Consider the following 72,089-nt stretch of genomic DNA (forward strand, 5'->3'; position numbering starts at 1 on the left):
TCTTTAACATTAAATCAAGTCTATTTATCTAAAATTAAGTATAACACTGTGTTACCAACAAATCATTTAAACAGAATAGTTTAAAAGAGGAAAAAAAAACCCTCTCTTTTGTTCTCCATACCAAAAATAAATAAATAAATAAATAAATAAATAATAAAATCTGTATTACTGACAGGAAAACTGAAAGGTAGGTTATAAAAATTTTCAAACCTAAATGTTTTATTACCAAAAGAGAAGGGAAAAGAATTGAACATCATCACCAAAAATGTTTATCAAATATCTTTCTAGACCTCATAGCATCATTGTAGCTAAGTGAGTTAAATTAATAACTATACTACCTTCTATGGGTAAATATTTTTAATACACAACTCTGTCTTTATAGTAGATATTCCACTTATTTGCTAGTAATTGTTACTACTACTTACAAACACATTTTTTTTAAATGGGAAGAAACTCCTTACTCTTACTATTCTATGTTGAAAGCACTTAATCAGAACTAAAACTCTATGCCTTTGTTTATTTTTCTTTCTATGCCTTCATTTCTTCTTACCATGTGATCTTTCCTCCTAATTAGTCTGATTCAATAATAAAGTCTTAGTTAATAGTTAAATGCCATTGACTCCAAATTAACACCTATAATGCAGCTCTCACATCTATATATTCAAAAGCCAATTCAATGTCTCTATTTGTATGTCTCAAGGACATTTCAACTCAGCATGTTCAGAGTCATTGTGTTTTTTACCCTCAAACTTTCCTCTCCTGCAGTTCTCTTTGGTTTAGGGTATGGCACCACGAAACTTGAATATTATTCTTGAAAACTGTTTCTTCCTCTTTCCAAACCTAATCCATTGTCCCAACCACTGATTTAGCTTCTAAATGACTCTCAAATCTGTTCACTCCTATCCATTTCCATTCCTGCAATTCTGCTTCAAACAGCCAACACTTCTGGCCTGGAAATTATCATAATTTCCAAATTCATCTCCCGTCATCACTAATGCCTATAGCCAGTTCAACACATAACAGTTGGACCAATCTTTTCACCTTGAGCCTGCCCCACCCTCTAAACCCTCTTACAATCTTCAGTGGCTTCCTGGGGATGGAGACTCCAGCTCTAACGCTATCTAAGAAGGCCCCATTTCACCAATTTCATCTGGCTAGTACCTGCCATCTCATGTCACCTGGTTCTTCCCTTTGTCCTACATGCTGTAGCCACCTGAATTCTCTCAGTGCTTCTGAGCACCATTCTCTCTTCCAACCCTGCAACTTTGTAAATACTATTGCTTTTTCCAGGAATATTCTACCTCCTTCTCAGTGATCCCTTATATCTTAATTCAAACTCACTTTCTCAGGAAAACTGTGCCCTGAAATCAAGCCAGGTCCCCTCTCTTACCTGTCCCCTTTGGCATCCCCATAAGCATAGAAACACTCTCTGGTTTTACTTATAATTCTATTTTCAGTGCACGGAATAGAATTAGTAAGCACTTAATAAATATTTCTTGAATGAACAAATGAAAACATGAATGACAATGGCCCTTTCTATCTTCATTACAAGAAAAAAAAATCAGATGGAAGACAATATAACTGTTGATTTCCTCTCTTTTCCAAGACTCAGTGAAAATAATAGTAGAGCTATACACAAAAATAGCATGAATCAACAATTAAAAAAAGAATGAAAAGCAGGACAATCAACAAATGATTTCAACAAATTTGGGAAGACTAAAAACAGATAATGAACCAGTGGCTCATAAAGTAAAGTAAAGAAAACTGCTATAATGTATACACACAGAAAGGACCATAGAGCAAGTTAATCTGCCCAGTGGAGTTCAGAGGACTGAGAACTTTTAAGAGCCAGCTACAGTGGAGAGTAGAAGAGAGGCACAGACTAAAAATGGGAAATTCATTGAAAGAGTTCAGACAAAACATGTTATGTCCCCAGACACCCACCTCTTTCACCCAACATCTTTCTCAGAAGGTCCATCCATCACTTAACATTTACCCTCATCACAGCCCTGGGTGAAAGAAAGAAAGGAAGAGAAAGAGAGATAGCATGGGGGAGGGAGGGAGAGAGGAAAGGAAGGAAGGAAGGAAGGAAGGAAGGAAGGAAGGAAGGAAGGAGAAAGAGCAGTTGTTCTTCTCTATAATAATTGAATACCCTGCTTGGAAAGTAGGGCAGCTTGTGTGGGAGTTGGAAATCTGACATTTAAGAGTCCCAAATTATAATGTTTAGTTCCCCATCCACATACCTTAAAACAAAGCCTACCAGTCCAGTAACTGCCTTTGACAGTCACTCACCCAGCTTTTCTATTACCTCTTAAAAATAAATGGACAGGCAAGGACAACCAAAGTCTAAGGGGAAAATCCTGCAATATGAGTAAGAAAGATAAAAATAAGCAAAAATGACTCCAGGAAAAACATAGGTAATTCATCAACAGAGGGATCTTAAAGAAATACTTCTTATTACATCTTCAGATATATTCAAGAAGATACTATATCTATTTCATGTATAAAACAAACAAGATTAAGGAGAGGATGGCATTAAAAATTAAAAACAAATCAAATGTGTTCAATTAAAATATGTGCCAAATTAAAATATGAATACTAAAAATTTTATACAATATAGAACTACAAGATAAGAAGTAGAAAATATAAGAGAAAATGAGACATAAATGATTAAGATGTCTAACATTAGAGGGAACAGAAATAATAGAAGGAAGGTGATAATAGTAATAAATAATCATCATCATTGGAGAAGAAATCTCCTGCAGCTGAAGTACTTCAGTGAAAGCAAATTCAAAGAGCCCATGATGTGTCTAGCTTAATAAATGAAAGAAAGACATACATTGAGCCATATCATTGTAAAACCTCAAAACATTAAATAAAAACAATATATTTAAATTTTCTAGTATGGAAGGGCACCTGGGTGGCTCAGTCAGTTAAGCATCTGACTCTTGATTTGGGCTCAGGTCATGATCTCATGGTTCATGGGATTGATTCTCGCATCAGGCTCTGCACTGACTGCCTGGAGCCTGCTTGGGATTCTCCAATTCTCTCTCTTCCCTCTTTCTCTGCCCCTTCCCCCCCCTCACGTGTGTGTTTGTGTGTGTGCGCGCACGCGCACGCACACGCACATACTCTCTTAAAATAAATAAATAAACTTTTTTAAATTTTTTTAATAAAAAAAATTCCAGTATGGAAGTAAAAACAAATTCCTTAAAAGGGAACAAAATACAGACTATCATCAGAACTATCATAATAGTAGATAGAAAATCATGGAAGAATGCTTTCAAAATTCTGAGGGAAAGTGATTTTCCACCTAAAACCCTGTGTATAGTAAAACCATCCTTCAAATGAGAGGGTCGAAACAAGAAATATTTTCAGACATATAAGCCATCTTACCTTACAAAATTTAGCTACGAGCTTTTGGATGAAATTTCTTTGGGATATACTCCAACAAAAAGGAAGAATAAGCTAAGAACAAGGAAAATGCTTGGGAACAGTGAATCCTGCTCAGAAGAGCAGTGAAAGCAACTCCCAGGAAGAATGAGTCCCAGAATACCAAGTCATAGAGGAAGAAACTTCCAAGCAGAATAACTTGGCAATAAAAAGGTCCACAATATTATAAACTATATGATAGGAAGTTTAAACAAAATTTAATATGTAGTAATGACAAATGATTCAAAGAAAAAAAGAAGCAATTAGAAATTCTGCAAGAAAGAAACAACTTAAAAGAAAGGAAATATAAATATAATGTTCAATTTGACTTCCCAGGGATCAATATTTACACAATCATAATAACATTCTCAGTGTCTATTGAATTTCACATTGTAGAATCAACTTAGGGACGCAGTATGAAAATATTGTGATTATAGGGTAGAATGTAAGGGATGTGAACTTCAATAACAGCAAAAGTACAGTAACAAAAGGTGACAAGTGGAAGGAAAAGTAAGAGGATTGAAGGAATGAAGAGGGTTATTGCCTGTGTTTTATAAAGTAGAAACAAAAGATACTCTCCATAGTCAGAGAAACAAGAAATAAATGTAGTAAAAAAAGATTATACTACCTAAACTAAACTAAAGCTATAGCATACAAATTTTTGATAAAAATATATTTGGAGGTAGGGAAATGTTGAAAAGCTTGGTAAGAGTTAGCTAAATTCTCATTTATCATAGCAAGAAGTTAATAAAGAATATCTAAAACTGATAAATTTAAGAATAGATATAGAAGCACATTTTGGAGATGTTTTAGAGATTTGCTAGCTTGTGTGACAGCTAAGTTACTTAACCCCACAGTGCCTATTTCCTCATCTGTAAAATGAGAATGATAATAGTATTTCATGGTGTTTGTTTCTGAGGATTATGTGAGCTAATATATGCAAATCCTTTATAATACCTTTAAAATACCTTGTGAGTGCCACATACAAATGAATAAATATATATTTGATGCCTTTGATGGCTACTACTGGTAGAGATGGGGAAGGGAATCATAGGGCTCTTAATTTTCATTATTTATCCTTTATTTTATTTCTTTTAACAAAGATACTTATTGCTTTGGTAACAGAAAAAAATTACTTGTTCGGGGCACCTGGGTTGCTCAGTCGGTTAAGTGTCCGACTTCGGCTCAGGTCATGATCTCGTGGTTCACGAGTTCGAGCCCCGCATCGGGCTCTGTGCTGACAGCTCGGAGCCTGGAGCCTGCTTCTGATTCTGTGTCTCCCTCTCTCTCTGACCCTCCCCCCATTCATGCTCTGTCTCTGTCTCAAAAAATGAATAAACGTTTAAAAAAAAATTACTTGTTCAAATAACTTTAAAAATCATGCTTTACCATTGAAAAAGTTCAATTCCAAAGCTTAGAGTTGTCAAAGGTAAGCTTACACAATTAATTTTTAAGCTTTGCTATACACTATTAAAAACCTATGTAAAGTCAAGTTGAATTAAAGGATTAACGTGAGTGATACTAGGCCAAATTCTCATCCTTCTATGATCTTTCAGACAAAAATGTTTGGGTGCTCTACTCCTCTTTGCTATGCACATAGTACATGTTGTTTCTTTTTCTCCTTCACTTTCATTCCCGCTCCTCCCCCATTCCCTTTTCTCTTTTATTGTCTTCTTTCCCTTTGTACTAGTTGCCCTGCATAAGCTTTAGCATGTTAGTGACTTGTCTTACTGTGCTTGCTTATCCCTGTTGGAGGTACTTAACACTTCGTGCCTTGGTGACCATGAAAATAGGTATTTCAGAAATTAAAATGTCTTAATCTCTACAACATAGCCATTATTATAATACATTTCATAAATTCAATTTATTCGATATTATAAATATAATGCTGAAATGGTTTCCTAAGATCTCAGAAATGACCACACATTTTAATTTAAGAAAATAACTTTTTAAAAATATTCAAATAAATATGAAGAATACTATGAGTATTCCAAAATTCGATTGTCCTAATGGTTATTGAAATAACTCAGAGAAATCATGTGCTTTCAACATCATCTAGACACTTAAAAAAAAAAAAATCATACTTGCCAATACTATGCATTCATGCCTTATCATTAATTTAAAGAAAACTGATATCATATGTTAAGTATACTTCATTTCTTTAAAACAAACAAAAGGAAACTTACATTAACCAAGAAAGAAAATCTGATCCTAGGCAATACAACTCTGAGGTATATTCGTATATTCGGTGACGCAGTTTTGCTAAGAATAAGCAATTCTAGTGCTGGGAGAGTGGAACTTAGGAAATTAATCATATTAAACACCATTTGGGGGCTTAAGATGAGATTCAAGTTTCTTTAATACATTTTTTTTTTAATGCAAGTGCCGTCTTTTTCTGTGGTATTTGTTTTTTAGCTAGGCACCCAAAATAATGTTTAAACATACAGGTCACAGCAGTAACTCAGCGTGAACAGCAGAGGGAGCTGAAGGGACAGGCCAGAAGGTGAAAGAGAGTCTAGTATTTCACCACAGCCTAACCATGCTTGAGCTTGTCTGGGGCATGCGCATACAGAACTCCGCATCACGAGGGTGTGCAAAGCATATTCATGGAAATAATTCGGAGATTCCTTTATTCTTAAAAGTAGTATATAAAGATCAAACTGTTCTTAATGGTCCTCGTCGCTAAATATTATTTCTGGGGCAAATATAATGAGGGAAAGATCTTATTGTCAATTTATTTTTTAAATATTTTGGAAACACCATTTTCAAATATTCCAGCACCTCCATCATTCCTGTTATGAATACCATCAATTAGTGTAAAGATTCAGGGCTCCTTACACGAGGATTTTCTACCTTGGAGTAGGGAGTTAAGCCAAAACAATCTCACTCTTGACTTCTACTAAGAAGGGCTTGTTAGAGTGACCCTGTTACAGACTTACTCCCATAAATGAAGCATGTTTAAATTACTTTTTACTATCTCTTATCTGTTGTCTCATGTCTTTCTCACTTATTTTTTCATATATTTTCCTTTGAATTTTATTTATTTTCATTTTTCTTTCATTTCTACAACTCCTTCTCTCCAAATGTTTCCCAATTATTCTTGCCTATTTTTACTTTACTTCTTGTTCCAACCACATTTTATTTCAACTTGTCTTTTTTTCTTTTTTTTTTTAAATATTTTTAAATGTTTGTTTATTTTGGAGGTAGAGTGCAAGCAAGGGAGGGGCAGAGAGAGAGGGAGACACAGAATCTGAAGCAGGCTCCAGGCTCTGAGCGGTCAGCACAGAGCCCAGTGCAGGGCTAGAACTCACGAATCATGAGATCATGACTTGAGCCAAAGAAAGATGCTTAACCAACTGAGCCCCCAGGTGCCCCTTCTTTAATTTCTTTTTAATGATTTTTTTCTCATTCATCTGTTTTTCTTCCATCCATAAAATTCCCTTCTTCTATAATCTTAGCCATTGTCTCAAGAAAATTTTTCCTCTTTTACTTTTTTCACATTTATTATAAAGTTGCCTATTTTCCACTTTTGGGTGATGGGAAGAACAGTATCTATGGCTTTATTTCACTAATGTACTTATTTTGTAAATCCTTAACAGACGCTTACAGTATATAAGACACTAGGTACCACAGTTGAGGGGTAGCAATAAGGAATGAATAAGGAAGATGAATGAAAAAACCATGATTCCTTTCCTCTGTTGTCCGTAATATAAGGAATAGACACAAATAAATATAAAGGCAGTATAATATGAGTACCATCAGAAAAATATAATATTTTTCTCCAGTAATATAAGAATGACATGAAAACCCCTCATAAGGAGACAACCTCTGTGAGGAATCTTGAGGAATGGAAGGGTATCAATGGAAGGAGTCTGAGGAGAACAAAATGAACAATAACATGAGGAGAAAGAAAGAATGATTTAATCATGTTAAAGCATAGTGTTTATGTGGAATAATAGCTGGGATGTTTACATTATTTGTCAGACAATAAAGATGGTCCCTCTGCAATATTCATAATCAGCTCTACCTTTTGATGAACCTCTTCCACCTTTCTGTAAACTCAATGGGAAAGACTGAATATCACAATTACCAATCCTCATCCTTTTTTAAACTTTTTATCTGTTGCAAAGTAGGTAAAGAGTTCTCAATTCATCAGGGTTTGATGAGAATTAAATGAATTAATAAATGTAGTTATAACTGTTCCTGAAACATAGTAAATGTCTTCTTGTTGGTGTTTTTGTTATGCTAAGGGTTAATTGAGGGCAATTCAAATACCCTATATTCCTTCCATGAACTTTTTTCTAATCTTTCCAAACCCACTCTGATCTTTTACTTCATTGTACTCCTTGTTCATGTTACCTAGTTAATATTTAATTATTCTGTAATTGCTTTGTGTATTTTCATTTTGTGTGTTCATTAGGTCATAAGTTCCTTTTGGCAGGTACCACAAAGCATTGCATACTTGCTTGATTTGTGGAACTCATATGGTTGAGGACACCTAATAAGACTCAAAGAAACATTAGCTAAACTAATCAATGCATTCCATATCTTACAAGTGAATGAGTAACTAGTATGAAATATAAGCCTGCTCATTCATTAGTTGAAATTGATAATTCTGTGGGGCACCTGGGTAGCTCAGTTAGTTAAGTATCTGACACTCGATCTCAGCTCAAGTCTTCATCTCAGGGTCGTGAGTGCAATCCCCGCATTGAGGTCCATGTTTAACATGAAGCCTACTTGAAAGAAAGAAAGAAAGAAAGAAAGAAAGAAAGAAAGAAAGAAAGAAAGAAAGAAAGAAAGAAAGAAAGAAAGAAAGAAAGAAAGAAAGAAAGAAAGAAAGAAAGAAAGAAAGAAGAAAGAAAGAAAGAAAGAAGGAAGGAAGGAAGGAAGGAAGGAAGGAAGGAAGGAAAGAAAGGGAAGGAAAATGAAAAGACAAGAAAAAAAAGGAAGTGAGAAAATTATAAATAAACTTGGAAGATACCTAAGAACTGCTGAAACACACAGTGTTTTGCTGTTTAGGGGTTGACAGTATCAGGGGATATTTCTTGGACATTTACTATTACACACCAATCTATCCATAATAAATTCATTATTTAAATTTTCACAACAACCATATGAGATCTTATAAATGATTGAGGCTCAGAGAGATTCACAGTCACACTGTGAATAATAATGACAGAGCTAGAGTCCAAATCTGTGTCTACAAAACTCCAAGTACAGTTGACCCTTAGCACAGATTTGAAATGCATGGCCCCACTTACAAGCAAATTATTTTTAGTACGGTACTATAAATGTATTTTCTCTTTATCATTTTCTTAATAACATTTTCTCTTCTCTAGCTTATGTTATTGTAAGAATACAGTATATAATACGTATAACACACAATATGTATTAATCAACTGTTTTCATTATTTGTAAGGCTTCTGGTCAATAGTAGGTTACTAGCAGTTAATTTTTTTTGTGGTTTCAAAAGTTATACATGGATTTTCAACTGCATGGGGGTCAGTGTCCCAAGCCCTCATGTTGTTCAAGGGTTAACTATATGTGCTCTTTCTTCTGTAACATCTTCTATTAATAGAAGTAAGATAACTGGTGAAAAAATGTTATTTATGGACTAAAGAGGTATATTTCATAGCCAAACAATTATGGAGATACAAATAAAGTAAATTTAAAAATCAAAATGCATATTTTAAGAGTTATCTATGAAAATCTAGCAAGAACTATCAAATGCCAAAATTATTTGATTTACAAGGTTTGAATTCTGCAAGCTTATTATAAAGTCTCAATACATACTAATATTGAAATTTTTCAATGGTGAAACAAACACTTTTATTTTATGGGTGGTATGAAAAATGTTGGATACATGTTTACTGAGGGAAGAAAGTTCATAATAATAATAAAATGCTTTGATTTTTATTTATTTCATGTTTTTAAGGATCAGACTAAATTTTTTCTTAACCCCATGAGTGAGTCATTTCTTTGATAACTTGGTGTAGAATTAACACATCATTAAATAAAGCCTGCTTTATGTCAAGTCCTTTAGCCAGCTCTGGCTATTAACTTAATTGTTAGAGTGTTACCTAAAAATCTGTTCCTCTCATGTATTCATTTGTTCATTTTTCAAAACAATGTTTATTGAGTACCTGTGATGTGCCAGGCATTCCTCTAGGATCTTGGGATAGATACATCAGTGAGAAAACAAAGATACTTGCCCTTGCAGAAAAAATAAAAAGGGATTAGGGATGCATGAAAGGGTGGTGGTAAGAAATCGTTGCAATTTTTTTAAGTTCATTTACTTATTTATTTTGAGTGACAGAGAGTGAGCAGGGGAGGGGCAAAGAGAGAGGACAGAGAGAATCCCAAGCAGGCTCTGCACTGTCAGCACAGAGCTCAATGGTGGATTCGATCCCATGAATCTTGAGATCATGACCTGAGCTGAAATCAAGAGTTGGGTGCTCAACTGACTGAGCCACCCAGGCGCCCCAGAAATCATGCAATTTTAAATAGGCTGGTCAGGATGGTCCCCATAGAAGAGATGGCATTTGAGCAAACACTTGAAGAGGAGGGAGTTAGGGAAAATGCATTCTAGGCAAAGAAGCTTGGTATCCCAAAAAGCATACCTACGAGGATACTTAGGAAAAATGATTCCAGTCAAAGAAGCTGTTTGTGCAAAGACCCTAAGGCAAGGTGTTCCTGATATGTTTGAGGAACAGTAAGGAGTCCAGTATAGCTGTAAAGAAATGAGAGTAGTAAGAGATGAGTTTAGAGATGAGCTCATTGGCCTTTACTTAAAGGGAAATAAGCAGCCCTTGTAGAATTTTGAGCAGAGGAGTGACATGCTTTGATGCATATTTACGGTGAAAAATAAATAGCACAAAGCCACATAACTTATTTAAACACAGTTTTAGGGGTGCCTGGGTGGCGCAGTCGGTTAAGCGTCCGACTTCAGCCAGGTCACGATCTCGCGGTCCGTGAGTTCGAGCCCCGCGTCACGCTCTGGGCTGATGGCTCAGAGTCTGGAGCCTGTTTCCGATTCTGTGTCTCCCTCTCTCTCTGCCCCTCCCCCGTTCATGCTCTGTCTCTCTCTGTCCCAAAAATAAATAAACGTTGAAAAAAAATTTTTAAAAAAATAAACACAATTTTAAAGTAAAATAAGCTAACAAAGGGGAGAAATGAATTGACTACATCCAAAATACTGATGGTTATTTTTTTTTCTTCTTGGATACTAAAAATTGCATATTCCTTAAATCTTTTCTAGTTAAGGGTAAATTTCACAAAGTAAACTATAATTCTAATAGAGAGAAATAATTCTCTATTCACCTAGGCTTAGAATAATGCTTTATTGTGTCATCATAAACTTTTGATTATTAAAATTAAAATGTTAATGGCCTTTAAAATGTATTTATCAGTTTATCTAGTCATAAATCAACTAGGTTAGTAAATATTTAGATTAGTATTGCTTTAATATGCAGAATGGTTGGATTTTTTTGAATGACCTGCATTTTTGGCACAGTTGAAGATCACAAAGCTCCTGCAGAGAGCCCATTAGCAATCTCAGTTGCAAGGCTTCCAACAATGCCAGCGTGCAGGCGAGGAGGAGAGAATAGGTAAAACCAAGGGAAGTATAAGGATCCTGCTACAGGCTAGATGGGAATGGATGGTCAGCAGATCTTATCACAATGTTCAATGGGTAGGGTGAAATTTTTCCCTACATAGGCCAGCACTGGGACCCAAAAAAGGGAAGCCAAGGAATAGGTGGGCTGCTGTAATGCTCACCTAGTGTGTTAGTTTGCTAAGACTGTCTTAAGAAAATGTCACAGACTACGTATCTTAAGCAACAGAAATTTATTTTCTCACAGCTCTGAAGGCAAGAAGTACCAGAGCAATGTTGTCATGTTTGGTTTCTTCTGAGACCTCTTTCCTTGGGTTGCAGATGGCCACCTTCTCATTATATCCTGAATGCTTGCTCCTCTGCATGTTGTCTGTGTCCTAATGTCTTATAAGAACACCAATCGTATTGGATTAGGGACCATCCACATGACTTCATTGATTACATCTTTAAGGACCCAATCTCCAAACAGCCACATTCTGAAGTACTGGGAGTTAAGATTTCAGCATATTAATTGGGTGGCTAGAGATGGGGGAAGGAGGGAGACACAATCCAGCCCATAACACTTGGCATCAAGATCTAAATGATCCATCTGGTTGAAGCAAGATTTGAGACCAGAGCACCCAGTTATCTAACTAAGCACTAGGCAAAGTAAGAGAACCAAAACATGTTTTTCTTTGTGTTCGTTTTGTTTATTGCAGATTTTTATATTTTCATAAAGTATCAAAGCAGTCATTATGAAAATGCAGATACGTTTCTTTTTTTATTTTAATGTTTATTTATTTATTTTGAGGGAGATAAAGAGAGAGAGCAGGAGAGTGTGCATGCATTGAGGAGGGGCAGAGAGGAAGAAAGAGAATCCCAAGCAAGCTCTGCCTCACAAACAGTGAGATCATGACCTGAACTGTAATCAAGAGTCTGTCACTTAAGTGACTGAGCAACTGAGGCACCCCTGTTATATTTGGAATTATGGAGTCTCACTTTGGCTGAGCACTAAGGGAGCTGCCCAGCCAAGTGGATGGGCAATCAAGGGAGGGTCCTGGGACTAGCATCAGAATTGGAGTGCAAATCAGAGAACTATGACTGAATCCCAGTTATAGGGTCCAGAGGAGTAAAAAGAGTCAAATGGAAAGACTGTCACTGTAGATTGGAAAAACCAAGCACTCACTCTGGGCACACAGATACAAGACCTGGGTTACCAGGTTTGGTTTGAATTCTGTGAGGGTCCTCAAAGGGTAAATCCTAAACAGGTGGTGGAAAGACATATGCTTTAAAGTGAAAAAGTTCCAAATCAAAAAACTAAATACGTATCATACTGATGGTGAATTTATGAAATGTGACCAAACCTCTCTGGGTCTCAATTTCAGTAAATATCTCCATAATGCTAGTTCCTTTCCTTTACTCTTTTCCCCACACCTGACAAGGACTGAAGGAGATCATTACTGACAGTTATATGTTTAATCCACTGAAAAGTAAACCAGAATTACACAGACCCAAAAACACCAGTGCCTGCAAAGTCATGTGTAATAAAATCTATAGTTTTCTGGGTTTGTATTAATTTGTTACAAAGATACCAAAGGATAAAAGTACTCCTTTAATTTCTACCTAATAGTCAAAACTCCCCTTAGCACCAAATATTAGATCCTTCTCTATCAAGCTTAAACGTTTGTTATTCCCAAAGAAGCATGATGTTGACTTTTCTGGTTGCTAGGAGTGTCATAGTGTTGGATACGTATACAGTAGCATTCTGTTAGCTCAAATGTGGGGCTTTTTAATCAGCAGGACTTTCTCTTTATATGCCAGTACAATACTTGGAAGGGTAGATTTACCCTGCAAATTATACACAAAAATCTGAATTAGCTAATCTAAAAAATAAAAGCATGAGTATTTAAAGACATGTTTAAGGTTTTTTGTTTTATTTTGTTTTGTTTGCAGTCTTTCAGAGTGAAATAAATAAATAAATGCCTTGAAACAAAGCAGATGCCCACCAGTAAGTAACAGAATGGCTAAATATACTGTGCTCCACACACACCATGGAATACCATGGAGTCATTAAAAGAAGTAAATTATAGCTGTGTTAGTTGACTTGAAAGAATTTCCACTATGCCTTGTCAAGCAAGAAAGACAAAATACATAAAATTATGTATGTGCAACAATGCTCGCAGCAGCATTAAGATAACCAGAAAGTGCCACCATTTAAAATTTTAAATGTATTAATTATAATTTACATTTAATTTTAAATTTTACATAATTCTTAATATTTAAACTTAAACATATAAGTGTAACTTTAATTTCTCAATTTTTTGTATTTTAAATAATATTTTATGAAATATATTCAAATCTGGATTTTAAACATAATTGTGCCTTGAAAATGCTTACATTTTTTATACTTTGATTATTACCATCAATAGAACACAAATCATGTGAAAATCTTGGTAACAACCTAATTATTTTGTTGAAATAAAGGCAAGAAAACACAATTTTATAGAATAAACATATGATAATTTATGAATTATATATGTCTTTATTTTAGTCATCTTCTAAGACACCATTTCCTAACCAACAAAATGCTAGATAATAATAATTAAATTTGGTCATTTTGGATATTTTGCCAACTTAGTGTCTTATAATACTATAGCTTTTATATATTTCTTTCAAATTTGTTATTATGAAGATATTTATCAAGGTAAGAAGGGAGAACATATTTTATTTAACAGTTATTAAGTTTAACAGTTTGTGAACATGATCATTAACTGTTCTAAAATATGTATGTGGGCCTTCATTTTTACTTTGAGCCAGGTTACCCAAATCTTCCAGACTGACCTGGAAAGCCCTCTGAATACAGGCCTACCAGAATCCTAAGATTAGGGTACTTACAGAAGGGCGTAGGCTCTGGCTCAAGGTATCTTGAAGCCTAGGTTAGTCAACAGTGGAGAAAGCCAATACACCGTATCTAGCCAATACACATATCCTAAACTTCATTTTACCAAGGAAAAACCACTTCCACATTCCCTATCCTAAATTAACAAAATTTTTGGAGTTGATGAAATAAAAAATAAAATAAAATTAAGACTACTTCAGTGAGTAGGCTTTTGATTAGTCTTTTAAATGCTAACTAACCACCCCTGGAGTATGCATTCCTAATTAGGGTATTTCAAATGCTAACTAACTGCCCCTAGAGATAGATTACAATGAATTGTCACACTACCGACCACTGTTTAAATAGCAGTATTTTAAAATAAATTATATCAAATGTAACAATCATCATAAAGTCTTTATAAATAAGAGTCCTACCATTAATTAGCAGTTCTTTAATGTGTTCTTGCAAGTCCTTCAAACATTCTGACATTCAAACAATGTCAGACTTTTCTCTGGAAGGTCAAAAGTCATTCAGTTTTATCTATTCTAACCACACTGTGAGCACACACACCAAAAAGGACATTTCCCTTTCCAGCGAGTCCCTGGATGCTGCTCATAGTACTTGGCTAAACTTTAAAGAGGTGAGAAGTGTTCCAATCATTGCCATTTCTCCCTACACGCCTCTCAGATGATGCCACACATCCATGACAGTGGTTACCTCTTGACTGAAGCCAATGGCTCCAGGAATGAGTAGATTTGTCTTCAAGGTATGAGTAGATTTCTGTACTCAAGCCATATAACCCAGTTCATTTAATTGTTGAAGGGGCTCAGATCTCCATCATCAAATGATTTGAATACAATGATCATTTAAAACCTACTATCTAGAAAGATGAAGTCCAAACACCTACCTTAGCCACTGCTTCCACTTGGAGCAAGACCAGTCCCAGGGGGATGGAAACTGGAACCCTATCATGATGCTATTCTAGTAGAAATAAGGGAAGGCTTATACCACAGACTCCATTGCTGATCTACTACATTTTTCTAATGCTTCTAGTCTTTTTAAATTTTCTGGCCTTAAATTTTCTTTCTTATCAATATCTCTCTTTGTGGGTCTGGGCCTCCATTGGGATATTAATTTGTGGGATACATGAAGTTCTTCTATTTATCATACAGTTGTTGGGATACCTGTGAAAGAGTACCTTCAGCCTGCTTCCAGAATGGCTAAGTAAGAGTTGCATTTAAATTTCAGATCCCTCATCTGCACTGGGTGCTATACAAGCTCTTTGGCTTAGCTTGATGAGTCCCTCTTTCCTGTCCAATAACAGTAACTGGAAGAGGCTACAGTTAGTGTGACCAACCATCCTGGGGCTAAGGGAGTACCTGTGGCATAGGACTTTCAGTACTAAAATGGAAAAGTCCTGTGCAAACCTGGACTTGTCACCTTTGTTGGGTGATGGATCAGATTTTAGCAAATCTGGCATATAGTGGAAGTTTCATGTAGAGCAGTCCCAGCCCCAGGCTGGTACAAGTGGTACTAACACAAGTTCTTTTTTTTTTTTCAACGTTTATTTATTTTTGGGACAGAGAGAGACAGAGCATGAACGGGGGAGGGGCAGAGAGAGAGGGAGACACAGAATCGGAAACAGGCTCCAGGCTCTGAGCCATCAGCCCAGAGCCCGACGCGGGGCTCGAACTCACGGACCGCGAGATCGTGACCTGGCTGAAGTCGGACGCTTAACCGACTGCGCCACCCAGGCGCCCCCACATGTTCTATTTAAAAGGCTTACTCAGCCAGGGCCTCTGTACCTAAGTTGTAGCCTTAGAAAAAAGGAAGTTCTTTGATCTTCTTAAAAATTTTAAGAAATTGGGGCACCTGGGTGGCTCAGTCGGTTAAGCAGCCAACTTAGGCTCAGGTCATGATCTCACGGTCCATGACTTCGAGCCCCGCATCGGGCTCTGTGCTGACAGCTCAGAGCCTGGAGCCTGTTTCAGATTCTGTGTCTCCCTCTCTCTGACCCTCCCCTGTTCATGCTCTGTCTCTCTGTCTCAAAAATAAATGTTAAAAAAAATTTTTTTTTTAATTTTAAGAAATTAACTTGTATAGTTTTTTCATTCTCTACTTATTCAAAAGCCTACTATAGGATCTCTAAGCATTTTGCCACTGTTACCAAAGCATTGTTTGTTTCAAAGACAAATGCCCTCAATCCCTGGGACTATAATCTCCCTCAGAGAGAGAGGGAGACACAGAATTGGAAGCAGGCTCCAAGCTCTGAGCTGTGAGCACAGAGCCTGACACAGGGCTCAAATCCACAAATTGTGAGATTATGACCTGAGCCGAAGTCAGATGCTCAATTGACTGAGCCACCCAGGTGCCCCAGGAGTTTCCTTAAGTAGAGTACATTCTATCCAAAGGTTTCTAAAACTGAAATTATTCATTCAACAAATATTTATTGAGTAGTTTCTATATTATTAGCACTATGTTTGCTGCTAAGGATACAACAGTGAACATTGTAAGCACAATCTTCCAGTCCAGAAGGGCTGCTTAGAAGTTAATGATCAGTAGCAGTGTGGTAAATACCATGAGGCTCAAGGTCTACATGCCATGGGAACATAGAAGAAGAACAACTAATGCCAAATTTTTGGACCATGGAAGACTAAATCGTCTTAACACTCAACTGTTCATTTATTCATTGATTAATTCAACAAATATTCATTGAGAGTTGAACATGTACAAGGCACTGTGATAGCCATTGAAGATGAAAATAAATATAAATAGGACATATTCTTTATGTTGGAGTTACATAGTCTAGTATAAAAAATGCATGTAAATAATTACAATATGATATAATAAGTGCTATAATAAAGGTCTCCAGGGAAGTTTCATAAAAGAGATGACTTCTGTATAGAATTGTACTCAATCTTGAGGGTTAAGGAGAAACTTGAGGTATAATGGGGTAGAGGAAGGGCTCTCTACACAGAAGAAACAGCTTGCGGAAAAATATGCAGAGGTCTCTGTGAAAGAACGTGACCAGTAGGGTATCAAGCAGTTGGGTATAGCTAAGGGTAGAGTAAGGTGAAGAGTGGTAGACAATGATTGGAAAGATAGGTGTAATCAGAGCACAAAAGATCTCTTATGCCATCTTCAGGAGTTTGAATTTATTTTGAAATTTATAGGAAGCTACTGAACGGTTTTAAGTCAGGAAGTAAACTTTTCAGATTTGTGTTTCAGAAAGGTATCTCGAAAGATTGTAAGGTGGGCTGGAGGAAGAAGCATTTTATCTGATCCTCAGAACCACTCTGTGAAGTGTGTACAACAGGTATTTTCACTCATATTTTATACATAAGGATCTAGGACTTGGAGGTGTCTAGTGATTTGCCTAAATCCCCCTGCTTCATTCCAAAATTGAAGAAACTTAACAGCTTGTCCAGATAGGAATGTAGATGGAAACCTCTGTGCAGTTTCCCTTTGGTTTCAGTCATACTATGCTTGAAAATAATCTTTAAAAGCCAGTTCTGTTTGCACTACTGATTCCAACTAGTTTTGCATAGTTGATTAGGTAGAATTTGTACAGTCTGAATTAGAGGCTTTGAAGCATCAAAGTGTCCCACAATATGTTATTCTGTTTCCTAAGTAAAATCCTAGGCCACTCATATTTTCTGATGTTATTCTAAATCTTCTAAATCTTACACTCAGGCTGCAAACGAGGCACAGATATATTCAGACTTTTATATTTGGAGTCGACAGGAGGCAATTCACTTTAAGAAAGTGACATTTTTATTCTCTACTATTGTAAATATTTCAGAATTGTGAACTCTGGGTCAAATCTGTTTCTTATATTTGTGGGATTTGTAGGTGGCAAATAACTGTGAATTAGCTTGATTTGGTTTTCTTCCCTTCCCAGTTTTATAACTGAGTGTCATATAAGTGCAAATGGTTCAATAATGATTTTCTCTTCCCCCCAAAATGTCTCTAGTCAGTACTTAAAGTTTTCAAAAAGTTTATTAATTACAATTAATATTAAGGATTAGGTTCATAGAAAAAGAAAACAGTCATTTAAATTATTTCTGGAACATCTGGATTTTATTAAGAGGTGAAGGGTGAGTAACAAGAAGTCTGTACATGTTAACAAAGGAAAGTCAGCTTACTAATTTTTTCTCTATAATAGTGGTTCTCAAGGTCAGCAGCAGCTGCATCACCTGGGAACTTGTTAGAAACCTGCACTTCAGATCTAGTTGGTGGAGTAGGAGGAAAAGCACCAATCTGTTTTTTTCTGAAGCCCTCCAGGCAATTCTAATGTAGGCTTAAGTTTGAGGTACACTGGTATAAAAGGAAAAAAAAAACATGTTTCAGACTATGAAAGACATGGTTTCAATTCCAAAGAGATGTGATTTTAGACACATCATCTATTTCCTGGTCATATCACCAGGTTTCCTGGTTAACAACTTATCTCCTTAGCTGGTCTCATGAGTGGATAAATACTATCCAAAGTGATACCTGTTTATTTGTTATATTGACCATCTTCCCCCTCCACATGATTTGGATGCATGTTTAAGTTGGAGAACCACTGATATATAACATGCAATATATTGAAAGCAGACCAGCTACAGAATTTGAAGAGCTCAATGCAGAAGGAAAATGCAGGATACCTTGTTCAAAAATGAAGAATTTCAAGATGGTGACAGCAAAGCATTAAGCCAAGCATTAAAGTACAGAGCCCTATAACCCACAAGCCTACAGGTTGAATGCTCAAAGAGTAGCTTCTGCTTGTATCTAACCACACCTTTTTTTTTAAGATGGAAATACTACAGTGCCATGAAACTAGGCCACATTTTCCCCTCAGACACTACCAATCTTACCTCCTGAGCTGTCACTCTCCATGCTTATTGGCCTCCTATTTTTGCTCCCTGTTGTCTTCCTTTCAGCTATCCATATGCAATTGTACTGTACAAGACCCAACTTAAGGTCACCATCCTCTGTGACATCTTCCTTTACTACCTTAATTTACTTAACTGTCTTTCTAAACTTTCCTAGTATTTTTATGCCATAAATTTAGTTCTTTTTAAAAAAAACCATTGACTTCTGATCATTGTGTTTATCCTGTTTCTTAAGTTAGAATACAAGCATCTTAAGGATTGAGGTGGTGCCAACATCATACAATGGAAAGAGCACAGGCTTTTGAGCTTAATAAACCCTGGGTGTAAATTCCCTCTCTTGTTTACTAACTGCTATATAGGTAAATTAATTCCTTTTGGGCTTTAGAATCTTCATTAGAAAAATGGGATGATAAGATCTGCTTTATTGGGTTGTTGTGAGGGTTAAGTGAGATAATATGGACAAAGCCCTGGGCATATATAAGTGCTCTGAAATGTTATTTCTTTTATGCAGACACATTGGATGTATCCTGTCAGATATCTGATTTTGCTTCAGCAAATAGATGAGGGCTGAACACAAACTCACTATTCAATAAATATTTACTCATTGGAAATTGTATGTATTTTCTTTTTAATGTATTCTTTTTCATGCACCTAGGAAGTAAAGCAATCCTATGGTGAATTTTTTTGAATTTGTAAGTATTTATTTATTTTTGAGAGAGAAAAAGAGAGAGCACAAGCAGGGAGGAACAGAGAGAAATGGAGACACAGAATCCGAAGCAGGCTCCAGGCTCTGAGCTGTCAGCACAGAGCCCTGTGTGGAGCTTGAACTCAGGAGCCATGAGACCGTGATCTGAGCTGACATTGTACTTTTAACCGACTGAGCCACCATTTTGTATAAAGTTATTACCTCTGATTTGTTTGTATATTCTTATATTCACATGCTGACTTTTGAAAAAAAAAGGTTTAATTTTGTACAATTTTTTTATATTTCCACACCTATTATCTTACATGAGTAAAAAAAAAAAAAAAAGGGGGATAATCTTATTTCCAGTGAGGAAAAGGGGAAGTCTGGCACTGAGAGATTAAGAGATTACTCTAAATTACACAGACCAGTGTAATTTAATATCCACTAAACTGTCCTTGAAGCTGGGTTTAAATTCAGATATGCTGACTCCTTGTTCATTTTTTTTTTCTTCACTGTATCAGACAGTCTCTGGGAAACAAAAATATACCTGTTAAGTATATACAGAAATGATTATTTTAATTTATTAAAAGGGTACAAATGAGACTATTTTTATGTTGGGCATATAGTTGGCATTCACTGTGTGTTAGATTAAAAACAGCACGTAAGGTCTATTACCGCTCCTGGTTCACTGAAGTACACAGTTAAGAGTTATTATTCAAATTCTTCTTTTTGACAAACGTATTTTAATGGAACCGTTTTCGCCTAATGAAAATTTAACTGCAAGCCTTACTATTTTTAAGACAGTTTCAATTTGGGGCCTAGCACATCATGTTCGAAAGCTGCTTCCCTACCCCGCCCCCCCTCCCCATGTGAATTATTATACTTCCTCCTGCCTGGCGCAAACCACACTTTGCTTGCCAAACTTATGGCTGAATACCCCCGAGGACTTTCTGTAGCCTCCCAGCCACAGCTCAGAAACCCAAAGCCGTTTCCACGTGAAACAACCAAACACAGTCCACTAAGCCTAAGGTCCGCTACAGTGACGGCTACTGCATAAAAGGCGAATAAGAAGGCAGCGCCCCCTTCTGCTCCCACCCCCTCCTCGTCTGCAGCACCCAATCGCTTTTCTTTGTCCTGTGGTCCGCGCCTGGGATTGGTCGGAAGCGGGACCGGCGCGGGACCAGTGCGCAGGGGCCGAACGCCGAGACTTGTCCGTCATGTGCGGCCGCCGGTCCTCCCAGCCTCGCTGCGCGCTTGGCGAGGCTGGGGGGCGGGGCTCGGGAGCTGCTGCGCCTGCGTTGTGGGCGTTCTCCCGGAGCAGCAGCTGCCGCCGCCGCCGCCACCACCACTACCACCACCGCCGCCGCCGCCGCTGCTGCTGCCACCGCCACCGCCGTGTTCGGGTGTAGAATTTGGAATCCCTGCGTCTGGTTAACAATGAAGCAGAGTTCGAACGTGCCGGCTTTCCTCAGCAAGCTGTGGACGCTTGTGGAGGAAACCCATACCAACGAATTCATCACCTGGAGCCAGGTAGGGGTGAGGGCACGGCGGCCTCCGAACCCCCTGACTCTCTCTCTCTCTCTCTCTCTCTCTCTCTCTCTCTCTCTCTCTCTCTCTCTCTCCCTCCCTCTCCCTCTCTCCCTCCCCTCACTCTCCCCCTCTCTCTCCCTCTCGTGGGGCTGTCTCTCGCGGCCTGCGGCTCGACGCCTTCTGCGCGGCCCGCGGCGCGGGGTGGCGGGGTGGCGCGGGCCCCGGCGGTCAGCCTAGCGAGGGACCCCTCGTATTGTTCGCGCGGGGAGCCGCGGGGGGTCCCGGCCGGCGCCGCTGGCTCAGGCCGCGGTGGGGGAGGGGCGGCCCGCGCCGCGGCCCGGGAGGCCCCGTAACGGTCCGGCCCCGTCGGCGTTCGGAACCGGCCCGGCAGGGCGAAGGCGGCCGAGGAGCCGAGGGCGCCGGAGCCACGTTACTGCACACTCATTCTTCGTCCTCCCGCCGGGCTCGCGGGTTACGAATCGCTGAGGGCACACGCAGCCCTGGGCGCGAGGGTTTGTCTGAGGAAACCTTTACCTCAGCGACCCGATTCTCCTCACTAAAAAATACACCCCGCTTGGCCCTGGGTTCTTTATGAGGAGGGCAGTCAGAGGGATACAGGCAAATGTTCAAACGCAGGTTACAGTTTCTCATTGGGTTTCGAAATCTTGTATAGAAAATGGTACAGCATTCTTTGGAAATTCTGAGCCATTTGTATATATAAACGGATTTTTGTGATTATTTTAGTAAAAGTGCTGTAATAGACAGGTGTTCAGTAACTTGGTGAGAAGCTAACATGAATCACTAAATTTCGCTGAACAGTTACTGGGAGAGTGGGATATGATGCCTTGACTATTGGTTTGATCCCAACTCCGCCACTAAACAGGAATGACCTTAGTCAAGCACCTTATCTTGTCTGGCCTAAGTTTCATCGTCCTTAAGATGAATGGGTTGCCTGGGTGATGCAAGACCCTTCCAGTTCCAAACACAAGATTCTAAGCAGAATGATTATTACATAAATAGTGCATTTGCGTTTGAATGCACTCTCAGGCTGTTGGAATCATTTTGTGAAGCGGAGTGGATTTTTCTTATCTGTTTGGGGTATTTAGTTGTTTAGAGGGTTGCCGAAGAGTAAGTGAAAACTACCTTCACAGTGCCTGGCACCTGTTAAGTGCTGAGTAAATGTTACCTCCCTTCTTTCTCTCTTTTCTATTCCTGTCCTATTATAGCTCTCACTTTTACTTACTCTTGAAAGGGAGCACTGTGTTGAGTACATGGGAGTTTCTGACTAGTGTTAACCCCATATTCTTTCTTATATTACTGTCATTTGTTCATTTCTTTATACCCCTTCTAGGACTTAATTTTTTTGAAGGTCAGTATCATCAGCTGGATGGTGTGTGTTAAGTATTTGATGAATTCTGTACAGTTGTACAAAGAAAGGTGAAAATAAGGAAGCCAGCCGCCAGCATACACTTAAAAATAAACAGATGTCTCATGCTTTTCATCAGTCAGAAGGATTAAAAGTTGACAGGGATGGATCAGCACAGACTGCTGTTACTCAGCCTTGTATTTATTAGAGATTGGACTGAGAGTCTCTCCCACCCAAGCTGACTTTATTATACGTTTTTGGCTTGTATGGTCATTTAAAAAAATAATTCTTATTTATCCCATAGGTCTAAGCTTATGTTTTACTAATTTTCTTATACATAATGGGACAGTTAAAATATAAATTCATTGAGGGCAGAGACCGTGTTGGTACCAAGGACACATTAGGTATTTAATAATGGTGAATCAATGAAATCTTTTGGGATATGTAATGGAAGTGGTAGGGATGATAAAAATAAAATTATGCCTGAAAAGAATCTTAGAGATAATCCAGTTTAGCCTCATCATTATATAGATGAGGGTTGAGGCTTAGGTTAGATTTCTTATCCATAATTACAAAGCTAGCCCATTATTGGAGATGGGACTCTAACATAGATTTTTGACCTCGCGGATCAGTCTTCCATCAGAAGCACTTCCCTTAATACACTTTGGCACAATATTTAGTTTATATCAAAATGTTACCCTTTCACAAGTCAGTGGACAATTCTGGATTAATGTTGTCTAGAGCTTAGCTTAGTTGCTTAGGACGTCTGTCTCTATTCCTTTCCCATAGACTTTTCCAAAAGCAGTGTTAACAATGAAATGAAAGGTAAAACATTAATTAAACAATGATGTTAAATGGAAAAAAACTAAATAAGTTACTCTTTTAAAAGTTGCTATTTATGGTTGTTTCTGGTTTCCTTCAAATGTGTTTTGCTGAATTTCTGTCAAGGTAATTTAGCATTTATACTATCTGAGTGAAAATCATATTAAGACCTTTTAGAAGCAGCAGATGTTTTGGAAACCAGGAAATCTTTTATGCAATTTTTTTTTTTTTAACTTGTGGAAAATAATTTACTCCTCTAGCTTGAGAGTAAGGCAAGGGGGAAAAACTTAACCAACTACAGTTTGAAAAGCTTGGCTTAAGATTCTTGAAGACTTACTCTTAGAGCTAGTTTTTCTTGAAACTTGTAATATGATAAAAATGAAAAATGAAATAATGCCCCATTATCATGATTAATTATAGAAATATATGAGCAATCAAAACTATACTAAATGTGTTATTGATTCAAATAATAGAAATGTCTTTGGATCAGAGTGTCTTTAAGATATTTGTACATATTTTTTTCCCCATATTCTCCCCTCGAAAGTTTCTTTTTTCTTTTTTTAACATTTTCTATAACTTCAAAATTTTATATAGCTATTTTGGCTCTGGTAGGCAGTCTATTGCCAGAATCAGGGACAGAGATAGTACTGTTGGGCAACTTAAAGCTGTTTTAAATGTAACCAAGTCCTAAACAGAAGGCACAGGTTTAACTTGGAAGCAACTGCAGAAACTTGATATTCAGGGACAAGAGGTTGTAGAGGTTGGATGGAAGTTCTTGCCATTGATAGTGAGGAACAGTCTTTACTGTTACTGAAATTTGATAGTGTATGTCGAAGTGAAGCAGTTATAAAAGCAGGAAAGAACTGGAAGTCATTGTTTTATTAGTGTTATTACCTTTGTCTCTGTTCATATTGTTTGAGAAGACCAAGAAGTGATTTCTGCTAGAGACCTCATACCCATCTGTGTCCTTTGACATTCTCTACTTCTCCATCTCTCTCAAATCAGTATAGACAAATCAGGAAATAGGAGGGAAATGGAGCAAAACCAGAATTAGTCTCCTGTTTTCTAGCTGTTTTGAATTAATTTGAGCATTCAGATTCTGATGTTTTGGTATCATTTTGAGCTTCCCAGAAACCATTGCATTATTACACTAAGGTGAAAACAAGAAAGCCACAGGTGTGCCCGAATAGGGGTAAAATCCACTTTAGATGAATCTACAGAAAAGTTGAAAGATTCATTGATGAGTATTTTCTATTTGTATACATAAAAGGGAGTGAACAAAAGACTCAGAAGGAATGGCTGGTGAACATTAAAAAGTTATGGACTGTTTTTAAAATGTTACAAATTTCTGTTCTGAAAAATGTTTTAGATTAGTGTGTTTAAAGTATTAGATTATTTAAGAATATTTTGGATGTTTTTAAATGAGTACCAATTTGAGCACTAACAACTGTTGTTATTTGGAAGCTTGCCAACCTTTATGGGTAAAGCCTAAAAAGAAGCTACCCATCTCTCCCACCTTACACAGTCAGTAGTGGCTTTCTTCCCCTTGTGAAATGTGTTGGGAGAGTTCTATGTTCTATTGTTTGAGCCTCACAGGTTTAAATGGCAGTAAGATGGAATTTTTGCACTCAGAGGTTATCTACTAATTGTAGAGTGGAGACTGAAGGAATGACATAAACAGAGACACAGAGTATGAGTGAAGGAGGGTTGTATGAGAGAGGGAGAGCATGTAAAAATATAAGCAAGGGGCATTCATCTGATAGGATCCAAGAGTTAAACTTCTAAAAAGATAATTTGGTCCACTGTGGCCAATGATTCATTTATTTTGTTACAAATATTTATCATGAGTATGTTATGACCAGCAGTGTGCTAGGTACTTAGAATTCATTCACTAGTGAACAAAGTAGCTTTATAAACCTTATATTCTAGTGGAGGACACTGATAATTAAAAAGTAAGCAAACACAGATAATATAATTTTAGTTAGTGGTAAGTACCATGAAGGAAATAAAGAAGGTTAAAGAGAGATAACAGGACTAAGTAGGAGACAGAAGTCACATAGTATAAAAGAAGGAAAGAATTACTTTTAAATATTTTAAACAGGGAAAATGTAGAATTACTAACTATATCAGAGGAATTGGAGTAAACACTCTAAAGAATATAGGGCTGGCAGTTATAAGAATATGACTATGTCTCACTTAATGGCAAAGAAACCACTGGTGCCACTTTAGTGGAACTTACTGGAAGCTCATCCTTCAGAACTTGTGGGAGAAATACTCCTTTAAGGCAGCAGTTTGCAAACTATTGCCCATGGTCCAGTCATCTGTTTTGTAAATAAAGTTTAATTGGAACATAACCATGCTCAATATATTTACATGTTGTCTATAAGGTATTATTACCTGCAAGCCCAAAATATTTACTGTCTGACCCTTTAAAAAAAGGTTTATCAGTCCTTGTTCTAGAGCACCCTTGAAAGCTATTCGTGGGGACATGTCTTGCTAGAAATACTCTGGTTTGAAACCATTGAAGGGAGAGAGAAAGCTGAGGGAAGCTGTTGGCCTTCTGCTGCTGACCTTCTGTACTGCAAGAGCTAGGTGCTGGAGAATGTGCCTACACTGTAGGAGCCTGTCAATGTTGAGGAACCAGGAAATAGGAAGGAGAACCCCCCTCCTCTTATAATCTCTTTAGTATCTTCTATTGACAAAGCTTATCACCATGCCTTCAAGAAAAAGATATTTAAGGGACCTAGCCCCACGGTTGCAAAACAGACAATGAAAAATGAATTTGGAGCAATAAACTGATAACTAGCACATAGTTATCTGGGATTTGTGGGCATTTTAGGTAGATCGATGAGGAAAGCCTCTCTGAGGACATGGTGTTTGAGCAGACACCTGAACAGTTAGGCCAGGCGAAAGAGAATGGCAGATGTAAAGGCTTTGAACATGGCATGTTCATGTGATTGGAGAAGGCCCCTGTGATTAGAATATCTTTAGAGAATGTGAGATTGAGGTTAGAGAAGTAGCAGGAACAGATGGTATAGGGCCTTAAGGCTGTAGTAAGAAGATTGGAAATCTAGGGAACTAGTTTGTAGATTATCACAGTTTTCCACTATGGTATTGAAAATAGTGTAGCTGAAAAAAAAATAGTGTAGCTGAGACTAGGGTATTTGCGGTGCAGATGTGAGAAGTTGTTGGATTTGGTATCTACTTTAAAGGTAAAGCAGCAGAATTTACTAATAAATTGTCTGGAGTACAGGAAAGACAGAGAAGAATTAAGAATGACTCAGATTTGGCCTAAACAAGAAGATAAATGATACTGTTTGCTCAGATGGGAGAGCATTCAGAGAAATGCAGGTAGAGATTCTGTTTGGCCGTATTAACTTTGATATTACAAATGAACACTAGTGTTACTTGAAAATTTAGCTTACAGGGGCGCCTGGGTGGCGCAGTCGGTTAAGCGTCCGACTTCAGCCAGGTCATGATCTCACGGTCCGTGAGTTCGAGCCCCGCGTCGGGCTCTGGGCTGATGGCTCAGAGCCTGGAGCCTGTTTCCGATTCTGTGTCTCCCTCTCTCTCTGCTCCTCGCCCGTTCATGCTCTGTCTCTCTCTGTCCCAAAAATGAATAAACGTTGAAAAAAGAAAATTTTAAAAAAATAAAAAATAAAAATAAAAAATAAAAAAAAAAAAAAAGAAAATTTAGCTTACATTTTGTTGACCATACTTATTCATATGACTACACCTAATTTCAAAGGAGGTAGGGAAGTTCAGTGCTAGGAAGGAAAACAGGAATATTTTTGAACAGTCTGAATGAGTTCTACACTCCAAGACATCCACGTGGAAATGTTGAATATGATGTTTGAATATAAGACACTGGCATTGGAGTTTGTGAGTGGTAAAGCCATGGGATTGGATGAGATCATCCAGGGAGAGAAATGGAGATGGAAGGAGCTAAAAGACAGGCCATTCTAATTTTTAGAGGGCAGGAAAGTAAGAAAAAGCTAGCAAAGGAGATTGAGAAGGAACAGTGCAATAGGAGAAAAACAAGGGAGTAAGGTTATAGTAGTTAATGGAAAAAAATGGTTCAAGATAGAGAAGATGGTCAACTGTGTCAAGTGCTATTATGAGTATTTTTATATACCTCTCCTGGTGTGTATAAGCAAGAATTTCTTTAAGGTATATATAGGTACCTATGTTGAAGAGTGGAATTGCTCGAAAATAAGATATTAACTCTTCGACCTGAAGATAGTTCAAATTGTTTTCCAAAGAGTAAACACTCTTATACTTAGCCATGCATGAGATTTTCCATTAATTCACATCCTCAAAACTTGATATTATCATTGTTCTTAATTTTTTACTGATCTAGTAGATGTAAAGTGTTCTCTCAATGAGGTGTTAACTTATATTTCCCTGATTACTAATATGTTCAAACACCTTTTCATATTTATTGGCCATATGTGTTACCTATTCTATGAAGTATGTGACCATTTTTCTATTGGGTGGCTTATCTTTTTTTTTTTTTTTTTTTAATGTTTATTTTTGAGAGAGAGAGGTGAGTGGGGGAGGAGCAGAGAGAGGAGATACAGAATCTGAATTAGGCTCCAGGCTCTGAGCTGTCAGCACAGAGCCTGACATGGGGCTCAAACCCACAAACCGTGAGATCATGACCTGAGCCGAAGTTGGACACTCAATCGTCTGGGCCACCCAGCCGCCCTTTGGGTAGTTTATTTTTTAATATTTGTAGAAATTCCTTGTATATTCTGTATATACATTTTGGAGGTTTATGTCTTGCTTATATCTTCTCCTAGTTTGAAGCTTATCTTTTGATGAGTACAAGTTTTAAATTTTAGTATAATTTAATATATTCATCTTTTTTGTTCATGCTTTTTGTTTCTTCTGGATGTTTTTTCTTACCTCTACCTCAGGGAGAGAAAAATACTTTTCCATTTCTCTTCTTTTTTTCCCGAAAGTTTTAAAAGTTTGCATACTTTGTGTAAGTCTTTAATTCACTTGGAATTGATTTTTGTGAGTGGTGTAAGGAATTCAGTTTCATTGTTTTCCATATAAATACTCAGTTGTCCTAGCCCCTTCATTGAGTAGTTCCTTCTTTCTGTGGTGATGTGTATTGCTACTTATGTCTTATAGCAAAAGTAACCAAGGTAGATACTATGATTTTGTTTCTAGGGTCTCTATTCCATTCCATTGAACTTTTTTTTTCTTCCCTCATCGCATGTCTTACTGTAGCTTTATACTGTCTTGCTTTTGGGAGGGCAGCTTATTCCTCAGGAGTACCTTGACTCTTGCTGGTCTTTGTTCTTCTGTACGTGTTTTAATATTTTTCTTTTACATTTATTTATTTCTGAGAGAGACAGAGCACAAGTAGGGGAGGGACAGAGATAGAAGGAGACACAGAATCCGAAGCAGGCTCCAGGCTCTGAGCTGTCAGCACAGAGCCCAATGTGGGGCTTGAACCCACGAACTGTGAGATCATGACCTGAGCCAAAATTGGATGCTCACCCAATTGGGTCACCCAGGTGCCCCTCTTCTGTATGTGTTTTAAATTAAAGTTCCACCAAAGAAAATCTGTTGGGATTTTAATTGGAATTGCATTGAAACTAAATCAGATTAGGGAAAATGGAAGTCTTTATGATATTGAATATTCCCATAAAAAAGACATGTTTTAAAATTCATTTTGTTTAATAAAATTATGTATTTTGGGCACCTGGGTGGCTCAGTTAGTTAAGTATCCAACTCTTGATTGCACGTCAGGTCATGATTTCACGGTTTGTGAGATCTTGAGCCCCACGTCCGGCTCTGCCTTGACAGTGTGAAGCCTGCTTGGGATTCTCGGTCTCCCTCTCTCTGCCCCTCCCTTGCTCGCGCACACGTTCTCTCTCAAAATAAATAAACATTAAAAGTTTTTAAATAAAAAAAAATAAAGTTCTTTATTTTTTGGTAATTGGGTCTTGCACATCTTTGTTAGATATTCTTCGTAGGTATGTTAAGACATTGTAAGTGGAGGGGCGCCTGGGTGGCTCAGTTGGTTAAGAGTCTGACTTCGGCTCTGGTCATGATCTCATGGTTAATGAGTTTGAGCCCCACATCAGGCTTTGTGCTGACAGCTCGGAGCCTGGAGTCTGCTTCAGATTCTGTGTCTCCCTCTCTCTCTGCCCCAATCCCGCTTACACTCTCTCTGTCTCTTAAAAATGAATAAACATTAAAAAAAAGATGTTGTATGTGGTATTCTTTAGTTAAAAGTACATTCTGGCTGTTGCTGGTAGTTAGAAATACAAATAACATTTGTATGTTGATAGATAAACCAGTGGGCTAATCATTTTACTCATGTGGGTCTTTTAAGTGTACATCCATGAATCTGTGAATGATCGTTTTGTTCTTCCTTTCAGAGCTCTATACCTCCAATTTTTGTCTTTTTTGTGTTGGTAAGACCTCAGCATGTCAAATAGAAGCAGTGATCACAGATCACTTTTTCTTATTTTTAAAAGAAATGTTTTTTATATTTTTCCCTTTAAGTTAACTAGCTGTTAAAATTGAGAATTTTTAATTTATCTTTTTGTTGTTACTGTCATACTTATGACCCTTTCCCCTCTCAGTCAATTGCCAGGGAGGAGGATACAGGAAAAAAGTTGATTTTGGTGAGTTAGGAAGATGGATTTAATATAGACAGTAGGTTGAGAACATGGTGAATTAAAGAACATTATGCAAAAATGTTAACAGTTGAAAAATCCAAGTGTGAAGTTTGAGATGGGGCAGAGATATAGATGTGATCATTTATAATAAAACATCATATTTAATAAAGTCAGTACATTGCCTAGGAAAAGAGTGTAAAAGGTGTCATGATCAAGGATAGAAACCTAAAAAACACACTACCTTTGATAGATGAAGAAAATTGAAAGGAAACATGAGAGAGGGGAGACCTAATAGTATTTAGTTTCAAAGTCAAAAGAGTAGAGTATTTAAGGAGGAGATTGTCAGTAGTGCCAAATGAAATGCCACAAAGAGGTGTGGGAAGATCAGGACTGAAAAGAAGGCATTGAATTTGGCATTTGACATTTTAGAAAAAAATAGTTTGAGTAGAGTGAAGGAGAATGAAACCAGTTTTTAGCAGGAGTAAGTAGATAGTACTAAATTGGAGAAGGGGGCTTTGAAATAAACTTAAGTTTTGCAGTGAAGGAAAAGACAAATGGGGTGAATAGATTGAGAGGGCAGCAAGGTAAAGTTTTTTTAGATAGGAAAAAACATGCATTTTTAATTTTAATAGTTATTACCTAATAACCAATTCTGATTATCATCAAACTTTAAAAATTTTGCCAATCTACTCAGCTGGTTAAGCGTCCAACTTCAGCTCAGGTCATGATTTCTCGGTTTGTGGGTTCAAGCACCCATCAGGCTCTGTGCTGATAGCTCGGAGGCTGCTTTAGAGTCTGTGTTTCCCTCTCTCTCTGCCCTTCCCCTGCTAGTGCTCTTTCTCTTTCCCTCTCTCAAAAATAAACAAACATTAAAAAAAAAAATTTCAAATTTTGCCAGTCTAATAAGAGGAAATCATTATTTGTTTTGCTACACAATTATAATGAGATTGGGCCTCTTCTAAATTTTACGTTGGATTTTTCATCTTACTGATTTTTTAGAAATTTTTAATGCAATTAACTGTCATAAGTATTTAAAATATTTTTATGTTAATTTTCAACTTTATTGAATTTTTTCTAACTCCTAATAGTTATGTTTAGTTTCAGACACAAATAGTAGAAATTCAAACAGTGGTTTAAACAGAATAGAGATGCATTTTCCTTTTAAGTCTGAGGATACCCAGTCACATTCTGGTCTTTTCAGCCATACTTAGTTTCTCTACCTCAGGGTTGCTGAAGCTTTAGTCATTAGCTTCAAGTTCCAAGCAGGGATATGGGATATAGGGGTTTGACACTTTGAATCTTTCCCCTTTTAGAACCTTTTCTGGAAGCCCCACTGAGTCCATTCTATTTATATCTTAATTGCCAGGGGTATATTTGGCTGCCTCTTTTTGTAAGGGGGACTGAGAAATGTGGTTGCAAATCAGACAAAATTGTGATTCTGTTCATAACAAAGTAGAGGATCATTCGTGTTTTTCCAGATGGATCTCTTTGTTTTTAAGGGTAAATAGTGTTCCTGTGTGTGTGTTGTGTGTATCAGTTTCTTTATCCATTCTTCCATTAAGGGACACTTAGGTTGTTTCCGTATCTTGTCTATTGTAAATAATGCTGCAGTAAACATGGGAGCACAGATAATGCTTTGAGATACTGATTTCATTTCCTTTGGGTGTATACCTAGGAAAGGGGTAGTTGCATCATGTGGTAGTTCTATTTTTTATTTTTTTGAGGAAACTTCATGGTGTTTTCATAATGGTTATACTGATTCACATTACCACAAACAGTATATGAAAGTTCCCTTTTCTTCACATCCTCACCAACACTTAGTTTTTTGTTTTTTGGTTTTTTTTTTAATAATTGCCATCCTACCAGATATGAAGTAGTACTTCATTGTGGTTTTGGTTTTCATTTCCCTGATGGTTAGTGATGTTGATCACCTTTTTATACACCTGATGGCCATGGCCATTTCTGTATCTTTGGGAAAATGTGTATTTGGGTTCTTTTTTAATCTGTTTGTGTCTTTTTCTTTTTTGGCTGTTGAATTGAGTGTGTTCCTTACAGATTTGGAATATTAATCCCTTATCACATATATTGCTTACAGTTATTTTCTCTTATTCCATTAGGTTCTCTTTTTATTTTGTTTTCTTTGCCGTGCAGAAGCTTTTTAGCTTGATGTAGATGTTAGCTTGACTATAGTAGTCCTTTCTCTATGTGTATAAATATATTAAATCATGTTGTACATCTTAAAAATATACAATTTTAGCTTTAAAATAACAAAAATCAAAAGGAGTTAGAGAAATTTGGGAATAGGGTAGGCAGCTAGCAGTTTCCATGAATAAATTATAAATTCTTTACCACTATGGCTTCTACGTTTACTTCATACTCCCAAAAGCATGGTTGTGAGCTTTGAGTTAGCATTGAGCAGTGAGTTAGCATTGAGCTTTTGTTTTTTTTCTTTCCAAATGGAAAGTTTATGAAATCATCCTTTTTTCTCCAGATTTCCCCCCTGATATGAATGCTACTTGTACTTATTACACATATAATTATATTCATTATTATATGTTATTATATATTATTATATAATATATTGTAAATATAATTCTCAAATAGATTTGCTTATGCTTCTGTTCTCTCTAGTCCATTTTTTCTTTTTGACCATCTCTTTAGTACAAAACTCTTGTAAACACTAATCCTTTCACCTTTATAGGGTAAGGTTAACACCTCTCTTCTCATTGTTTTTAGTATTTTCTTGCCTATTGTTACATAATTATTTTACAAGTGAACTTCAGTACCTAATATTTGGTTGTGTTAGCATGTTTTCATCTCGTCTCCAAAATTTTCTTCTTAAATGAGAATTTAATGTATTGGTTAATTAGAGAGAATTGACAGCTTTACAGTTCTGTATTTGTCCCTCTATAGTTTAATGTTCTCATAAACATTGTGTATATTTTTAAGACTTATTTTTAGGTATGTGACTTTTTTCTATTGGAATCTTTCTATTGTTGATTTCTTTATTCTATTTTAGTTTTATTTATTTATTTTTTTTTCAACGTTCTTTAAATTTATTTTTTGGGACAGAGAGAGACATAGCATGAACGGGGGAGGGGCATAGAGAGAGGGAGACACAGAATCGGAAACAGGCTCCAGGCTCTGAGCTATCAGCCCAGAGCCCGACGCGGGGCTCGAACTCACGCACCGCGAGATCGTGACCTGGCTGAAGTCGGACGCTTAACCGACTGCGCCACCCAGGCGCCCCTCTATTTTAGTTTTAAATTGTTATGGTAAAATGTACCTAACATAAAATTAACCATTTTACCTATTTTTAAGTATACAGTTCAGTGGCATTAGGTACATTTACAATGTTATGCAGCCATTGCTTCCATCTGTCTCCAGAATGTTTTTCAACCTTCCCAACTGAAACTTTGTACCTTAGACAATAACTCCAAATCCTCCCACTTCTTAGCCCCTAATAACCATTTTGTCTCTATAAATTAGACTATTCTAGATATCTCATATAAGTAGAATAGTACAATATTTGTCCTTTCATGCTTAGTTTATTTTATGTAGCAGGTCTTTAAAGTTCATCCATGTTGTAACACCTGTCAGAATTTTCTTCCTTTTTTTAAGGCTGAATAATACTGTGTGTATATACCACATTTTGTTTGTCCCTTTATCCGTCAGTGGACATTTGGGTTGCTTCTACTTTTATTTTTTTCAATGTTTATTTATTTTTGAGAGAGAGAGCGCAAGCAGGGGAGGGGCAGAGAGAGAGGGAGACACAGAATCCAAAGAAGTTCCAGGCTCTGAGCTGTCAGCACAGAGCCCAGTCCGGGGCTCAAACTCACGATGGTGACTGAAGCTGAAATCAGACACTTAACTGAGCCACCCTGGTGCCCCAGGTTGCTTCTACCTTTTGACTTTTCCAATAATGCTACTATGAACATGGGTATACAAATATCTGTCCAAGTATCTGCCCCATTCTTCTGGATACATAGTAGAATGGTAGGATCATGTAGTAATTCTGTGTTTAATTTTTTGAGGAACTACCATACTGTTTTCCATAGCAGCTCTACTATGTTTTACATTTCCACCAGCAGTGTAAAGGTTTCCAGTTTCTCCACATCCTCTAGCATTTGCTTTCTGTTTATTTGGTGTTTTTAAAAATAATTGCCATCCTAATATTGTAAAGTGGTGATTGTGGTTTTGGTTTTTATTTCCTTAATGATTAGTGATGTTAGACACCTTTTTGTTTATTGGCCATTTGTTTATCTTTTTTGGAAAATACCTACTCAAGTCCTTTTCCCATTTCTGATCGGGTTGTTTTCTTTTTGTTGTTGAGTTGTAGAAGTTCTTTATTACAGATATTAACCCCTTATCCGATACACAGCTTGCAAATATTTTCTCTGATTCTGTTGGTTTCCTTTTCACTCTATTGATGGTGTTCTTTGCACAAAAGTTTTTAATTTGAGGTAGGCTTGTTAGTCAATTTTTGCCTTGCTGCCTGTGCTTTTGGTATTGACCAAGAAATCATTGCCAAATCCAAATAAAGCTTTTTCCCTTAAGTTTTCTTCTAAGATTTTTATAGTTTTAGGGGTGCCTGAGTGGCCCAGTCGGCTAAGCATCTTCTGACTCTTTATCTCAGCTCAGGTCTTGAGCTCAGGGTTGTGAGTTCAAGCCCAACTTTGATTATGTGCTGGGGATGGAACCTACTTTAAAAAAAATTTGTATACACACACATACACACACACACATACATAATTTTTATAGTTCTATTTCTTATGTTTAGGTCTTTGATCCATTTTGAGTTAATCTTTGCATATGGCGTAAGGTAAACTTTGTTCTTTTGATGTGAGTATCCAGTTTTCCCAGCATCATTTGTTGGAAACTGTCCTTTTCCCATTGAATGGTCTTGATGCTCTTGTAAAAACTCTTGGGCTTTATATGTAAGGGTGTATTTGGGGGCTCTTTATTCGATTGATCTTTCTGTGTTTATGACAGTATCATACTGTTTTGATTACAGTATTGTAAGTTTCAAATTATTGTTTTGGTATGCCAGAACACTAGTGACTTTAAATATTAATTAGTAACCAGATATCTTACTGAATTCTTTTACAGTTTTTCAGTTGATTGTGCAAAGATATGTCTGTTGCAGATAACAATAAAATATGACTTCCTCTTAAATTTTACCTGTTTTTGTCTAATTACATTGGCTTTAAAATAATGTTAAATAATTATGTTGGCTACGTATAGTATTTCTTTTCTTGTTTCTGATTTAAGGTAAATTCTTCTCTAATATTTTGCCATAGTGTATGATATAGCTTTTGGTTTGAGACATACTCTTACTAAACTTCTGAGGTTGACATTAAAAAGCTTAATTACAGTTTGGCACTTAATTACAGTTTGTTTCTTGTTGCTGTTAATAGGAATAAAATGTTGATCTGAAAGTGTCATAGAAGGACTGCCCAGTTTTGGGATTCATATGTATCACCTCTTAGGACTTCAACTAATTGACTTTTTGTGTTGTTTTTCAGAATGGCCAAAGTTTTCTGGTTTTGGATGAACAAAGATTTGCAAAAGAAATTCTCCCCAAATATTTCAAGCACAATAACATGGCAAGCTTTGTGAGGCAACTGAATATGTGTGAGTATGGATAGCAGTTTATTTGGAACACTGTCATCAATGGATTAAACCATTTTTTTCCCATTAGGTTGATAAGCAAAAAGGAAATCTTTTACTTTGGTCTATTTTAGTAATCGAAATTTTTACTCTTTTTCAGATGGTTTCCGTAAAGTTGTACATATTGACTCCGGAATTGTAAAGCAGGAAAGAGATGGTCCTGTTGAATTTCAGCACCCTTACTTCAAACAAGGCCAGGATGACTTGTTGGAGAACATTAAAAGGAAGGTGAGCTATTGTTAATGTGACTTATCTCAGGCATTACCATGTAGCATCTTTGGCCAAGACTTAATATTTCACCTGTTGAAATTAAGAATGTACAGAAATACACAGGTGTTCCTTGTTGGGATGACTTAGATTAATAAAGCTTTCATTATTTCACTCTATTTTGTATTTTTTCTCTGCAGTCAACTGTCCTGAGGGCTTAGTCTTCAAATACCTTCTAGAGGGAAGGAAAATCTTTACATTCTGAGGATTGAGGAATCATCCATATTGGGATGGTTCACTCCTTCTAATTTAGCTTAAAAATGTAAGCTCCTGCTAGAATGTCCACTCTGGAGGGCTTTTTCTTTAATTCACTGCTAAATATCCAGTGTCCAGAATAAGTCTCTTGCATTATAGTAAGCATTTAATAATACATTTTTAAATGAATGGTATCTTTTGCTGAAATAAAATATTTTACTAAATCCACAAAAGAGAGGGGAGAAAAGAGCTAATGGACCATGAAAGAAAATGGGCTAGTGTGCAGCTGTTACTGCATAAATTTAATTAAACATGGAATGTGATAATAAAGAGGCTTGAAGAAATTACAGTGAGTTTGGCGAAATAGAACCAAAAAAAAAAAACGCCCCTAAGTTGTTCCTGTTCTTAGAAACTTTTCCACCTTTAAAAAAACAAAAAACAGATTATTTCTTATTTCTCTTTGCAAAGCTATGAATTTTATTCTTTTTATAGCGTCCTAACCTGAGCGTTTTGGAACTAAATCTAATTTCCTGAATGGGCTACAAAACTTACTTATAATAGGGAAACTTTGAATTACGAATATGGTGTTTAGTATTTGATTTCCTGAATTTGCTTTCAAAAGGTTTCATCTTCAAAACCAGAAGAAAATAAGATTCGTCAGGAAGATTTAACAAAAATTATAAGTAGTGCTCAGAAGGTTCAAATAAAACAGGAAACTATTGAGTCCAGGCTTTCTGAATTAAAAAGGTAAAGTATTATTTCCAAATATAATCTTAATATAGGGGCTGGTGTTTATATTTATGTGTTGGGGGTTGGAGGTTAGTGCTTTAAGTACTTAGATCACATTGTTGAAACCAAGATAAAAGGTCATTTTTCTGTAAGTATTGGTTCCCTTTAATTTTGATTTATAGCCCTTGACTTTACCTCAATATTATATTTTCTTAATGGTGATCAAAAGAATTTAGGGCAGTTAAAACAACATGATGCACGAGTCTCACTGATGAAATAGTAGATCTTTAAATTGTTGTAGGAAATATGATTCTACTTAAGTTAGATTTCTTATGATGTTCATACACATGAGGGCACACAAAGCATAAAAAATTCTACATGTGTTACTCATCCTTTTTTTTTTTTTTATGGTGGTTTCATAAGACTTTTCTATGTGGCCCATCTCTTAGGAAAAAATAGGACAAAAAATAGGGAAAAAGGACACATGAGACTTGGCCTACTTGGTATTTTTTTTACATAGACGTGGTAAAGTGTTATTTGAATCTTTTATCTGCCGAAACATGCTTTTGCTTTATTACAATTTTTGGCACCATTATTTGCCACAGTAACAACTTATATGTAGAATAGATGTACTTCTTAGTAAGTAAAGATTTTTTCTCTTATCCTAATAGGTGCCAAGGTCTTGAGAGTAATTTAAGTTTTATGTATTCTCTCCCATTTCAAGTGTGGGATTAGTTCAGCTGTCTTAACTCACGTATCTTCATTAAAAGAGTAACCTTGGATACGATTCCCTTTTTTGAATAAGCCTTAATTTTAAGATGTCCCATTTTGCATCTATTATTTAATCATCCCAGTTTATTATATGTGTTTTGTGTCTGCTGAGGTACCTTTTGACCCAGTTCCTTGAATCTCAGGTTTAGCTCTTAAGGAATGGTCCTAGATTCATCCTATCAGTTTTAGAGGTAACCATTCTTCTATTTATGTTTTAGTAGGCAAATAGATGATAGTATCTTTAAATATTTGAGTCTGGGGCACCTGGGTAGCTCATCAGTTGAGCGTCTGACTTTGCTCAGGTCATAATCTCGTGGTTCGTGAGTTTGAGCCCCATGTCGGGCTCTGTGCTGACAACTCAGAATCTGGAGCCTGCTTCGGATTCTGTGTCTCCTTCTCTCTGCCTCTCCCCCTCTCATGTTTTCTCTCTCTCTCTCTCAAAAATAAACATTTTAAAAAATGTGTTTAAAATTTAAATATCTGAGTCATAAAAAGTACTCTAGTTATTCATTAAGTATTAAAGAAAGTTTTGGTTTCAGTACCCTCTATGTGTAAATCCAGTCCCTTTTGTAATAGTTTGGCTTGAGGAAGATGGATATTATGGAAATTAACAAGAGCAAAAATGAGAGCATTTAATAGGTAGATTATCTTTCATGCCTTCTCAGTGTTATCATTGCTGCTAACATTTAATAGTTGCATGTTTAATAAAAGTAGTCAGTGAAGGAAATGAAGTTACTACTTGGCAAGTTATTGATTTGTCATATATTTAGACATGCTTTAAAAAAACTTGTTTTAGTGTTTCTGTGCTTGTGTTTGAAACAGATTTTAAGGTAGACAGTTTTAGAATCTGATAGACTTTTAGATCGGCTTCAACATTTACTATAATAAATTACCTGTGTGGTTTTAGGCAAGGCCTCTCAATTCTTGAGTCTCAGTGTCCTCTTCTATAAAATAGAGTTAATAATTCCTTTCTTGACTGATTTTAGAGAAGTTTAAGAAATACACATAAAATGCTTAGCATAATGCTTAGAGCATAGGAAGTGCTGGGTAAATGTCACTTCTTTTAACAATTCTTTTCTGGGGCGCCTGGGTGGCTCAGTCAGTTACGTGTCCCAACTTTTAAGCTCAGGTCATGATCTCGCGGTCTGTGAGTTCAAGCCCCGTGTCGGGCTCTGTGCTGACAGCTCAGAGCCTGGAGCCTGTTTCAGAATCTGTGTCTCCCTCTCTCTCTGACCCTCCCCTGTTTGTGCTGTGTCTCTCTCTGTCTCAAAAATAAATAAACGTTAAAAAAATTAAAAAAAAAAAAAGAATTCTTTTCTCAGGGTGCATGGGAGGTTCAGTTATTTAGGTGTCCAACTTCAGCTCAGGTCATGATCTCACAGCTATGAGTTTGAGCCCCACATTGGGCTCTCTGCTGTCAGTGTGGAGCCCACTTTGGATCCTCTGTCTCCCTCTCTTTGCCCCTCCCCTGCTTGTGCGTGCACGCTGTCTCTCGGTCTCTCAAAAATAAATAAACATTAAAAAAAATTAAAAAAAAATTCTTTTCTAAGCACAAGTCCTAAATTCACTTGGTAGCCACAGTTGAAAGGTTGTTTTATTTTTTAAATAAGAAGTAATGAACCACATTGTCAGAGAAGTAAATTGCCTACTACTATATGGATGTAGGCATGACTCTTACATTTTTGTGTTTATATTGCCAACAGTAGAATGTACTATAGTTATGAAAGGATGATTCTGCGGCTGTGTCAAGATAGTTGTTATTTTATGTAATCGAACCAACATTTTTCTAGTCTCAAAAATAATAGTAAAAGTTCACTGATACTCTTTTTTTTTTTATTTTTAATGTTTATTTATTTTTGAGAGAGAGACAGAGGGAGTGCGAGCAGGGGAGGGGCTGAGAGAGAGGGGGATCCAGAATCTGAACCAGACTGTCAGCACAGAGCCCAACGTGGGGCTCAAACCCACGAACCGTGAGATTATGACCTGAGCTGAAGTTGGACGCTTAACTGACTGAGCCACCCAGGTGCCCCAAAGTTCACTGGTATTCTTAATATCTTCATGTCTGGCTTTCTGAAATTTTTTTTTGTTTCTTAATAAATGATGTAGTGAGAATGAGTCCCTTTGGAAGGAGGTGTCAGAATTACGAGCAAAACATGCACAACAGCAACAAGTTATTCGAAAGGTAAGCTTTTTTCCACCATGACTATAATCTGCCTTTGTTTAATTTGTGTACCATTTGTAACCTAAAAAAGTGTGTTGAATAGTCAGTGATTGATTTTAATTTCTTATATATTGGGTGCATATAGAGTAGTGAAACTCTGAAGTCAAACAAATTAAATTGTGTTATATTTTCATTTTAATAAGAAACACTTCTTACTAGCTTAATATGATTGTTCCATATTCTCAACTAAAGTCTTATTAGCTTTATAGCCTGATATAACAACTTTAAAGATACTTTATTTTGGGGAACATAATTAATATGTTACAAATTTCTTAACATTTTTTACTATGAAAGATAGCCTTACTGTGTGGGTTCGTTATTTTTGTTTTTACTATTTTTTACTTGAAAAGGTATGGATGTGATCTTGAAAGACAAATGACTAAAATTTTCAAATCAGTTAACCAGAATATGAGTTCAAAAAAATGAATTATCAGTGTATGCCATTATTAGTTTCTGCAGAAAAGCAGTTAATGTAGTGTGTTATAAAATAAATTCTGTATTTTAGTATCTGAGCTGAAAATTACTGGGAGAACTGAAAAATCTCTCTGTTGCATTGTGTCCTTGTGATGTAGTCTTTTCATATCAGCTTTCATATGTTAATAAGAGTTGAAACATAAAAGTAATTAAGGCAGCTATTTTTTGCTCATGAGTAAACTAGACTCTGAAGTTTAAGCAACAGGTTTTGGGTGGGGGAAGGAAGGGTGGGAGGTCTTTAGCTAAAAATAGAGTTATGACTGACTGGATCTGGGTCTAGTGAAGCAAGCTTAGAACAGAGACGAATGGTTGCAGCCTTTGGCCTGTAGTCAAAATAGATATACTAGGTTTTCCTTTTTGTTTTTTTCCAATCAGTATGCAAGTGAACGGTTGAATGTTGAATTCAGTTGTAAGTGTTTAGTCTGAGTGCATATATTTTCAAAGCTTCCCTAAAGGTGATTCCAGCATGCAACCTTGTTAAGAATACCTGATTTAAAATGACAGATATATCCTAACCTGTACTTTATTTTTAAAATATCTTAATTTTTCTCAGAAAATAATGTTTTAGTTAAATATTAGCTTATAATACTACATAGCTTTTTTTTTTCCCTTAAAGTCAAAGATAGTTGGTAAAATACTTAGTAAAATTTCAATTTTTCATGAAAGTTGACATTCTGTCTGCTCAAATCTGAGTTTGAATATTTGTGGTTTGGTGGAACTAGGGAGTTTTCATAATGCTGGAGTTGGTTCATAAGTTTGCCATTTACTCTTTTGTCTTGGCTCAATTGGAATAGTATATGTGAGTTACTGGTATAGGTGCCTGTTACAGGACAGGAAAATAGTACTGGTTGTAGAACTTGCCAGGTCCAAAAGTTAGAGGCTGTAAATACTGTAAATGTTAGATGACTTCAGCAAACAAGCTTTGTACAACGTGATGCAGAATTGTCATGAGAAGGGCACCTGGGTGGCTCAGTCGGTTAAGCATCCGACTTCGGCTCAGGTCATGATCTCACAGTCCGTGAGTTTGAGCCCCGCATTGGGCTCTGTGCTGACAGCTCAGAGCCTGGAGCCTGTTTCAGATTCTGTGTCTCCCTCTTTCTTTGACCCTCCCCTGTTCATACTCCGTCTCTCTCTGTCTCAAAAATAAACAAACATTAAAAAAAATTAAAAAAAAAATTGTCATGAGAGAACTAAGATGAACAAATTTCAGAAGAAATTTAGCCAGTGATTCATGATCTTATGAATTCAACCACTAATGTTTTTAGAATTTTTCTATAATACTTATTTATAAATTAACAAAAACAATTGAGGTCAAATTATTTCATTGATACCTTTAAGCTTAAATTTAAGTTGTCTTCTCATCAGCCATCAGTCAGCATTTTCTTTTGAATAAGGTTAGTGACTAACTTCCTTTTCATAGACTCTAATGCAATCTAATTCTTCATTTAAAATGTCTATATTTTTCTCCGTGGAAAAGTTCATTTTGATTCTAAGGAATACTACTTAGTATCCCCCTTTGGGGGAGAGCACACAATATTAAAGCCATGCACATTTCTAATTGACAATTCTGTATTTTAGTCATATAATTACATTTTACAAAACTTACAGAGAACTTCCTTGCAAAGAGTCTAAATAGTCCTCCACTCACTTTTGGCCTTTATTTATAGCCTGTCAGTAATATACTGCTTTTCATAGTTAACCATGTGATTCTCATCTTTCTAGCTCCTTTGGGAAATTGACAGTAAATTTCAAAGCACACCCCAAGCCAAGCACACTACAATCATGTCAGTGTCACCTGGAGGACTTGCTAAACATACATTGTTGGACCCCATCCTCAGAATTTCAGATTAAGCAATTCTGGAGTGGGGCTGAGAATTTGTCTAATACTGCTGGTCCATGGACTACACTTTTTTTTCTTTTTTTTTTTTTTTTAATTTTATTTATTTATTTTGAGAGAGTGTGCATGTGAGCTGGGGAGAGGCAGAGAGGGAGAGAGAGAGAATCCCAAGTAGGCTCTGCCTTGTTCTTGGAGAGTCTGAGACAGGGCTCAGTCCCACAAACCATAAGATCATGACCTGAGCCAAAATCGAGATTCAGAAGCTCAATCAACTGACCCACGCCGGCGCCCATGGACTGCACTTTAAGAAACATTGTCATAAAATGTGAAATATTGTTTACGTGTCTTGATTTGTTTAGTTTTTTTCCTTTTAGATTTAATCCAACTCAGAAGATTAAACCAGCTTCTTTTGATTAGCAGTGTGTGTGTCTTGGATATTTAAGAGGAAAACCATCTAAAACAAAATCTTTACGTTGTTTATTTGAAAAAAGCATATGTATTCTAACTTTAAAGAAAAAAGCATATGTATTCCAACTTTTAAATTGTGAATTTATTTTTGGATAACCTCTAACTGTATTTGGGGTTTATTTCTGTTGCTGTATAATTAGATATTTCATGGCAATATTTTGTATTAAGCAATAATTTTTCTAGAATCAACCAATAAGCGTTTTCTACCTTGAAAATTTTATGCTCTATTCTGAAAGAGCTGGCAGTTTCTTTTGCCTCTAATTTTATTACCCAGTGCAAGAAAAATGTTGCCAGTCACTTTTTTTTTCCCCATCATAATCTTGAAAGAATTTTAAGTAGAAAGTTGGGATCTGTATCCAGGCATGCTTATTAGTACTTATCACCAAAACAAATAAGTGAATTGAATGTTGGATAGATAAATGGGTAGGTGGGTGGGTGGTTGGATGGATGGATGGATGGATGGATGGATGGATGGATGGAGGTAGGTAGGTAGGTAGGTAGATGAATGTCTTAAGCATCTTGGTATTACAGGTAGCTGCAGCTTTCATCACAGGTTATCCTTCTGCTTGGAAACTGTTAAATTTCTTTAGATATCAATTGTAAGATGCACTCAGATTACAGATATGTTAATATGTGAGAAATTATGTGACTTAGCCTTAGCCTGTAGTATTTGAATTAATTTTGTAAGGTTTGTAATATGCACTAATAATTAAGAGTCTGCGATGGAAACTTTTTTGTTTATATTTTCCTTTTAGATTGTCCAGTTTATTGTTACGTTGGTTCAGAATAACCAACTTGTGAGTTTAAAACGTAAAAGGTAAGATTTTGTGGTAAAACACTTTGACTTATTCATGGACAAGTAAACATTTTAGTGTTTAACATGAATGGCCTACATTTGCTTAGAGTAGGCCTGTTGTCCCGGATGCACAGTACTTCCTTGTTAATTTATACTCTCAACATTTCAATACTAGTGTTATTTCCTCCTGCTGTCATCCTGCTGATGTTTTTGAAAGATAAGGTAGCCTAAATGGCCACTTTAAACACACATACACAGTTAATGAAGAATCCATTTTTATTCACATTAGCAGTTTAATGTATCATTAGATGGCCTGAATGAGGGAAATTTAAAAAACAGGTCATATATTGAAAAAAAATAAAAAAATTTTTACTTGATCTCTCTTATCTTTAATTCACTAATAAGGGATTTAAAAACCTATATATTGAATGTAGCTTGTGATATCTATAAATGTTAGTAACTGCCGTTGTTACCACTAAAGCTTAAGGATAATGGATAAAGGAATAGTTGGAAAGCAGATAAAGATCTTGTAAGGCCATATTTTAGCAAAGCTTGTTTATGTTTACAACTTAGGCTGTGGCCTTAACTCTGCTTCCACAAACTAGTTCTCATGATATTACCTATTTGTTTTTTTACTATGTAAGTACAGTTCATAAAGAGTTATTCAGTCAGCAGTGAAGTATATCCAGAGAGACTAGTTTATTATATTTATTTTAAGAAAAATAGTCCTAAACACAGTCATCCTCTATTTCTATTCCTAAGATGTGACCTTTTTTTTTAAAGAATTTTTTTTAAATGTTTATTTATTTTTGAGAGACAGAGAGAGACAGAGTGTGTGCAGGGGAGGGGCAGAGAGAGAAGGAGACCCAGAATCTGAAGCAGGCTCCAGGCTCTGAGCTGTCAGCACAGCACCCTACGTGGGGCTCAAACCCATGAACTGCGAGATCATGACCTGAGCCAAAGTTGGATGCTTAAGAGACTGAGCCACCCAGGCACCCAGATGTGACCGTTTTAAGAGTTCATTGTGTATGATTAATAAATTTCTTATTAAAGTGTGTATGTTCATGTGAGGGTAAATTATTAGAAGAATTTAAATTTCATGTTATGTTTGCTTCACTGAATTTCATGAATATCTTCTGATTTTCAGGCCTCTACTTCTAAATACTAATGGAGCCCAAAAGAAGAACCTGTTTCAACATATAGTCAAAGAACCAGCTGATAATCACCATCATAAAGTAATTTTTTGGTTAAATTCTACTTTATATTTGTTATTTCAAGCCAAGTTTTATTGTAGCAGTATTTCATTCAGAGTTTAGTGAATAATAATCTGTGTGCTTATCCTCCAGCTTATTAAATCATGACATTTTTAATTTTTGCTTTAGATTTTAAGAAATAAATCACTGTAAATATAGTTGTCTCGTTTGCCTGGTCCCAGGTTTGTTTTTCACCTTTTCTTCAGGCTCTCCTAGATAATCACTGTCTTGAATTAGAATTTATCATCACCTTGGTCATTATATGTGTGACTTCTTGAACAATATTTGGTATTATTTTGCATGTATCTAAGTTTTATATAAATTACATATAATTTTGCACATATCTTTTTGCATTGTAACTTTTTTCACTTGGTTTTTCTTTTGGAGATTTATTAAATATTTAGTTAATCTCAACTATTATATTGAATATTATATAATGTAATTATGCATTCATCCATTGGTTATTTTAAGTTTCCAGTTTTTATTATAAATTGCATAGACTAGACCTTTTAGTCTAGCAATTTCAAAACGTGTTTCTGTTTACCTTTATCTTTGTCATGGGTTCTCTGGATCATTTGTCGTTTGTCAAACTTACATCCATTGGCAAATCAGTCTAGCTCAGAGTCTGGACTTTTTTTTAATATCTGATTTTCATTGTTACTTTCAAATCTTGGAATTCTAAATACTGCTTCAGATTTATTAATGTACCAAGATTTTTTTCTTGAGCAAACCATAATTAACATCTGGTTCTTCCCACCACTGTTTCTAAATAAATAAACCTAACTGTTGTGTTTTTAGAATTAAAGACTCAACGTAATGGATGACGATTTAAAAAAAAAAATTTTTTTTAATGTTCATTTTTGAGAGAGGGAAAGAGACAGCTTGAGTGGGGGAACGGCAGAGAGAGAGGGGGACACAGAATCTGAAGCAGGCTCCAGGCTCTGAACTGTCCGTGCAGAGCCCAATGCGGGGCTCGAACTCACAGGCCGTGAGATCATGACCTGAGCTGAAGTTGGACACTTAACTGACTGAGCCACCCAGGCGCCCCTGGATGACGATTTTTTAATTTACCTAGATTTACATATTTTTAAGTACTTTACATCTTTTGCCTCTGATTTATCTACTGTTAAAATTTACAGATTTTTGCGTATGATAATGACTTTAGTTTGCTTTAGAGAACTGAATGTATTTTTATTAAGTACCTATGATCTGAATATATCTGTAGCTGAATAAAAAAATTGTTGCTGAAAACAGGCTGACATTTAACTGTGGAATAGCTGAAATGGTTTTTTTTTTTCCTATTAATGAAAGCATTTAATAAGAATAAACCATATGTCAAATAGAGTAGCTGATAAAATAATCCTCATCAGCACAGTGGTCATCTGGTTATGCTTGAAATTCCTGGTGAAGTCTTAGGACTTTTTTTTTTAACCCTTTGGATATAAAAAAATACTGTAAAATTTGAAGATCTTTCCATAGAATCATTCGGAGGCATGTCACCTTCAAGAATTCTTACAGTAAAAGAAATAGTTAAGTAGATGAAGTAACACACTTCATACCTCTTTGAATTGGTGCTAATAACAATTAGTATATAAGTCCCATCAGGGCAGACAGCATAACTGTTTTGCTTACCATTGTGTATCCTCAATGTTTAGTAAATAATGGGTGTCTAGTTAGCACTTTTTAAATAGTATGCTGTTCGGTAGACAGTATAATTTCAAATTTTGATATATATTGTCTCCGTGATTTTTTTCAGGTTCCACATAGTAGGACTGAAGGTTTAAAGCCAAGGGAGCGGATTTCAGATGACATTATTATTTATGATGTAACTGATGATAATGCAGATGAAGAAAATATCCCTGTTATTCCAGAAACTAATGAGGATGTTATATCTGATCCCTCCAAGTAAGGAGATTATGAAGTAAAATTTGTGAAAATATTGGTTACTTTTCTTATCAGAAAGCTAAATTCAAAACCACTTTATTCTGTGAAAAACTATTGTCTGACTCATATCTGGATTATTAAACCGAAAAGCCAAATTATTTAACCACATACTGTCCTCTCAGCAAAGACTCCCAACAAAAAGTAATGAGAATTCTCATTTTTTAATTGTGGAGTTAAATGTCTTTAATTGATCCTTTGTGGTTTTGTATCATATGATAAATCAGTATTTGTGATTAAGCTACTCACTCAAGAAACTTAAGCCTTTTGATACATGTTTTGGAGAGAAAGTTTTCATGAAGAATGAATGGACAGAATGGATTTGTTGAATTTGTTTGAAAATGTGATTGGTTCTTTCTTACATCCTGATATAGCTGTAGCCAGTACCCTGATATTGTCATTGTTGAAGATGACAATGAAGATGAGTATGCACCTGTCATTCAGAGTGGTGATCAGAATGAACCAGCTAGAGAATCCCTAAGTTCAGGCAGTGATGGCACCAGCCCTCTCATGTCTAGTGCTGTCCAGCTAAATGGCTCATCTAGTCTGACCACAGAAGATCCTGTGACCATGATGGATTCCATTTTAAATGATAACATCAATCTTTTGGGAAAGTAAGTGTTAACCTAGATGTTGTATGAGCCTATTTGCTTTCATTGTTTACTTCACATGTTCTGTTTCTCTTTTGGCGATCTTTCTTTCACATTATGAACCCATATAATCTATCTTGTTTTGGCCACGGCTGAGCTCTGCAAATGTTATTTTGAAAGGATTTAATCATCCCAAGAGTGTCTTGGGATTTTCTTGGCAGTTCTGTAATGAGGCACCCCTGTAATGTAATTTAATGTGAAACAAGGAAATCTAATATTTGATATATTTTTTAATCTTTTTTTCCCTTAGGGTTGAGCTGTTGGATTATCTTGACAGTATTGATTGCAGCTTAGAGGACTTCCAAGCCATGCTGTCAGGAAGACAGTTTAGCATAGACCCAGATCTCCTGGTTGATGTAGGTACTTTGAATAATCTTTGCTGTAATGGAAGTTTGTGTATTTATGTGTACGGTGTTAAAATAATACATCATTTTCTTGTATTCTACACTGTCTTTGCATTTTCTTTTTTAAATGAATGATTTTGTTAATCAGAAACAATAAACAGATGGATTCAGGATGATGAAGGAGGGTGATCAGCAATTACTACACATTTCTGAGTAACAGTTCAATTAATCCTCCTATAACAATGTATCAGCTCTGTTCAACGGTACTACTAAGTCCAGGTCTTCTCTAGACTTGCCGTGTTTTGTTTTGCTCTAGAACAAATTGTCACTGAAGAGAAATGGGTGAATTTTTAGTCATAGAATTACTCAGCCAGGAAACAGTATGGAGATACTTCTTAATACTTTGGGAATTAGTATTTTCCACTGAAGTGAATGATATTTTATTATATTTGCTATAGTTTTTAAAATTTTTATGCCCCAAGTCCTAAGGTTATCCTGCAATCCCCACCACCTTCTACATGAACTGACTCCAGTGTTGTCTGGACTGTGAATCCTTATCTACCATTTCTGGCATTAACTAACTACCTTTCTTCCCTCTTGCTCCTACCATTCCTCTCTCTCTTACATGGCTTGGTTCCATCCAGATGAATATTGTTCTCTTCCTTATTTCTGTTTTCTGTTGTGAATATGTTTCTCTATCCTGAAAAGTTTGTTGCTCGCTTATTTATTTATTTATTTATTTAGCATTTTTTGCCTTAAAATGCAGCTTCTCTCCATCAAGATATTTTTCAGTCTTGTCCTTTTAAGGGCTTCTCAGTAAGGCTAAAAGGAATTAATTCTTTCTTATTTTTCAGTCTTATTAATTCACCACCTTACTAACTTCTGCTTCTCATCAGGTTTTGTCAATATCCGTGATTTGATTATCCTTTCCGAATCATCAGTATATCACAGGATGGATTTCACTTTCTTTGAAAATTTCCTTCCCATACTGATCTGTTACCATCTTACATGAATTCAACATCCATGTTAATGACCTATTTTAATTTGTTAATAGTAATTTGACAGCCCTTTATTCAGTTTGTCTTTGTCCCCACTCTAATCCAAGGACCTTTTTAGAATGTCCCTTAGAGCATACGAAAATAAAATCTCATTATTCTGTCCCTCTACAAATACTTGCAATCTTCAATTAGATTATTGTTTTTTTTAAATTTTTTTTAGCATTTATTTATTTTTGAGAGACAGGGCATGAGCAGGGGAGGAGCAGAGAGAGAGGGAGACACAATCCAAAGTAGGCTTCAGGGTCTGAGCTGTCTGCACACAGCCAGACACAGGGCTCGAACTCACAAACCGTGAGATCATGACCTGAGCCAAAGTCAGATACTTAACCAACTGAGCCACCCAGGTGCCCCTACAATTAGATTATTTTAATTTAACCTTGGAACACTTATCACATTTGTCCTCAAGACCTCGTCTGGCCAACTGTTCCTATTCATAGAGGATAATCATCATGCCCTCGTCCTCTCATAAGCTGTGGAATCTCATCTTTTTTCTTCATGAAGGAAGTGCTTTCTTTCTCTTTAAAGCCTATTTGTATACCTGCCCTCTGCCTCTGTTTTTCTTTTTTTTTTTTTTTAATTTTTTTTTTTTTTCAACTTTTATTTATTTTTGGGACAGAGAGAGACAGAGCATGAACGGGGGAGAGGCAGAGAGAGAGGGAGACACAGAATCGGAAACAGGCTCCAGGCTCTGAGCCATCAGCCCAGAGCCTGACGCGGGGCTCGAACCCACGGACCGCGAGATCGTGACCTGGCTGAAGTCGGACGCTTAACCGACTGCGCCACCCAGGCACCCCTGCCTCTGTTTTTCTAGCTCTGCCCTTGATCTTTCCCATCTCTCTTCAGTAGGTTCAGATCTTCTGCGTCTTAAACATTTTGATGTGTTGCTGTGTTCATTTACCATTCTACTTCTCTAATTCTTTCACTACAGAGTTTTAGAAATGAATGGCTGGTGGTATTTGGTACTTCTTTTTTTTACTCTGTATTTCTTTTGAAACCCCGTATTGTCTTGCTTATTTACTCTAAGCCTGTGCTTCCTTGGTTTATCTGTAATGAGTGGCTATGTTTGTTTTTTTTTTTTAAATCAGGCCATTGGGGGAGTAGGTTTGTTTTGAATCAGATGGATTTGGGTTCCATTTAGCTTATGTCACTTAGTAGCTATGGTATTAACCTTGGGAAAGCTCACCTCTCTTGCCCAGTTTCCCCATCTGTTAAATGTGGCTAATGCCTAACACGAAGAACTCTTTTGGGGATTATAAATAATTAGTCACATTAACACTAGTGATTTTTGACAATGGAACTTTCTCTGTTGATTTTAGAGGCACTGGATTTTTTTTTTTTTCTCTTTGTCTTCCTAGCTATTCTCTGGTTACTCAAAGAGCTTTTCTTTTCCCTGTTGTTTTCTAGTGAGTATTCCCCAAGGTACCATTCTTTTATCTTTTTATTTGTTCTATGTCTCTTCTTTTTCTATCCTTTCTCTGTGAAGGGATTATGGCTTATGAGATTGCTCTCAAATTTATACCTCAAGTTCTTAATATTTTTTTTAAAGTAAACTGCTTGAATTCTAATTCCATGCCTTTGAAATCATCAGTTAAGATCTTGCCTTAGATTATTTGTGTTTAATACCAAACTTTTCTTTATTCTCCAAACTAGCTACACTTCTCAGCTTTCTTTTTTTTTTTTTTTTTTTTTTAATTTCTTAATGTTTATGTATGATTTTGAGAGAGAGAGACAGAGCATGAGCATGGAGGGGCACACAGCATGGAGAGAGGGAGACACAGAATCTGAAGCAGGCTCCAGGCTCTGAGCTGTCAGCACAGAGCGTGACGCCAGCTCGAACTCACGGACTGTGAGGTCATGACCTGAGCCAAAGTCGGATGCTTAACTGACTGAGCTACCCAGGTGCCCCCAGCTTTATTTTCTATGGTGGTATCAGACTTCTCTTTACTCATCCAGGAATGGTAATCACTGAGTCATCTTGGTTTCCTTACCTCTGTCTTATTGTTCACCGGGTCCTCAAGTATTTTCAAAAATAGCACTCAAAAATCATCCCTACTTTCTATTTCTACTGTTGCCTCTCTCATCCAAGACTTTTATTGTTTCCTTGTTGAATCTCATGCTGTATTATAAAAATCCACCCATAGGTTGCCTTGTTCTCTGAAGTGGCAGAGATGGTAAGGACATGAATAGATATGCTGAGGAACTCAGGTTCTCTGCAGAGTTCAGTTCTGAGTGGCCCAGTGTGGAGTGTCAGCAAGAGAGGCCTGGAATTAGGATTCAGCCAGCTGTGTCACCACTCCTCCTACATGATTTACTTTTTTCTGCTTCACACTGTGCATCTGCTGGGGATACATGAAGGTATCCCTGATTTAATGGATGAGTAGGGCAAAGGAGTGAGGAGCTTATACTCTCAGATGCCACTCTCAATAGGGACAAAATCTGTTCAATCTCAGAGGCAGTGACAAGCTGAACTTGGCAGAGATTTGCAGTTATTTACAGTTATCTACTCTTAAGGATCCGAGTCTCATCCTTTTCATGGATCAGTAGGTAGTAAGAAAGGGGAAAAGTTAACAAAAGGAAGAACTGGGGACATTTTTTAGGGCTATCATGAATGTGGAACTTAAGGAGAGAAATCACTTATAGAGAGGGTGGAGGAGGGATCTATCTGCAGTCTCTCTGCATTTCAGTTTATCCTTTGAACCGTTGGTGTGTTCATTCTCCAAAAATGCTTTAATCACTGTGTGTCATTTCTGAGGCCTTTTCCAAGGCTATTATTGCTGACAGAATGTGGTCTTGTCCACTGACTGGCCTTGTTCTACTTTTTGAACTTAATACATACAACTTACTGTTCAACTCAGAACTTCTGTGTTATTTGGACTGGTCATCTTTTCTATTTCTAGAACTTACCCACAGCCATTCCTTCTTCTCTATTATTGCTAATCTGTAACAGTTTATTCTTCCCTCCATTCTCTTCTTTCCAAATCCTAACTATTCTTCAGGGACTGATATGTGTTGGATAGCTTCATAAAGACTTTTTGTTTCATCTTGCATGTGTGTGTCTGCGCATGCGTGCGCTCACATGTGATTTTCTCCTTTCTCTTTTTAGTACTTTTGATCCCCAGTATCCATTACTATTATTATACTGAATTAAATCTGATCATATGTTGCTGTTTGATATTGTTCTTGTCTTTTAGATTGTAAGCTCCCAGAGAGCAGGAATAGTGTCTTCATTGTGTATTCTTCATGATGTCAGTTATTTCATAGATGCTCAATAAATCCTTGTGGAATGAATGACTTTGAAGCTTATGACTTAAAAGCTTTGTCTGTAAACTGGCTGGATTGAGGAGTGCAGTAAGCAGTGGTCTTAGCATTTATATCTTCTGTTACTAGGTGAGGTGAAAAGAACCGACAAGGAGGTATGCCATTTGGTCAGAGGGCTGCATTTGAGGCGTAATTTAGGAGGCACTGTCATAGAGCAGATTCTATAAATTTCTCACATAATTAGCTGGTAGCCAGTAAAGGCTTACTGTCTGGGCAAGGAACTCAGTCCTGGGTGCCAGTTAAAGCCAAAAGCATTTAGAAAGAAAATAATAAAGGAGATGGAGGAGAGGGAAAGTGGGGCAAACCACCATTTGTCTTTAAGTGATTTACTCCACTGTTTTATGGAGAAATTCTTAAAACATCTTGCATGGGCTAGCTTGCTCTGCTTTTGTATGTTTTTCCTTCTGCTTTCCTGCTTTTCTCTTTCATACTTGTTTTACTGTATGAAAACTTCTTAGTGCAGGAGCTACATCTCTTCACCCAACGTGGCTGTATAGAAATTTTGAACACACAGTTCTTTTTAAATATTTTTTAAACTTATCATCTTTCTTGTTTGGTCTTTCAGCTTTTCACTAGTTCTGTGCAGATGAATCCCACAGATTACATCAATAATACAAAAGTAAGTTTTAATTCATGTTGCTCAGGACCCTTAGCTGTAAGAATCTGAAAAGAAAAAATCCTAGTAAGTAGAGAGCAATATCACTCCCAGTTACAAAAAACTCATTTTATATTCTTACCCTAATATGTGTGAACAAGATAGTAAAATTTTAGATGAAAAAATAGCTTTTGGTTATGGGGTGAGTCATTGCCCAATTCTTTAGGCACTTGTGTGATAAACTACCAATATGAAGTCAGCCCTCAAGGTACTGGGAGATCAACTGAACTTGGCATGTTCAGGTGTATCACTGAAATAAATAATTAAAATATTTTTTTATGTTTTATGTGCTTCAGTTTACATTCTTATTCCTTCTATGAATAGCTTCTCAGCAATTTTTATTGAAAATTTACAAAAAAAAAATAAAAAAATAAAAAATAAATAAAAAAAAAAAAGAAAATTTACTGGTACTGATATTTTTAAATAAGTTCCTTCTTTTTATTAGCATGCAGTAAAAGCTCAGGGATTTGAACTAATTTGTACTAATTGTACGTAAGGAAAGTTAATGAAGTGTGGATTTTGGACTATTTTTTTTTTTAAGCAATGGTTTTTGTTATTAGACTTATAGGAACTCTAGTTGGGATTAGCAGATGTTACCTGAAATTCTTCAGAACTTGTTTTTAATGAGTAATAAGGACAATTTGAAGTTGTTAAGAGCAGATGATTAGAATCATTCTTTTACTTTGTTTATAGCTTATTGTCTTAAATAGGTATATGCTCTATTTATCTTGTTTTTTACCAAACTCTTCAGTCCCATTTTTTACTGAATACAAAGGCGTAAATCAGGTCCCCTGAAATTTATATAAATTCTAGATTAGCAGAATCAAAATTTAATTTGATTCTTGTTCCTTGTAATCTAAAAATGAACACATACCAAGTAAATGTAAGTGATTAGAGTCAGAGTAGAATTTAAAAATTTTTTTTTGTTTTATTTTATATTTGAAAGAGAGAGACAGAGCACAAGTGGGAGAGGGGCTGATAGAGGGAGACACAGAATCCGAAGCAGGCTCCAGGCTTCAAGCTGCCAGCACAGAGCCCGATGGTGGGGTTCAAACTCACGAACTGTGAAATCATGACCTGAGCCAAAGTCAGATGCTTAACCAACTGAGCCACCCAGGTGCCCCAGAGAGTAGAATTTTTCTGATTAGTGTCATGTGTGAGGATAGCCTGACCAGATTTGCTGTGTATTCAAATTATATATTATAGCCTGGGTAACTTAGAGTTGAAAGAATTTGTGAATTTTTGAACTAGAAAGTTGATTATACATTCAGTATTTGGATTTTTATCTGGGATTGGCATACTTTTGTAAAGGCCATTTGGTAAATATTTTGTTTTGCAGGTCATATGTTCTCTGTCACAACTACTCAATACTGTAATTATAGTGCAACAGCAGCATCAGACAATACAGAAAAGAATGAGTGTGGCTATGCTTCAGTAAATTTTTATTTACAAAAACAGGCAGCATGCTGATATGGCATGTGGACCACAATTTGCCTGGATTTATACTGTAAGGTTCTCTGGATCACCTCAACACTGGGTTTCAGTAAATATGATACTGTTAAATGTTAGATCTTAAGGGGGAATGAACCCATATTATGTATTCATTTAGTGAATGTGCTGCACTGTTTATTGATTGCTAGACATTGAGTCATTCTTTCTTCCTGGATTATCCTCTTTATTCCAAAAACAATAGCTTAAATACAGTTCTCAGATATAGCAGTTAAACAGCAAATTGCATACAGCTCTGTAGTACTATAGAAAAATTAGAGAATAACTTTTCATTATAGTTCTAAAATCTAATTATTGTTTTCAAATAATTGGCACATTCCCTTGCTCATGACAGGTATTTTATTGACATAGATTACACACTCTTTCCTAATAAATCAGGATACTTGTACTCCTCAGTAGAGCAATCTAAGTGGCCACTACTAATGAACAAGAATTTGCATAGGACTTGAAACCCATTTGTCATCCTGGTTCTCATGTTTTAGAGTAACAACAGCATCCTTGGAAACTACTTTTTAAAAAGTAAAAAACAAAGATGGTATTTTTGCATTACTGTTTATTTGTTGTGATTGCTAAATGAGAAATATTTTTATGTTCCTTTTTCGGAAGGTTTAGTTTTATTATATGTTGGGACCATTCTTATGTCTGAATCCTGGAAACTTGTACTGCTTCATTTTATGATGAATATCAGGAGAATTATAGGAATTAGTATGTTTTTTACACCATATGTACTGAACCAGCACGCAAGTGTCTGGGACTTACAGCTATTCAGGAAAAATTGTGAACCTCTGCACCTCAGTTTGAACATCGTGGAAAAGAACATTGAAGAACTAAACAACATTAAAGGTTTAATCCCCCTTTACAATCAGATGTGAGGAGAGAAGATAATGGTTGAAAGAAGCAATTTAAATAACAGAAAAGAACTGAAAGAGTCTCAAAAAGGAAATGAAGCCATTTCACCTCAACTTTGAGGCTTCCAATTATAGAGATCTATAGTTTTTAAGGATATCATCATGTCATCCTGAGCTACTTACTCTAAATATTGTTCAGTTATGCTAAATATTCTGTTTGTGAGTGAAATGAGTAATAACATTTTTAATCAAAACTGCTTAAGATGAGTTTGTTTAAAGAATTATCTCTTAATTAGTTTGAAACCAGCCATCTTTGATTCATTCCCTTGACATTCATTCCCTTTGATTCATTTTACCCTTGACAAATTCTGTCTGTTCTGTTGAAATGTCCCCTCTTTTCATACTTACTGTCATTCTAGTTCAGGTTCTTTGTTTCATCCATTTGATGACAGCAATAGTTTTTTTAACCAGTGTTGTTACCTGTTGAGATCTCTTTCTGTAGTTCCTCTTTTCTGGTGCTCCCTGTTCCCATATATTTCAGATAACGTATTCACATACTGTTCTTTATTTTATGCTATATTTTAGGACTACATAAAATATGAAACAAGTATTTTTATATGGTTTTTTCTCTTTTAGTCTGAGAATAAAGGATTAGAAACTACCAAGAACAATGTAGTTCAGCCAGTTTCAGAAGAGGGAAGAAAATCTAAACCCAAAACAGGTAGGTATAAATGTAGTATTAGTTTTTTCCAGATTTTTAAAATTAAAAGTCTTAACATAGAAACTAATAGGAAAGTTTATTTCTGAGTATGGAAAGTCTGGCCATACTTAACAGTTGAACACAGAATGTACTGTTCTCAATTCTGTGCATAATGTATCAAGGTTTCAGCAGATAGAGAAAATTAAATTGGTGAGGTAATAGTTCTTTAAGTCTTTTTTTTTTTTTAATTTAACTTTAGGACAACTGAAAGAATTCTCATATTGTAATTGTTGAATAAAAGACTTAACCTTTCTGACTAGTACATTTTTAAATTTACTGGCATAAAGTGTCAGATTTCTTGTTTGGATATATAAGGGTAGTTGATTGCATATATGCACATCTGTTTTTATTTTTTCCACCTTCAGCTTGAACTCTGTATAAGCTGGTGATAAAAGAGCATTTTTCTAATCTTTATTATAGATAAGCAGCTTATCCAGTACACTGCCTTTCCACTTCTTGCATTCCTCGATGGGAACCCTGCTTCTACTGTTGAACAGGGGAGTACAGCATCATCAGAAGTTATGTCCTCTGTAGATAAACCTATAGAAGTTGATGAGCTTCTGGATAGCAGCCTAGATCCAGAGCCAACCCAAAGTAAGCTTGTTCGCCTGGAGCCATTGACTGAAGCCGAAGCTAGTGAAGCCACACTGTTTTATTTATGTGAACTTGCTCCTGCACCTCTGGATAGTGATATGCCACTTTTAGATAGTTAAATCCCCAAGAAGTGGACTCTACATGTATATATTCATCAAAATGATGAACTATTTATTTTAAAGTATCATTTGGTACTTTTTTTTGTAAATTGCTTTGTTTTGTTTAATCAGATACTGTGGAATCAAAAGCACCTTTTGCTTTTCTCACACACTCTTGCAAAGCTTTCAGATGTTACTCAGCTACATAGGTACACAAGATTTAATGCACATTGTTGGTATATCTCTAAGTTGGATTCAAATGGCCATTTTTCTCCAGTTATAGTAAATTGGATTTCTTTTTTACATATATACCCATTAACCCCAGTTAAACTTTTTTGTTTGTTTTACTTGTTTGATGCTGTCTGTTTGCATTGAGTGTAAGTCACTAGAACTAATGGTAGAACTCTTAAAGCTTTGTCTGTTCCAGTTACTTTTACTAAATATTTTTCACTTGGCTTATTTTTAAAAACTGGGAACATAAAGTGCCTGTATCTTGTAAAACTTCATTTGTCTCTCTTGTTCAGAGAAGTTCATTCATGTTCAACAGGAAAGGCAAAGTATACTTGAGTGCTTGCTGTCAGATATGGCTCCAGCTTCATATACATAGAAAGAAGGGAATGGGATGGCATCAACCCGATCCATCTCGTTGGACTAGTTTTAAGTAAAAGTTTTCTGATTTGTTTGTGTTTTTTTTGAACCATACTATTTAGTAAAATAAATATAATGAATGTTGCGTACTAGTGTCTGTTATGTGTCTTCTTTAGAGGTGACACCCACATGTAGAAATTTTTCTTTTTTATAGGAAGTAGATAGACTTAAATTGTAAACTGTCTGTTGTCCATTATTGAGTCACACCAAGATCTTTGTGCCTCATCTCAAAAGATAGGCTATTTGCAACAAGGAAGGAATATAAGGTCTCTAAACTTAATGTGTTTTAAAGTTCTTTATTAAATTATACTGGCTTGCTTTCTATATTTCTAATAAAGAACTGAGAGAAGTATAGCTCTCATTGTCCCAAATGAGGTAAGAACATTATCACTGGGTGCCACCCAAAGAAAGGCCTATCATTTTTGCCCCTAGGGAAGACAAAACAGTTAAGTCACTTTCTCCCTTTAGAACTGTCGTTCAGGAGATTAATGCAAGACCAGGACACCTCTTTTATCAAGTTGAATTCCACCTTCAGGCAGAGGGCTGGAAATAGTGCAATTTATATCTGAATATTTGATAGGGCCATTTGATTAGGAATTAGAAATAATGACCTTCCTCTTGGCCATATTCTGTCGTATCTTGGAATTTCTCTTACTATGTTGTAAAAATTCAAAGGAAAACCTAGCACAGAGATAGGAAACCCTTCCTTAGCAGATCCTAAAATATTTGGCTCTGACAGTGGCATCTTTTGTCCCCAGAAATTTCTGCATAAGCTGTAGAGATCACTTTTGTAGAGGTCGTTAAGGTTGAGAACAAGAATTTAGAGACTGGGAAGGGATACAACTTTAGAGACTTTTCTTATTCCCTTACCTTCTTTAGTGTGGAATATGATGAAATTTCTTCTCTTTGGGGACATTTTGGAGCTCTAGAAGTATTCTAAAAATCTTGAAAAACTATTCTAGCACTTTTTAAGTTGAAATTAAAATTTTTCATCCTTAGTTGGAAGGAATTTAGGGTGCTGTTAATACTACCATTTAAAAATAGTCATTACTGTTTAAAAATGCAATTATGTGCTTTTTAAAATGTATCTAAAGGAATCTAAATACCGCAGTGATTTGATATCCATCATCATCTATTCTACTTCTCCCAAAGAATTTTATCCTATTTTTATCATCTGTGAGAGTCATACATTGAAGATACTGTCACACTTCTCTGTAACAAAATTTGAAATTGTTTCCTGTAACCTTAAGATTCTAAGCATTAAAGAAGTTTGTCTCCAGTTATAAATACACAGTTGATCAAAACTGTGTATAAATACATGTGGCAGAGACTGTTGAGTGCCATTTTCTCGATCATTCAGTTACATTATTTCCACCGTTGTATACAGGGTGGCTATGGAACTGAGTTCCATATAAATCAGAAGTCATGTAATAGAACTTCAGGTCTGGTCTGTGAAAACCTCCCCTGTGCAATCCTCCTTGCTCTTTTACCCCCCTCCACTAGCCTGATGCAGAGGAGTATGTGGCTTCTGAGTATACATTCAAGGAGGAAGAAATTTGGCTTCCAGAATCACTGCTTAGAAGAAAGCCACCTATCAATCTTGGACACCCATTGTAGACTCAGGTGAGTGGGGAACAAACTTTATGTTCTGCCTTTGGAACTTTTTTTTCTTTTTGGTTGATCTCTTCTTACTGTCCACTAATAAAACATCCATATTTTGGTGAACTGTTATTAAACATAAGTAAAGTTTTATCAGAAATATATTTTTATTTATTTCTGAGGGGGAGTTTTTCCCCATTTTTTTTTTTTTTTGTATCTGGGGGTGAATATTACTAATATTAAGAGCATAAGTTTTATTCCTTTTTGTTTTCATAGGTATAAAACTCTAAGAAACTTCATTTATAATACAAAAAAGTATGAGAATGGAAGAATTTTGTTGTAGCAGTGTCAATTCTCTGAATTCCTTCAGAATTACATACCAGAACTATTTTATTATGATTTATTAACTCTGGTAACTTTAGATGATCCTTCTATTTCAGTGAAAGCAAAAAAATAGAAACTACCTGAATTGTAAAAGGACCTTTTTTCCCAATGTCCTTCCTTCACACCAATACTTAAAAATTGTGTCTTTATTGGATATTCAAGAGATTTTATCCAAAGTGCCTTGGTAAGATTCAGAATGCATAAGAGGTACATATTTGTTAAATGTGGAGAGTAATCGCTAAGAGGGATGGGGGATGCCTTGATGTCCTTTTGCATCTTTTCACACAGATCCAAATTGAGGAAAGAGTAACGTGAAAATTGAAAATCTGGAAAGTGATTCCTCTAAATACTCCCATTTACCAGAAGAAGTCTGTATACTGCCTGTAAAACAGTATGAAGACTGTGGTATAAAAGTAGGGCCAGAGGAGACAGCATAGGACTTAGAGCAGCTGAATGTTCCTTTAGGGTGGATCATGGTGTTTTTCATAGGGATGGTATTTTCAAATGGATGGTATACTCAGGTGATAAGTTTCAGTGTGAAAATAGTCTGCAGACTAGGAAATGGACCTAATGATACTGTGATGAACATATGTAGAATGTTACATTTAAGAATTAGAGCCTAGGGGCGCCTGGGTGGCGCAGTCGGTTAAGCGTCCGACTTCAGCCAGGTCACAATCTCGCGGTCCTGGAGTTCGAGCCCCGCGTCAGGCTCTGGGCTGATGGCTCAGAGCCTGGAGCCTGTTTCCGATTCTGTGTCTCCCTCTCTCTCTGCCCCTCCCCCGTTCATGCTCTGTCTCTCTGTCCCAAAAATAAATAAAGGTTGAAAAAAAAATTTTTTTTTTTTAAAAAAAGAATTAGAGCCTAAATGTTCATTTCAAGCACACATGAAATATTTGAGAGTTGGTTGCATATTAGACCATAAAGCAAATCAACAAATTTCATGGAACTGGTGTCAGACTAACTACAGTACAAATAAACTAGACCTTTACAGTTTTGAGGAGCACTGGCATATTTTGTAGTGACCTTCAATTTGGGATTACCATGCTTCTTCTCATGATTAGACAGAGGTTATGGGTTTGGGAGTAAGAAAGATCAGAAGTGAAGTGCCATTTTCACCACTCATCAGAATATCTTACTGGTTGTTTCTCTGGGAGAACCCTAATATGCTCATTAAAAAAGGAACAAAAGTTCTCTTTATCTTAGAACACAGAAAATCAAAGGTGGGAGAATAGAACATCTGCTCAGTAAACGGGGATGCTTTCAGAGCTGTCATAGGGCAGTACTAAGAAGTGAACTGGCCTAGTGACAAGTTTAACATAAAGGACTACAAAACAACTGACGTAAGGTAAGGTCTTTTAAAAATTGATAAATTGAAGCTAATCAAAATTAAGTACTTTTGCTGTGCAAAAGACCCTGTCAAGATGGAAAGACAAAGCTACAGACTGGGAGAAAGTATTTGCAAACCATGTATCTGATAAAGGATGAGTATTTAGAATATATGAACTCTCCAAACTCAACAAATTAAACTGTCCAATTAGAAAATTGCCAAAAGGCATGAACATTTTACTGAGGACATATTCATGGCAAATAAGCACATGAAGAGATACTCAACATCACTAGCCATTTGGGAAAGGCAAGTTAAAACAATTGAGATAACACAATGTTCTTATCATAACGGCTAAAATAGGAGATAGTGACAAAGGCTGGCAAGGATGCAAAGAAAATGAATTGTTCATACATCAGTGGTGTGAATATGAAATGGTACAGTGACTCTAAGTTTGGCAACTTCTTGTAAAATAATCATTTAACCCATCCACCAAGATTTCTCTCTTCATCCCTGGTTCCAAAGACCACGAATTCCCATTTCTTTATTTGCATCATTGAAAGCATGTTAATATAAATGAAATGATCCTTTGTAATAACCTTTTGGGATTGGCTGTTTTTACCCAGGATACCTCCCTGGAGATCCAGTCGAGTTGTTTTGTGTACCAACAGTTTACTCTTGTCTTATAGCTAGTATTCCATGATATGGATGTACCACTGTGTGTTTAAACATTCACCAGTTGAGGGACTTCTGGGTTGTTGTTAGTCTGGGCTATTGCAAATAAAGTGATAAGCATTCAGGTACAGGATTCCGTGTGAACATAAGATTTTTCTGAATAAATGCCCAAGAATTTTATAGGCATTGTCTTGCCCATAATATTGGGGGAATCAGACCATTTCACTAAACCTTGGACTAAATGGAAGAGTACTCATTTACAATTATATTCTTATTCTCCCCTCCCTCCTTGGTAAGGGACTTTAAGTAGGCTTCAGCCCCACATGGGAGCTTGAACTCATGACCCTGAGCTCAAGACCTCAGCTGAGATCAAGAGATGGACGCTTAAGTGAGGCATCCAGGCGCGGGCCCCCCCCCCGTAAGAGACTTTTTTAAATACCATTTTGTGTCAGAAAGCACCAATTTGCAACTTAGGAAAAAATGCCTACAGGACACAGCAGGTGTAGAATAGCTATCTAATCAATTAAATATATTCTCCAAGTTAAACTGGTCCACCCACTAAAGGTTCTTTAGGAGAACATCACCTTAATTACCTGAGATCCAATTTCAGGTGCCACTTACAGAGGACCAAAAGGGTGTGATGTAACTACCACCTTTAAAACAATTCAGTTTTTCAGGACACAAAATGGACAGTTAACCTTCTTGTTTCAGGTTCTTTTATACGCAGGAGGAAAAGTAGGTCTGAGTACTACAGCCACCTAAATTTGGGTTGCTAAAGAATTAATACACCACACACTTTGTCTTGAATTCATTTATTTAGAGATAGAACACAGCCATTCAAAATGATGGAACACAATATCAACACCCAGAGTAAAGTTGGGGAATTAAGTTGAATTGTTATATATTTCATTTACATTAATAAATACCTTAAAAGAAGCAAATGTAGATTTTAAGATTCATTAAGACACTAATGATGTGTACAAGTAAGTTTCTAAGTTAACTGTCATACTGCTTGATTTTTCAGGTTGAAAGATTATCATAAACTATATATTTTAATTAGATGGCAGCAAATACAAAAGCATTTTAAATATCTTCTGAGCTGTAAAATGTACTGTAAGCAGTTTATATTCTATAGCATTCTGTCATTCTGGCCTCAGTTTATGGGTAGAAGGCAAGCTGGACACCAGCAAATATAAATTATCCACCACTAATGAGGTATAAAATCTATTATGCATGTATTTGAATAGAAGTTATTTTTAAATGCCAAAAAATGCCAGCTATTTTTGGGAAACCTGGGATTTCCCAGCTTGGCCACAGATTAGAAATCTGAGCTTCAGTTTCTTCTTACTTATAAAATAAAGGTTTGGATGAGATTTTATCCAAGTGTCTCCTCAAGCCTAGTATATTGCAGTTTCTTCCTGTCCTATCAAAAGTTTACCACTTTCGATTTTAAAAATGGACGTTCACAGTCATTTTCAACAACTGCCTTCTAACCCATGATTATCATTTTCAAAAGCTTTGTCTAAATCCTTCAGAGTTCTAACATCTCCAATGAACCTATACTTCTGCATATGTTCATAATAACCAAAACGAAGTTCACTATGTTTGTATGAAAGGCTATCCCTACAAAGGGAAGATTACAGCCTATTTGGGTATTCAATTTAGTAACCCACCACTACCAATCTTTCTCTGAAGGCTCCTGTGTCTCAATCTCCATCATAATCTACAGGGAAAACCTGAAAAGATTATTCAGACAACTGGCATTTAAGTGACTTGCTTACACAATTTTACAATAGCCACGTTCTTTGCAGTCTCTTGTAGGGCAAGGCATCAAACATTTCAAAAGGCAGCCATACGTTTCCTTTTATACTTTCTAAAACAGCTTAGATAGCAGAATTTAAAAATCAAACTGTCAAGCAGTTTTATTCTTACTCTTAACTTCACAGGCATAGAACTAAGGATAAACCTAACAATGTCCACTTTTCCTAACTCACCAACAGATTCCTAAATCTCTCCCTTTGTGATTCATTCTAACACATATATCAATGCACATGGCAAGAATATAATGAATAAAATGGCAAGCGATAAAATCTAATTCATGCCAGAACACTGGAGAAGTTACATGGGAAGCACACACATACACAACTTTACAAAAGTTGGGAATACTGTTAATCTCAAACAAGCAATGATCCAAGTGGGACTTTCATGCCATAAGTCCTGTTCAGTCAAAATCACGATTTGTAAGAACAAGTGGTGCCACTAGTGTCCAAACATACAACACAATGCCGATCCAACTAGAAGAGATTTTCACCCAGACTGCTGTCCACTGACTTTTCATCTCACGAGAAGGCTCATACCTAAAATTTAAGAAAAAATTTAAAGGGTTGGATTATCAGCCATCATGCTACTTAGCTTACTTCCTAAGTGTTCTTTGTACACAGTTTGTGATAACAGACATACAACTTCTGGGCTAATCTGCTGCCCTGCTAGCCATACTACATTAATAGCAAATGTGAAGGTAAAATTCAATGTTTCCTTTAAAGGAGGAAAGGACGCAGGCCTCCAAGGTCGCTCTTTTACTGATACTCAGATGCTCTTTACGTACAGTCCCCACTTTCCAAAAGTTTATGTCAGGCCAGTTTGCTTTTACAAAACTACATGAGTAAGGGAAGTGGCTTTTTTCTTTTTTTTTTTTTTTTTTAATTTTTTTTTTCAACGTTTATTTATTTTTGGGAGAGAGACAGAGCATGAACGGGGGAGGGGCAGAGAGAGAGGGAGACACAGAATCGGAAACAGGCTCCAGGCTCTGAGCCATCAGCCCAGAGCCCGACGCGGGGCTCGAACTCACGGACCGCGAGATCGTGACCTGGCTGAAGTCGGACGCTTAACCGACTGCGCCACCCAGGCGCCCCTGAAGTGGCTTTTTTCTTAAAGGCAGAAATTCTATTTGGGTTTAAGTAACAAAAACCTATACCAATGTAATCTTTTATAAAAGTGTAGTAGTGTAACACCAACTTTGAGAAAATGGGGGGAACCTGTATTTCTGGCTTAGTAGTTCTGAGATACAGAGAAATGGAGTTGTGTAACTTCTGGGTAAGTGAAATGTCCTATCCTGTGTACAAAATATAATCTGTTCCAAGTGTATATGGGAACCACTCTCCCACTTCAGCCTTCTCAGATTTAAGACACTGGAAAGAAAATACATCTCAAATTTAACTGGTTTTTGTGCAGATGAAACATACCAAAAATATTTTTGATCTAAAGTGTTTTTTTTTTGATCTAAAGTTTTTTATTTTTTTGATCGAAAGTTTTTTTTAAGATTTTTTAAGTAATCTCTACACCCAATGTGGGGCTCGAACTCAAAACCCCAAGATAGAGTCGCATGCCCCTCTGAGCCTGTCAGGCACCCCGGTCTAAATTCTTAACGTTTACTATTATCTGACAGCCAAAGCTGTGAATTATTGAGAACTACATGGATTCTCATCATTTAATATGTTCCTGCAGTGTAGGAATTCTTAAAAATACTTCAATAATAAATACCAGTAAAGACTGCCCTCAAAATGAATAATCTTTTTCCTACATCTTTTTTATTAGTCTTCTTACAAGTTGTAAGGGTACTATGCATTAAAAAGTATTCAAAACAGAACTGCCCAAACCATATAGTTCAACTTGAATCTTAAATGGAATCTTTCAGTAATCATTTTGACAAAATTAGAATTTTTGAAAACAGAAATAACTACCTTCCTATTACTGGAAAAAGACTTACGTATTATTAAGTGCTAAAAAAGTATACATTACAGCTTTGAAGAGAATCCAATTTTAAAGTAGCCATGTTCTTTGCATTAATCTACATTAATGTATTTCACCTCAATTCTGAGAACTTTAGTGCTTTTAAAGACAGTTTGAACAAAACAGAAAAGGTATCTTCCACTATGTCAGGAATTGGGTTAACAGTATTTAAAAAATTAGGAAAACCATTGTGGTGTATCAACCATCAACATGGTATTTCTGTAAAAAAATGTTAGTAAAAAATCGAAGCTTTCTATTTTAATCTCATCAAGATATGGATAATTTGTCAATGCCAAAGGTAGTCTGCATTTCTCATACTGATCTCACTTAGATGTAAATTTTGAAGTACACTGGAGGTTAAAAAGTACTTCATACCATATGTTTTGTGATGGAATCATGAAAAACATCAAAATTTCCACATGCAAAGTTTTCATGAAATGTAATTACCTGTACCAGTTGGTAAGGGTCATCATGATATAGAGTGAAGCCAAGAAAAGCATGAAGTGAAAGAAGGAATAACTGTAAGTAACACCATCCCTTTCATTATCTACAGCTCGGTGAACATCATCTCCATCCTCCAGTGATCCATCACTTCTGGCTCCACCATCTTCTATTAATGTTGATTCATCACTTGTTAGAGTCAATTTATTAACCTGACTATTGTTCGAAGTGCGGATGCTGCATGAAAGACAGTTAAGGAAGAAAGAGAGAAGGAAAAAGGGTGTTTTTTAAAAAATGATTTTTAAATGAAAGGCTAGATTTCTTGTTAAAAAAAATGCAAAATTTTTCTTACCTTGAATAAAATACACACAATAAAAAGAGGATTAGTCCTATAATTCCTTGAGCATGCCACCACTGGACAGACTGCCCTTCCTTTGGAATAGTGCTTGTTGTATTGTACCCAATTATGCTTAGTAGACTTGGGTTGCAGTTTGTTTCTGTAATGTAAATTAAGGTCGAATTAATGTTAGAACACTATAGAAAGTATTTTTCAGGTCCTAGTTACAGTTGTTTTTCTTCTTTAACTCTTTAAGATAACTGCTATTTATTAATGAGACTTAAATATTACATTGCTAATTTTATAGAGGTGCTTGGAAAAATCAAGTAATTTCATTTTAAACCTCATGTAAGAGCGGAAATATTTTTAAGCTTTCTACTGATCAAGAAACAGGTGAAATTTAGATAACCTTTGCAAAGTATAATAAAACTCTAGCAGAGTTAGGAATAAAAATTCAGATGTTCTAAACTAAAACAGAATGGTTTCTCCTAACATATATTGTAAGAGAACAAGTTACTTTAATGAAATTTATCCACTTGTCAAAATACATTGCTACATAAGCAAGGTAGCTTACACATAAAATTACCAGTTATTAGAATTTTAGCAAATGCTTTTGTGGTAAGTCCAATTAAGTCATAATGATCTCCTCTGTATTCTTATGTGAAAAAAATTAAAGTTTGCGTAGTGTTCACTAAAGTATGCAAAGTGTTTTTCACGAAGCCAGATAGGTCAATTACCATCTTATTAATGAAAACAATCCTTAATTAGGGGGGGAAAACCGATTCTTAGAGCCATTTTAAGAATAATTACTAAAAAATTTTTTCTAACCACTTAAAATACCTGAACAAATCTAATCTTTCTCTAATAATAAAAAAAAGCCTTTCTCCGACTAGTGATAAATTACCTACTAAGCTTATGAGCTTGAAATCAGATTCAGATAACATATTTTATAATTTTCTTTTTAAGTAAAAGAGACCATTTTCTTCCTTTTCAAAATTAGTAACTAATTTCTCACTAACTTGTTTCACACCAAATGATATTCCATGAGATTAGAAGCCAATATATATCATTTGGGGTGAAACAAGTTAGTCTCGTGGAATGCAATGTAACAGGCCTATAAAGATTCATTAGGGGCACCTGGGTGGCTCAGGTGGATACGTGTCCAGCTACAGCTCAGGTCATGATCTCACGGCTTGTGGGTTCATGCCCTGTGTCAGGCTCTGTGCTGACAGCTCAGACCCTGGAGCCTGCTTTGGATTCTGTGTCTCCCTCTCTGCACCTCCCCTGCTCAGACTCTGTCTCTCTCCCTCAAAAATAAGTATTAAAAAAAATAAGTAAACATTAAAAAAAATTCATTACAAAGCCCTATTATATTCACTTGCAAGGTACTCACAGGCAGAAATAGTATTTTAATAAGTAAAAGAATTATACTGTTTACCACTGAATCAAGGAGCATTTTAACAGCTTTTCTTTCTTGTATACTTTCTTTTGTGATATTGTATATATACTATCGCAAATATGGCAGTACAAATTAGGTATATTTGTTATAATTTTCATATACTCTCTTATAATTTTGTTAGTGAAAGAAACAAAGTAAAAAAAATACAGTGATACATCAAAGATGAAAATGGTTATTATTTCCATATGGTTTATTCCTCTAGAGGCTTATTTTTTAAATGACTTAATTTCATAAAATGACCATTTCTGAAAAAAGAAAAGTTTCAGAATTCATTAAAAAGAAACCCAAGCAAACAAAACATACCTGGTTCATTGGTCATAGCAGACCATGTCAAATACATCGTGTAGACTGTAATTACTGAAGACTGTAACAAACCAGATCTTGGTTGTGATTCCTACAAAGAAAAATTAAGCAAGACAAATAAATATTCTGACATCATTCAAAATTTAAGAAAACTCAGAAAAATGGAAGCTTCATAAAAACTAATGATATAAAGAGCATACTTGGATTTTGGGCAGTATAGACATTACAGAAGCACCAAGGCAGAGGAGCATGTTGACACTGATGAATGCTTTATTTTCTGAACAACTGGCTGGATGAGTATAGTAAACAAAGAATAGGACGATAGCAACTAAAGACAGCAGATAATTCAGAGCTGTAGCTGATAACAATGCTGTGAAGGAAATATAATTGGACAATTAGAATTGATCATGAATATTAGGAATTAGGCATAGGGCTCATTTTAAAAACAAACTTTTTACTCTAAAATGTATTTTAAGCAACTAACATTGTCAGCATTATGCAGGCTATAAAAGCAGGGAAGAATATTATTTCTGAACTTTATCACAGAAAATTTTATAGTCTTCACATATATAGCTCACTATAGTATTTTCAAGGACATTAAGTTAGTAACAGACTAAGTATTTTATTAATAGTAATATCTCCACTACAAACACATTGATGTACATTAGTCATTATTTTCAAAATACAGAAAAATAAAAGGAATATTACTTAACCATAATTGTTCAGTTACAAATGACACTGAGAACAAAACTTTCATTGCTAATGCTAAGCCCACAAAACAAGGCTTTCCCATATTAATATCTTTAAACATTTTTTATTATGTAAGATTAATAAGACAACCTAGTTTCTCCTTTGTAAATTAAAACATACACAGTGTGTTTTTGTGCTATTGTGTGTGCTCCATATACACAGGTGTTTATGTAGATGTGCCAGATGGGGATCCACCCAACAAATATTTATTGAATGCCTACAAAGTTCCAAGCGCTGGTGGAGCAGGGAACAAAACAGAAACTCTTGCATTAAATCTGAACTAAAGAATGGGGTGTTCTAGAACACTGAATTTTCCAAATAACTGAAGCTTATTTCTTTGAATACTAAACTCTTTGTTTTAACCACCGAGATCAAATACCACAAACTGTGTGAGAGAAACATTAGGCTAGCAGATACAATGATACAGCTTTCACTCCAAATTAAAATATTTAGCTGAAACTCAGATCACTTCACATAAAATTTTAGATTTATGACTTCTCTTTAAAGAAATCAGAAAAAAATTAAGCAATACTGAGTTCACGTTTCCATAAGGCAACGATTGTATGAAACTGAGCAGCATCTATGCATTTTAGGGAGGGTCTTCATCATAGTCCCTACTATTTGCACAAGCATTGACTGACTATACACTTAACCTGGTTTTCTTCCCTCACTTTTTGATCCGTGTTTTGCAGTATAACCACAGGACCCAAGATCATCATTATAAATAAATACACATTAATCACACTACTACAAGAATCCCCTTAGGTGGATCTTTCCACTTACATAAAATGAAATTTTCTAGAGTTGCTTTTTATATTTTTTCTGCATGCTGATGTTTATGCCTTATGCTACTGTTTATTTCTAGCAGCCCTAATCCCTTTGATATTTTATCTACCTGTAGTCCCTGTAGAACAGGAAACTAGGCTGTAAAAGGTACATACTGCCAGCAGTAGCCTTTGCAACATCTATTTTAGCCTTTCAGGGTATCTTGGTTTATTTCCTGATTCTTAAGTATGTTCCTAGAGCTGATTCACTAAAAGTTCTCTCAGTAAGTTGCTGATACAGTGTGATTCAGTGCCACTCACAGACTCCTGAAGTAAGTATCTCTTCACAAAAATCTTCATAAAAATCTTGATTTCCCTGTAGTCTACATTATGTGCTCTCATCTTCAAAGTTCAACTATCCTGAAGATGTGCTATAAAAGACAAAAGCTTACCTGCATACCAACATCTTGAGTTCCCTTCTTCCATTTTTTCAACCCATGATTCATTCCACGAATGGGCAAAATCAATAAGTAAGACTAGCTGTATGAGGATGAAGCAAAAAGCACCTGCCATGCCTACATAAAACCACACTGAAAGAAAAAAAAAAGTATACAAACGAGCAGACGGTTCACTTTTTATCACTTCATTTTCACAATCACAATAAACAAAAGGATAAATAATATTTTACACAAATGTCTTGATTTTGTCAACTGGAAAAAAAAAAATAGAAGTAGTGTTACAGTTCCAGGCAACAGTTATTAAAGTTTCTTTATAGAACATCAACATCACACAATTAAAAACAAGAAAAAACAAAAACTGTTACCAGTTGTAAAAGTTCCTTCTGGAATGAAGAAAGCCCCAATAATAATTGCAATTGCTGCGGCAAATTTAAAGAACCAAAATCTAAAAGAAATAGAAATACAGTTTATTAATAAATAATCATTCAACAAAGAGTTTCATATATGAAATCTTTTTTAAGAGCATCTGAAAAAAATAGTTTATGTGACTGTTTAGGATAGTTTTAAGATAGATTTGTAACTAATTCATTATGAGAAAATGAGAATATTCTATTTCACAGGTTCACTTTTAATAATGAATGGATATAATGCTAAGTGAAATAAGTCAGAACCACAACTACCATATGATTTCACTCCTCTGGAATTTAAAGAACACAAACTAACAAAAAAAGACAAATAAAAAACCAGACTTTAAATACAGAGAACAAACTGGTGGTTGCTAGAGGGCAAATGGGTGAAATAGATAAAAGGGATTAAGAGTACCCTTATCTTGATGAGTGCTGAGAAATACCTAGAATTGTTAAATCATACTGTACACCTGAAACTAATGTTAACACCGTACATTAATTATACTTGAATAAAAAAATTAATGGGATATGTGAAAGTATAAAGTCTACTGTACAAATGAATAGGTCTTATAAACACATGATAAATGCTCCATCTGGTTTTAAAAAACCCAGCTCTTAGAACATCAGCCTCTTGATGACATAGCAAGTCCTTATTTTTTGTTCTCCTGCTTTGAACAAATAAATAAGGCATCCATCCATGAACAAAAGTGCTACTATAGGAGTTGTGGGATCCAGAAACATGCCAAGACCAAGGAAGAGTCTTGTGCACCTGTGTATTTGATAATAGGCAGACACACTTTGGTATAGGCTACAAAATTAATAAACTTCTCCAATCCTTCCAAGCTTTTCCCAGTTGGGGAAAACCTAGAGTGCTGATATGGGCAAATACCTATGAATGAGAAACAATTTATAAAAGTCTAGCCCTACTATGGGAAGATTCCCACATGGCCTGAGAGTGTGTGTGTGTGTGTGTGTGTGTGTGTGTGTGTGTTGGGGTGGGAGGGAGAGGAGTTTCAGTGCAAGAGAGAGGGGAAGAACTTTGCCAGCATTGCCCCTATACCATGGTAATACAGTATGGACACTGGCAGCAACCTCTCCCATGGGGGAAAATGAGAGCTGTGAGTGACCAGCTACCCCAATTCTGTGTGACAATTCTGGAGAAACCATTTCTCTCCAGAAGCACCCAGATTACTGAGGCAAACTCCATGACTAACGGGAGGGAGAAGATGGAGAGAGAGGTGGATATTAAAAAGAATTACAGGAACACAGTTTCTGCCAATTACACTCAGGACTTAAGCAGGAAATCTGCTCACAAGCCTCTGGGAGATCCTCAGCCAAGAATCTCTGCTGGCTGGCTGGCTAAGTGGGACCCTAAACACCCAGGGTGCTAAACCCACACTTCCCACTCTGCAGCCAGCTCTTTGTGTGCACTCCTGAGTGCAAGAGCAAGAGAGGAAGCGATAATGAGAGTGCTCTGAGAAAAACACCATGATCTGTAGGCAAGGGAGAAACTACAAATGAGCTGTAGTGCCATCATCTGGAAAACAAAACAAAAAATTTCTGGTAGCCAGCAAGGTGAGTTGTAAGAACCAGGGAAGACATAAAAGCTTAAGATCTTCCACAAAAGTGAGCAAGAAGTGTGCAAGTGTATAAAAGAAATGTGCAGCAAGTGTATAAACACGAGGTCAAAGAGAACCCCAGATGTATCTAACAGGATCAAGAAGAGTATACCCCATTGAAAGCAACCAGTATAAACTTGAGATGTCTCCTACTTCAAATGCGAAAGCAACCAACACAAAACTACAGGAAACATGAAAAATCAAGAAAACATTCCATTACCAAAAGACAATAATCCAACAAGTAAGCTGAAAGGCATGGAATCTTGCAATCTAGTGGATAAAGAATCAAAATAGCTATTTTGAGGAAACTCAACAAGCTACAGGAAAACACAGAAAGATAAATTCAGGGGAAAGAAATACATGAACAAAACAAGAAATTTAGGAGAGCCAGAAGTCATAAAAAATAATCAAATTTCTGGGGCGCCTGGGTGGCGCAGTCAGTTGAGCGTCCGACTTCAGCCAGGTCACGATCTCGCGGTCCGTGAGTTCGAGCCCCGCGTCAGGCTCTGGGCTGATGACTCAGAGCCTGGAGCCTGTTTCCGATTCTGTGTCTCCCTCTCTCTCTGCCCCTCCCCCGTTCATGCTCTGTCTGTCTCTGTCCCAAAAATAAATAAATGTTGAAAAAAAAAATTTAAAAATAATCAAATTCTGGAGCCAAAGAAAGATGAAAGAAATGAAAACTGCAATAGCACTTGCAGCAGGGTAGATCAAGGACAGAATAAGCGACCTGGAGAACAAAAATTTTGAAATAACCCAATAGAAGTGAACAGAGGAGAAAAGAATAAAAAAGAGCAAAGCCCATGAGATCTATAGTATCCAAATATTAGAATAATCAGCGTTCCAGAGATGAGAGAAGG

The 72,089-nt window shown here is 36.2% G+C and overlaps 2 protein-coding genes across 7 annotated transcripts in view; one reads left to right on the forward strand and one right to left on the reverse strand.

Annotated features, from left to right (window-relative positions):
* Positions 1-20,681: 20,681 nt before the first annotated feature.
* Positions 20,682-58,559, forward strand: HSF2 (heat shock transcription factor 2). 6 transcript variants are annotated; one of them, XM_040474521.1, is made up of 14 exons: positions 20,682-20,990; positions 35,345-35,453; positions 35,590-35,717; positions 36,574-36,698; positions 39,558-39,633; positions 43,207-43,268; positions 44,395-44,482; positions 46,257-46,405; positions 46,816-47,055; positions 47,342-47,447; positions 52,377-52,430; positions 55,460-55,544; positions 56,004-56,177; positions 58,427-58,559. In XM_040474521.1, the coding sequence occupies exons 1-14, from the start codon at positions 20,898-20,900 to the stop codon at positions 58,429-58,431; spliced, it is 1,494 nt and encodes a 497-aa protein (XP_040330455.1). In that variant the 5' UTR covers positions 20,682-20,897; the 3' UTR covers positions 58,432-58,559. The 6 variants fall into 6 exon arrangements, with proteins under 6 accessions (XP_040330455.1, XP_040330456.1, XP_040330457.1 ...); XM_040474522.1 differs by lacking the exon at positions 56,004-56,177 and having other exon boundaries at positions 58,427-58,557; XM_040474518.1 differs by lacking the exon at positions 58,427-58,559 and having other exon boundaries at positions 20,684-20,990; positions 56,004-57,012.
* Positions 58,560-61,701: 3,142 nt separating this feature from the next.
* SERINC1 (serine incorporator 1) overlaps positions 61,702-72,089 on the reverse strand; it is a 37,233-nt gene continuing 26,845 nt past the window's right edge. The window contains exons 4-10 of the mRNA XM_040474524.1: positions 69,572-69,651; positions 69,201-69,338; positions 67,435-67,604; positions 67,235-67,325; positions 65,488-65,632; positions 65,142-65,372; positions 61,702-63,262 (exon numbers count right to left, since the gene is read on the reverse strand). Of these exons, the coding sequence (XP_040330458.1) occupies positions 63,127-63,262; positions 65,142-65,372; positions 65,488-65,632; positions 67,235-67,325; positions 67,435-67,604; positions 69,201-69,338; positions 69,572-69,651 (991 nt within the window). The 3' untranslated portion in view covers positions 61,702-63,126. The remainder of the gene's footprint in view (positions 63,263-65,141; positions 65,373-65,487; positions 65,633-67,234; positions 67,326-67,434; positions 67,605-69,200; positions 69,339-69,571; positions 69,652-72,089) is intronic.

The sequence above is a fragment of the Herpailurus yagouaroundi genome, unplaced genomic scaffold (genome assembly GCF_014898765.1).
Source record: "Herpailurus yagouaroundi ecotype Mexico unplaced genomic scaffold, PumYag 139, whole genome shotgun sequence".
In the NCBI taxonomy this organism is placed as follows: Eukaryota; Metazoa; Chordata; class Mammalia; order Carnivora; family Felidae; genus Herpailurus; species Herpailurus yagouaroundi.

Excerpts from the sequence above, each read along its gene's own strand:
- HSF2 (XM_040474518.1), top strand. The coding sequence starts at position 20,898 with ATGAAGCAGAGTTCGAACGTGCCGGCTTTCCTCAGCAAGCTGTGGACG. Across the intron at positions 36,699-39,557 it reads AGGCTTTCTGAATTAAAAAG|TGAGAATGAGTCCCTTTGGA; the intron begins GTAAAGTATTAT and ends TAAATGATGTAG. Across the intron at positions 46,406-46,815 it reads GTTATATCTGATCCCTCCAA|CTGTAGCCAGTACCCTGATA; the intron begins GTAAGGAGATTA and ends ATCCTGATATAG.